The sequence below is a fragment of the Engystomops pustulosus genome, chromosome 6 (assembly GCF_040894005.1).
Source record: "Engystomops pustulosus chromosome 6, aEngPut4.maternal, whole genome shotgun sequence".
Classification (NCBI taxonomy): domain Eukaryota; kingdom Metazoa; phylum Chordata; class Amphibia; order Anura; family Leptodactylidae; genus Engystomops; species Engystomops pustulosus.
The window spans coordinates 10468792-10528684 of NC_092416.1; the positions used below are offsets into that span (position 1 = coordinate 10468792).

At 45.2% G+C, this 59893-nt stretch overlaps 1 protein-coding gene across 2 annotated transcripts; it reads left to right on the forward strand.

Annotated features, from left to right (window-relative positions):
• The first annotated feature begins 31899 nt into the window (after positions 1 to 31899).
• Positions 31900 to 58709, forward strand: LOC140134563 (sialic acid-binding Ig-like lectin 16). 2 transcript variants are annotated; one of them, XM_072154963.1, is made up of 13 exons: positions 31900 to 32009; positions 36864 to 36982; positions 38326 to 38673; positions 41882 to 42175; positions 43050 to 43079; positions 43416 to 43466; positions 45791 to 46039; positions 46934 to 46975; positions 48995 to 49237; positions 50412 to 50696; positions 56191 to 56290; positions 57631 to 57721; positions 58443 to 58708. In XM_072154963.1, the coding sequence occupies exons 2-13, from the start codon at positions 36907 to 36909 to the stop codon at positions 58605 to 58607; spliced, it is 1974 nt and encodes a 657-aa protein (XP_072011064.1). In that variant the 5' UTR covers positions 31900 to 32009; positions 36864 to 36906; the 3' UTR covers positions 58608 to 58708. The 2 variants fall into 2 exon arrangements, with proteins under 2 accessions (XP_072011064.1, XP_072011065.1); XM_072154964.1 differs by lacking the exons at positions 43050 to 43079; positions 43416 to 43466 and having other exon boundaries at positions 58443 to 58709.
• Positions 58710 to 59893: the final 1184 nt, after the last annotated feature.

Genomic DNA, 59893 nt, shown 5'->3' on the forward strand with positions numbered 1-59893 from the left:
GTTGGGTTAGCGGAGAGCAGGGACCACGTCATCAGGTGCAGATCAGCATCTGTCCATATATGGTCACTGCATCTCCTAGGGTTTCCCAGAGCAGACATCGGGCAGGGAATCCTTTTCAGAGAAGTGTCGGGCTTAGCGGAGACAGCAGGGACCCCGTCATCAGGTGCAGATCAGCATCTGTCCATATATGGTCACTGCATGTCCTAGGGTTCCCCAGAGCAGACATCGGGCAGGGAATCCTTTTCAGAGAAGTGTCGGCTTAGCGGAGAGCAGGGACCACGTCATCAGGTGCAGATCAGCATCTGTCCATATATGGTCACTGCATCTCCTAGGGTTCCCCAGAGCAGACATCGGGCAGGGAATCCTTTTCAGAGAAGTGTCGGCTTAGCCGGAGAGCAGGGACCACGTCATCAGGTGCAGATCAGCATCTGTCCATATATGGTCATTGCATCTCCTAGGGTTCCCCAGAGCAGACATCGGGCAGGGAATCCTTTTCAGAGAAGTATCGGGCTTAGCGGAGAGAGCAGGGACCACGTCATCAGCTTCAGATCAGCATCTGTCCATATATGGTCACTGCATCTCCTAGGCTTCCCCAGAGCAGACATCGGGCAGGGAATCCTTTTCAGAGAAGTGTCGGCTTAGCCGGAGAGCAGGGACTACGTCATCAGGTGCAGATTAGCATCTGTCCATATATGGTCACTGCATCTCCTAGGGTTCCCCATAGCAGACATCGGGAGGGAATCCTTTTCAGAGAAGCGTCGGCTTAGCGGAGAGCAAGGACCACGTCATCAGGTGCAGATCAGTATCTGTCCATATATGGTCTCCAGGGCTTCCCCAGACACAAGCTCTTTATTTAATTAAATTAAATAAAGTTTTGCATAGGCTGAGATTCAAACCTGGGACCCTCTGCACCATAGACAGGAGCTTAACTAACTGAGCTATAAGCCCAGTGATACAGAGCTGAGGATTTCTGGTAAGTAAGAAGTGTTATCTGCCACTGTTACACTGTGACACAGACTTACTGCACTGATAGAGAGGGATGTTCTCACAGATTATTTATGTTAATTATTGAAACTATTATTATTATTATAAATGTTATTATTTTTATTATTATGGAGACGATTATTAACTCCTCTTGGACCGCCCGCTGACTTTAGACGTCAGCGGGTGCAGGTCCGGAGTCTGCAGCGACGTCTTTGATCGCGGGAGCAGGACCCGGTCTCCGGGTGTCAGAGACACCCGGAGACTCTAGGGAGAAGGGAGATGCAGTTCGTTACCGCTTCTCCCTTCTCCGATCCTCCCTACATCGCGCTGAATGAGCGCGATGCATAGAGGAGCTGAGCGGCGCGGCTGCCGGCTCCATAGACTCGGCGGTCACGTGACCGCCGGGTCTAAAGGGGTTAATCAGAGCTGCTGGGTCTAATTAGACCCAGCACAGCTCTGATCACCTGTCCCCAGTGACAGGTGATCATTTCCCCTGTAACTGAGGCTCTTATAGATGCCTCAGTTACAGGGTAAAACTTGTAATAGAAAAAAAAAGTAAAATGTAAAAAGAAATAAAAGTGAAAATGTCCCCAGGGGTCTTTTATGACCTCATGGGGGACATAAAGTAAAAACACACACACACAAAAAATTAACCCCTTTACGCTCTTCATCCGATATATCGGATGCTGAGCGCAGTGACATAATGCTCAGCGTCCGATATATCGGATGTGAGCGCTACTTGCATGGCATGGCAGCTGGAGTAGCGTGGAGGAGCAGGTGTAGCGTGGAGGAGTAGGGGTTGTGTGGGGGAGTAGGTGTTCTGTGGAGGAGTAGTAATAGCGTGGGGGAGCAGGCGTTCTGTGGAGGAGTAATAGTTGCGTGGAGGAGCAGGCGTAGCGTGGAGGAGCAGGCATTTTGTGGGGGAGTAGGTGTTCTGTGGAGGAGTAATAGTAGCGTGGAGGAGCAAGCGTAGCGTGGGGGAGCAGGCGTAGCGTGGGGGAGTAGGCGTTCTGTGGAGGAGTAATAGTAGCGTGGAGGACCAGGCGTAGCGTGGGGGAAAAGGCGTAGCGTGGAGGAGCAGGCGTAGCGTGGAGGAGAAGGCGTTGTGTGGAGGAGTAGGCGTTGTGTGGGGGAGTAGTAATAGCGTGGAGGAGCAGACATAGCGTGGGGGATCAGGCGTAGCGTGGGGGAGAAGGCGTAGCGTGTGGGAGTAGACGTTCTGTGGAGGAGTAATAGTAGCGTGGAGGAACAGGCGTAGCGTGGAGGAGCAGGCGTTGTGGTTGGGAGTAGGCGTTGTGTGGGGGAGTAGTAATAGCATGGAGGAGTAAGCGTTCTGTGCCGGAGTAAGCGTTCTGTGGTGCAGCAGGCGTAGCGTGGAGGAGTAGGCGTTCTGTGGAGGAGTAGTAATAGCGTTGGGGAGTAGACGTTGTGTGGAGGGGCAGGCGTAGCGTGGAGGAGCAGGGGTAGCGTGGAGGAGTAGGCGTTGTGTGGGGGAGTAGGTGTTCTGTGGAGGAGTAGTAATAGTGTGGAGGAGCAGGCGTAGCGTGGGTGAGCAGGCGTTCTGTGGAGGAGTAATAGTTTCGTGGAGGAGCAGGCGTAGCGTGGGGGAGCAGGCACTGTGGAGGAGTAATAGTAGCGTGGAGGAGCAGGCGTAGCGTGGGGGAGCAGGCGTAGTGTGGAGGAGCAGGCGTAGCGTGGAGGAGTAGGCGTTGTGTGGGGGAGTAGGCGTTCTGTGGAGGAGTAATAGTAGCGTGGAGGAGCAGGCGTAGCGTGGAGGAGCAGGCTTAGCGTGCAGGAGTAGGCGTTCTGTGGAGGAGTGTAATAGTAGCGTGGAGGAGCAGGCGTAGCGTGGAGGAGTAGGCGTTGTGTGGGGGAGTAAGCGTTGTGTGGGGGAGTAGGTGTTCTGTGGGGGAGTAGTAATAGCATGGAGGAGCAGACGTAGCGTGGGGGAGCAGGCGTAGCGTGGGGGAGTAGGCGTTCTGTGGAGGAGTAATAGTAGCGTGGAGGAGCAGGCGTAGCGTGGAGGAGCAGGCGTAGCGTGGAGGAGCAGGCGTTGTGTGTGGGAGTAGGCGTTGTGTGGGGGAGTAGGCGTTCTGTGGAGGAGTAATAGTAGCGTGGAGGAGCAGGCATAGCATGGAGGAGCAGGCGTTGTGGTGGGGAGCAGGCGTTGTGTGGGGGAGTAGTAATAGCATGGAGGAGTAAGCGTTCTGTGCCGGAGTAAGCGTTCTGTGGTGCAGCAGGCGTAGCATGGAGGAGTAGGCGTTTTGTGGTTGAGTAGTAATAGCGTGGGGGAGTAGACGTTGTGTGGAGGGGCAGGCGTTGTGTGGAGGGGCAGGCGTTCTGTGGAGGGGCAGGCGTTGTGTGGAGGGGCAGGTGTTGTGTGGAGGGGCAGGCACTGTGTGGAGGGGCAGGCGTAGCGTGGAGGAGCAGGCGTAGCGTGGAGGAGCAGGCGTAGCGTGGAGGAGCAGGTGTTCTGTGGAGGAGTAGTAATAGCGTGGGGGAGCAGGCGTAGCGTGGGAGAGCAGGCGTAGCGTGGGGGAGCAGGCGTAGCGTGGGTGAGCAGGCGTAGCGTGGGGGAGCAGGCGTTCTGTGGAGGAGTAATAGTTGCGTGGAGGAGCAGGCGTAGCGTGGGGGAGCAGGCATTCTGTGGAGGAGTAATAGTAGCGTGGAGGAGCAGGCGTAGCGTGGGGGAGTCGGCGTTCTGTGGAGGAGTAATAGTAGCGTGGAGGAGCAGGCGTAGCATGGGGGAGCAGGCGTAGTGTGGAGGAGCAGGCGTAGCGTGGAGGAGTAGGCGTTGTGTGGGGGAGTAGGCGTTCTGTGGAGGAGTAATAGTAGCGTGGAGGAGCAGGCGTAGCGTGGAGGAGCAGGCGTAGCGTGGAGGAGCAGGCGTTGTGTGTGGGAGTAGGCGTTGTGTGGGGGAGTAGGCGTTCTGTGGAGGAGTAATAGTAGCGTGGAGGAGCAGGCGTAGCGTGGAGGAGCAGGCGTAGCGTGGAGGAGCAGGCGTAGCGTGGAGGAGCAGGCATAGCGTGGAGGAGTAGGCGTTGTGTGGGGGAGTAGGCGTTGTGTGGGGGAGTAGGTGTTCTGTGGAGGAGTAATAGCGTGGAGGAGCAGACGTAGCGTGGGGGAGCAGGCGTAGCGTGGGGGAGCAGGCGTAGCGTGGGGGAGTAGGCGTTCTGTGGAGGAGTAATAGTAGCGTGGAGGAGCAGGCATAGCGTGGAGGAGCAGACGTTGTGGTGGGGAGCAGGCGTTGTGTGGGGGAGTAGTAATAGCATGGAGGAGTAAGCGTTCTGTGCCGGAGTAAGCGTTCTGTGGTGGAGCAGGCGTAGCGTGGAGGAGTAGGCGTTCTGTGGAGGAGTAGTAATAGCGTGGGGGAGTAGACGTTGTGTGGAGGGGCAGGCGTTGTGTGGAGGGGCAGGCGTTCTGTGGAGGGGCAGGCGTTGTGTGGAGGGGCAGGTGTTGTGTGGAGGGGCAGGCACTGTGTGGAGGGGCAGGCGTAGCGTGGAGGAGCAGGTGTAGCGTGGAGGAGCAGGCGTAGCGTGGAGGAGCAGGTGTTCTGTGGAGGAGTAGTAATAGCGTGGGGGAGCAGGCGTAGCGTGGGAGAGCAGGCGTAGCGTGGGGGAGCAGGCGTAGCGTGGGTGAGCAGGCGTAGCGTGGGGGAGCAGGCGTTCTGTGGAGGAGTAATAGTTGCGTGGAGGAGCAGGCGTAGCGTGGGGGAGCAGGCATTCTGTGGAGGAGTAATAGTAGCGTGGAGGAGCAGGCGTAGCGTGGGGGAGTCGGCGTTCTGTGGAGGAGTAATAGTAGCGTGGAGGAGCAGGCGTAGCATGGGGGAGCAGGCGTAGTGTGGAGGAGCAGGCGTAGCGTGGAGGAGTAGGCGTTGTGTGGGGGAGTAGGCGTTCTGTGGAGGAGTAATAGTAGCGTGGAGGAGCAGGCGTAGCGTGGAGGAGCAGGCGTAGCGTGGAGGAGCAGGCGTTGTGTGTGGGAGTAGGCGTTGTGTGGGGGAGTAGGCGTTCTGTGGAGGAGTAATAGTAGCGTGGAGGAGCAGGCGTAGCGTGGAGGAGCAGGCGTAGCGTGGAGGAGCAGGCGTAGCGTGGAGGAGCAGGCGTAGCGTGGAGGAGCAGGCATAGCGTGGAGGAGTAGGCGTTGTGTGGGGGAGTAGGCGTTGTGTGGGGGAGTAGGTGTTCTGTGGAGGAGTAATAGCGTGGAGGAGCAGACGTAGCGTGGGGGAGCAGGCGTAGCGTGGGGGAGCAGGCGTAGCGTGGGGGAGTAGGCGTTCTGTGGAGGAGTAATAGTAGCGTGGAGGAGCAGGCATAGCGTGGAGGAGCAGACGTTGTGGTGGGGAGCAGGCGTTGTGTGGGGGAGTAGTAATAGCATGGAGGAGTAAGCGTTCTGTGCCGGAGTAAGCGTTCTGTGGTGGAGCAGGCGTAGCGTGGAGGAGTAGGCGTTCTGTGGAGGAGTAGTAATAGCGTGGGGGAGTAGACGTTGTGTGGAGGGGCAGGCGTTGTGTGGAGGGGCAGGCACTGTGCAGAGGGGCAGGCGCTGTGTGGAGGGGCAGGCGCTGTGTGGAGGGGCAGGCGCTGTGTCGAGGGGCAGGCGTTGTGTGGAGGGGCAGGTGTTGTTCTGCGTAGGTTGTGTACTACCCCCTCCCATGTCCCAGAAGTCATACACTGACTTGGAGGTATATAATTATATGGCCTCCGATATGGAGTCTGCAAGTGGGGACGAGTGTGGGGACGTTTTGTTTGTGCACCTCTTCCTCATAAAGCGACTCTGAGGAACCCCCGAGAAGGCGCTTTCGTAGTAGTGCAGAAGTACCTAGGTATAAGGACAAGAGAGAGGTTGCATCATGATTCTTGGGGTGTTTATCTCCCGTGGCAGGAGCTGGGCACAAGATGACATAATAGATATTTTGTACTATCCATTATGCATCAGCCTTGGCGTCCACCTATGGGGTTAAAATGCTCACTACACCCCTAGATTAATTCATGGAGGGATGTTGTTTTCAAATAGGGTCAGTTCCCAGGGGTTCCTACTGTACTGATCCCCGAGGGCATCTACAAATGTTTTATGGTGCCAAAAAAAATGTAACTGTAGGTACTCCAAATGCCATTGGGGCAGATTTACTTACCCGGTCCATTCGCGATCCAGCGGCGCGTTCTCTGCACTGGATTCGGGTCCGGCCGGGATTTAATAAGGTAGTTCCTCCGCCGTCCACCAGGTGGCGCTGCTGCGCTGAAAAACATTTTAACGCGCCGGAATTCACCGAGGCCGTCTGAGTGAAGGTAAGCGGGTCCCGAGCGACACATTTTCGGTTCTTAAATGCGGCGGTTTTTCCGAATCCGTCGGGTTTTCGTTCGGCCACGCCCCCCGATTTCCGCCGCGCGCATGCCGGCGCCGATGCGCCACAATCCGATCGCGTGCGCCAAAATCCCGGGGCAATTCAGGTACAATCGGCGCAAATCGGAAATATTCGGGTAACACGTCGGGAAAACGCGAATCGGGCCCTTAGTAAATGACCCCCACTGTCTTCCGAGCCCTGCCCTGTCTCCATCTTTTAGATTATTGGCATGTACCCGGGAGAACCTGCATGATGATTTTTGGGGTGTTTGCCTCCAGTTTTTGACACTACCATTACAAATTTAGAGAAATTGCAAAGCAAATTTTACTCGACACCGTTCAATTTGTGTTACATTTGAGCCCGGATCTTATGGGTTAAAATGCTCATACAACCCTAAATAAATTCTTTGAGGGTTGCTCTTTCCTAAAATGGGTCACTACACAGGGGTTTCTATTGTACTGGTACCTCAGGGGCATCCCAACACCAGTCTAGTGAAACTGGTGCTCCAAAAGCTAGATTTTGCTTGTTTCTTCTCCAGCCTGCTGTGTCCCCAGCCTCTAGACTATTGCTACACATGGGGCATTGCCATACCCAAAGTAACCCACTGAATGATTTTTGGGGTGTTTATCCACAGTGGGATGAGTTGGGCTGAATACATTTCTTCCTACTTTGGCACATTTGAGAAAACAATGCAATTTTTACACTGCCCCCATCATTTTGTATTACATTTGACCCAGCATCTCAGGGGTTGAAATGTTCATACAACCCTAGATAAATTGTTTGAAGGGTGCCCTTTCCTAAAATGGGGTCACTACTTGTGGGTTTCTATTGTACTGGTACACCCCAACACCAGTCTAGTGACAAGGGTGCTCCAAAAGCAAAATTTTGCTCCTTCCCTTCTCAGCCCTGCCGTGTGCCCAGCCTGTCAATTTTTTGCACATGTGTGGTATTGCCGTACTCGGAACAACCAAAATAATTATTTTTGTGGTGTTTGTCTGAAGTGACATGAGTTGGACACAGTATATTAGGTGCTAAAATGACATTTTTGAGATAAAAACTCAATTTTTAATATGCACCATTTACTTTGCATTAAATTTTGACCATCATGTTGGGGGTTAAAATGCTTGACACAACCTCAGATAAATTCTTTGAGGGGTTTAGTTTCCAAAATGGTATAATTTCTCGGGGGTTTCTATTGCACTGGTACCTCACAGGCCCTGCGAACATGACATGGCACTCCAAATCCAGACAGGTGAAAATGGAGCTTCAAAAGCAAAATTTAGCTCCTTCCCTTCTCATCCCTGCTGTGTACCCAGCCTGTCATTTTTTGGCACATGTAAGGTATTGCCGTACTCGGGACGACCCGCAGAATGATTTTTGGGGTGTTTGTCTAAAGTGGCATGGGTGGGATACAATATATTAGGCAGTAAAATTACATTTTTGAAATAAAAACACATTCTTTACTCTGCACCATTTACTTTGCATTAGATTTTGGCCAGCATGTTGGGGGTTAAAATGCTCACCTCCAACCCCAAATAAGTCTATGAGGGGTGTAGTTTCCAAAATGGTATAATTTCTCGGGGGTTTCTATTGCACTGGCACCTCACGGGCCCTGCGGACATGACATGGCACTCTGAATCCAAACGTGTAAAAACGGAGCTGCAAAAGCAAAATTTCGCTCCTTCCCTTCTCAGCCCTGCTGTGTGCCCAGCCTGTCAATTACTAGCACATATGTGTTATTGCCGTACTCGGGACAACCTGCAAAATGATTTTTGGGGTGTTTGTCTAAAGTGGCATGGGTTGGGCACAGTATATTAAGCACTAAAATGACATTTTTGAGATACAAATGCATCTTTTACTCTGCACCATTTACTTTGCATTAGATTTTGGCCAGCATGTTGGGGGTTAAAATGCTCTCCCCCACCCCAGATAAATTCTTTGAGGGGTCTAGTTTCCTAAATGGTGACATCTTTGGGAGTTTTATATTATACTGTTACTTCAGGGGCTCTTCAAGTACACTACGGCACCGCAAAACATTTGCAGTCAAATTGGCCTTCCAAAAACCCAATGGTACAAACTCTGTTCTGGACATCGCTGTACGACTAAAGAGCAGTTGACATCCACATGTCTGGTATTACCGTACTCGGAAGAAGCAGGGCAAAAATTTTGGGATGTACATTTACCTCAAATTCTTTCTGAATTTGTCCATTTTAGGGCTAAATGAAAAGAATCTTATTCAAAAATTGAAATTTCAAAATGTTCAATCCATTTATGTTTGCTTCCAGAGAAAGATTTAAAGGGTTAACAGACTTTTCAAATGCTGATTTGAATAGTTTGAGATGGTAGGTTCATAAAATGGTGTTACTTGTGGGGATATACAGTACATACGCCTTTATAGAGCACTTCCAAACTGAATTGGTCACTAAAAATTTAGCATTTTTCAAATCTCTTGAAAATCTGAGAAGTTGCTACTAAAACTTGAAATCTTCTCAGATCCGTAAAAAAAAATGGAAATGTAAAACAAATTATGGAAATAAAAATAAGACCAATGGCAAAAGGTTTCTACAAAAAAAAATTTGTGTTATGACTTTTTGTCTAAAAAGTATAACATTTGAAATTTGAAAATTGTCATTTTTTTTCAAATTTTTCCTAAATTATTGAATTTTTACCCCCCAAAAAAGAAACTGATCACCGAAATGATAATACTAACATAAACTACAATATCTCACGAGAAAACAATCTCAAAATCACAAGGATATCTTAAAGTCTTGAAAAGTTATTACCACAGGAAGAGAAACTGGTCACATTTTAAGAAAAAGGTCTGAGCATTAACTTAAAAACCGGCTGCGTCATTAAGGAGTTAATAATAGTAAAAATAATAATAATCATCTCAATAATAATAATAATAATCTCTATAATAATAATAATGGTCTCAATAATTACAATAATCTCTGAGAAGATCCCTCCCTATATACCAAGGCATTAATCTGTGTCACAGTGTAACAGTAGTCATAGTTCTTAGTTACCAAAATTCTACACCTAGATAATCGCAGAGGTCATAGCTCAGTTGGTTGGGGGGCTGTGTCATTATTGTACATGGACACTGCAGGTTCTGGGTTCAAATCCCAATGAGGATACTTTTTTTTTTTTTTTAATTGAGATGATTTTTATTATTATAATATGGCTAAAATTTGGGTCGTGGCCAGGGAGTGATTGGGGGTGTGGCTTAGGGGGATCGCCCCTCATATTATCCCCCCCAGCGCCTCCCCGTTATATATTCCCCCAGCACCTCCCCATCATATTATCCCCCAGCACCTCCCCCTCATTTTATCCCCCAGCACCTCCCCCTCATTTTATCCCCCAGCACCTCCCCCTCATTTTATCCCCCAGCACCTCCCCCTCATTTTATCCCCCAGCACCTCCCCGTTATATTATCCCCCATCACCTCCCCCTCATATTATCCCCCCAGCGCCTCCCCGTTATATTATCCCCCAGCACCTCCCCCTCATTTTATCCCCCAGCGCCTCCCCGTTATATTATCCCCCAGCACCTCCCCCTCATATTATCCCCCCAGCACTTCCCCCTCATATTATCCCCCCAGCGCCTCCCCGTTATATTATCCCCCAGCACCTCCCCCTCATTTTATCCCCCAACAGCCCTTTTTCTCCTTTTTATCTTTTGGAAATGTGTCAATTTTAGGGCTAAATGAAGGTATAACCGGCATAATTTGACCATTCTAAGTTTCACCTCCATTTTGATTCAATTACTATGAAGATCTCAAGGGGTTAACAATCTTCCTAAAAACTGTTTCTGACAGTTTGAGGGGTGCAGATTTAAAAATGGGTTGATATATGGGGGGGGGGGGGGTGTTAATGTTAAATATTTAAAATTTCATTAAAAACTGTATTAATCCCCAAAATAGTCAATTCTGAAAATATGGAAAATCGATATTCGATTTGTAGGACGCGTGACACCAAAATAAATTATCCAGACATTTCAAAAATGATGAAAATGTAAAGTAGACAAATGGGAAATGTTATTTAGCAACTTATTTAGGTGGTAAATCTATCTGCCTGAAAACGCGATGACTTCGAATTTCAAAAGTGGCAAATTTTTCAAAAACATTCATCAATTTTCATCAAAAGTTCAAAAGTTATAACCATATAAAGCCACGCAAGTCAGAATCCAAAAATTGGGGCTGAGCCTTAAGCTGTAAAATGATTGCGTTAATGATTGGGTTAATAAAATAATAATAAAAATAATTAAAATTATTTTCACGGTGAAGTGACGGAAAATTGTATTGTAGCATACTGTGATTTTACCGCATCTGAACTAGACCCTGCATTTGACAAATTGTCACATGACAGCCATGGCAGTCTCTAGGAGACCCCCGACTGTCATGACAAGATGGTCGCCCCCCTTTCCTGATGATACTACAAGTGAAGATAATCCTATATAAAAAGACTCTTAAGGCACCTAAAAGTTGCAAATTGGTGCCAGGTCTGGCGATGGGTGTCAGTGGCGAGTGTCTGCTGTATAACACAGCAAACACCTGCTATGTATGGAGAGAGCTAAGCCCCTGATCCCTCTCTACACCATATTCATGACCTCGTAATCTAATATACCATCATATGTCTTCTGCAAATACAGGCAGTCCCCGGGTTACGTACAAGATCCGGATGGTCCGGAGGTTTGTTCTTCAGTTGAATTTGTATGTAAGTCGAAACTGTATATTTTATAATTGTAGATCCAGACAATTGGAGTTTTAACATTTTTTGCTGTACTGGGACCAAGGATTATGAATAAAGCTTCATTGCAGACACCTGACAGCTGATCATTGCAGTCTGGGACTATAGTAAAGCATTCAGAAAGCTTCACCAGAGGTCAGAAGGGTCTGTCTGTAACTATGGGTCGTCTGTAAGTTGGATGTCCTTAAGTAGGGGACCGCCTGTACTGTAATTAAGTTTTGAAAGAAAAAGTGTACGGTCTGTTAAAAAACAAAAAGTTTTAAAAGATGTATTTTTGTATTTTGGAACACTAGGGGACACATGTTGCTTTGCCTTAGGCTGATCATACACATAAAAAACTCATTTATCATAAGGGGCTCCCTAGAAAGATGAACAAGTAGGGAAACACATGATTTCTACCTTCATTGCTTTATATGTGATCTAATATCTGGAGGAAAAAAGTATAACAAACCACGGAAAAGGGAAGTAAAACGAGAGCAACGAGTCTGAAGATGTGGAGGAAGTGAATCAGGTGGTGTCTGAGTCTACAAACCTGCTACAAAGTGTCTGCTGGTTGAATCGGTCGCCCACATGTTGTTCCCCTGGATTCTTCATGTGGTAGATACAATATGGGTTTATGTGCAGTAACTAGCTCTGACAATTTGGATGATGGTCAAGGTAAAATGAGTTCGCTCAGTGATTCTCCTGTGACCCACCAAATTCTCGAAGAAAATCTTGCACCAAACTCTCAGACCCAGGTGGACCCAAGTTGTCATCAACCTGACCTCTGAGTACAACATTGGGGTTCATTCACCAAGGGCCCGCGGAGCGTATTTTTGACGGGTTTCCGGATAATTTCCGTTTTGTGCCGAATTGCCCCAGGATTTTGGCGCATGCGAATGGATTTTGGCACATCGGCGCTGGCCTGCATGCGACAGAAATTGGGGGGGGAGGGGCGGGGACATCGGAAAACCCAACGGATTCAGACAACGTGCAAGATTTAACATTTAGAATGTGTCGCAAGACACGCACTTTCATGCATCGGGAAGAAGAAGGTGAACTCCGGCGGACCTCGGCGCAGAAGTGACACCTGCAGGAAATTGGACGCACTACCTTAGTGAATCACGGCAGACCCGAATCCTTGTCGGACAATGCACCGCTGGATCGCGACAGGACCGGGTAAGTAAATGTGCCCCAATGTGTCAGAAACTGAGCCCACCGTAGGATCCTCTTGCTACTCCGGTGGGCCAGTCCCTCTGTGGATTATCAGATTTTTGGAAAGGTATGAGAAGGCTTCATACACCCATGGTGAATACAGAGGTTTTTCAAAAAAATCTCAATGCTACAGATGAGGGCAGCTTACTGACTAAAGTTTTATTCATTTATTTTTTTTTTTTTTACTTTTGGTATAAATGGTCTCAGATTTTTTGTATTTGTACAGCACATTTCTAGGTCAAGTTACAGGAAAAGTAAGGGTGGAAGAACCTGTTCGGTTTGCAATGAGGAAACCACAAATTATTGACGTGAAGTGAAACTCTCCAAATTATTTAGGAAATACTAAATTAAAACCTCACCGAATATCCCGGTTCCTTCATCCTGCTCTGACGCATAATACAATAAAAAAAGAATAAAGTACAAGAGTATAATTGCAAGCAAGGAAAGAAACAAGAAAAATGTGAAAGGGGTTTACGACAAGAAGTAAAATGGTCAGTGACTTTCAACAAACCCCATAAATCATTCCTACAAGTGATCACTACAACCAGTGGTTTATATCTTATCCGAAGAAATTGCTTCTTTCTCCATTTACTTTGGCGTTTATCCTCCTCCCTACTATTTGAATAGGAGGTCACTGAGGTGCCAGGTTACATAGAAGATCTGTGGAGAGGAGGAACATGAAGTCACAGAGTCATTGGGGGAGATATACACTCACTGGCCACTTTATTAGGTACACCTGTCCAACTGCTTGTTAACACTTAATTTCTAATCAGCCAATCACATGGCAGCAACTCAGTGCATTTAGGCATGTAGACATGGTCAAGACAATCTCCTGCAGTACAAACCGAGCATCAGTATGGGGAAGAAAGGTGATTTGAGGCCTTTGAACGTGGCATGGTTGTTGGTGCCAGAAGGGCTGGTCTGAGTATTTCAGAAACTGCTGATCTACTGGGATTTTCACGCACAACCATCTCTAGGGTTTACAGAGGATGGTCCAAAAAAGAAAAAAAATCCAGTGAGCGGCAGTTCTGTGGGCGGAAATGCCTTGTTGACGTCAGAGGAGAATGGGCAGACTGGTTCGAGCTGATAGAAAGGCAACAGTGACTCAAATCGCCACCCGTTACAACCAAGGTAGGCAGAAGAGCATCTCTGAACGCACAGTACGTCAAACTTTGAGGCAGATGGGCTACAGCAGCCGAAGACCACACCGGGTGCCACTCCTTTCAGCTAAGAACAGGAAACTGAGGCTACAATTTGCACAAGCTCATCGAAATTGGACAGTAGAAGATTGGAAAAAACGTTGCCTGGTCTGATGAGTCTCGATTTCTGCTGCGACATTCGGATGGTAGGGTCAGAATTTGGCTTCAACAACATGAAAGCATGGATCCATCCTGCCTTGTATCAACGGTTCAGGCTGGTGGTGGTGGTGTCATGGTGTGGGGAATATTTTCTTGGCACTCTTTGGGCCCCTTGGTACAACGCCACAGCCTACCTGAGTATTGTTGCTGCCCATGTCCATCCCTTTATGAGCACAATGTACCCAACATCTGATGGCTACTTTCAGCAGGATAATGCGCCATGTCATAAAGCTGGAATCATCTCAGACTGGTTTCTTGAACATGACAATGAGCATCTGGTGACCATCAGCCATCGACTGTACAGCTTGAAAGCTCGAAGGCTATAGAAGGTGACACGGGACAGGAACGCTTCACTCTGGCCCACGCCGCTGCCTGGTTGCCTGCCATAAAAGTATCGATACATGTCCCCCTATGTCTCCATGAACCAGATCTAATGGTGACCGCAGAGTTACAGACGGATAATGCAAGTACCTACAGAAGGCTTTGCTGAACCATAACCTGCTAACTATGAACAGTTGGGGATAAGAGAGGTCCCATTCTTTTGTCTGAATGAAGCATCAGGTGAAGCATGAGCACCTCCTCCTCTGTGACTGCCAGAGATCTCCAGAAGTCCCATAGAAAAGGAATCATGTGCAGCCTGCCGATGAGTAGTGACTGGAGGAGGGCTCAGTTGGTCATCACTTGGCATGTTATTCCCTATTCTGTTGTCAAAGAACCTGTTTAAGAACAAGTGCTCATGACATGGCTTCAACCATCTTGGATTCCTAATTTGGCCGGTCGAAGGTCTTACCTGGGCTTCAGCTATAACTGCTTCTTTCTGCCAGATACAGCAGTGCACCGGCCAATAAGTAGGACATGTCCCATATTTGAACTCAATCGACTCAAGTGAATGGGACTTAGCAGTTTGGACAGTTTATCAGTCAAACCAGAAAATCCTTTTATCAAGCTCCTTTACCTCTCTTAAGGAGGTAGCGGACACCTTCTCTACTGTTGTCTGCAGGTTAAGGAAATCTTGACCATCAGACAACAGGATCAGCGTTCTACTAAATTACATGCTCCAACCTAACACAAGAAGGACCAAAGGTGGAAGAGTGTTTCTCCAAGACATTTCACCACCACAGTTTCAGCAGTTTACAGAAGTCCTTGGAGTCTGATGAGCAGATGTTTCTCCCGAACTTCCACTTCTAGTTTCAATGTAGACTTACACTGATGATCAGGGAGTGAAGCGTTACCAATGATTGGGGTAATTAGGTCACATGATATGGAGAACAACTCTAAGGTGACAGCTACCCTAGTCTCGTCTTACATCTCCTCCTTACTTCTCTTCCTACCTGTGATTTCCCACCTATCTCGCGGTACTGTCCCTTATTCATATATTGGGGCAGATTTACTTACTAGGTCCAGTCGTGATCCCACGGTGTGTTGTCCGACGAGGATTGGGGTCCGGCGCGATTCCCTAAGGTAGTGCGTCCAATTTCCTGCAGGTGTCGCTGCTGCGCCAAGGTCCGCCGGAGTTCACCTTCTTCTTCCTGGTGCATGTGAGTGCTGATCTTGCGACTCATTTACTTTTTAAAATTCTGCGGTTATTCCGAATCCGTCGGGTTGTCCGACGGCCACCCCCCCCATTTCTACCGCGTGCAAGCCGGCGCCAATGCGCCACAATCCGGTCGCGTGCGCCAAAAACCCAGGGTAATTCGCCGCAAGATGGCGCAAAACGCAAGTATTCGGGAAAATCTAACGGAATCACGGTCCGCGGACCCTGGGACCCTGGGACGGAGCCATGGTCAAGCTAAAATACAGTCCTATGTCTCAAGGACTGTGTCTGTGTTTGCCAGACTGAACATGGTCGTCTGAATTATAACTTAGGGTAATAATTCACCACCACAGGGATGGAGCCATCATGACAGACATAATCTCCAAAGCATAAAGGGTTGTTACCTACATGGATAGACTCCAAGGTCATGGAGTGGTAGAAGAAAGCAAAAGTAGGACCATGATCTCCACAACTGACACCAAGTTCAGCTCACAACTTGGTGTGGGACTATCAACGGTTTTATTTTTGTAAAATGGCAGTATTCACCTTTGGTCAATGCACCACGCAAACTTCTCGTTACGGTGGTGCAAATGGCAATGCTCCAACCATCTCAGATTCCTATCGTGGGTCGTGGTAGGACCTACTTGGGTTTCAACTCTAACTGGTAGATATCCGTGAGATGATAAGGCGGGGGAAGTGCTGAGGCAACAGGATGGAGAGTGATACAGTGTAACAGCCTGCGAAGAAAGAGCACAGAAGAACTTTATCTCATTAGCATAATTTTAAAACTAGATTTTAGAAGGAATGAGGCCATGGATAACAAATATAAGAAGATCAGCACAGTCACAGTGCCTGGATCTATGAGCTGCAAAAAGGGAGGCATAAGTATAGGGGGGCTACACTAAGGGGGTATGATACACCCACTTGGTGCATTTTACGGGATGTTATGGTAAGGGGGATTTATACAGTGTGGATGGGTCACAGGAAGGGAGGTAACCTACACCTTATACTAAGATGATAGAAGAAACGCCCCAGGACGGTGACTGTACATTATCGGTAGCTGAGAAGGCAGGAAGCCCCTGGTGTTATCTGTGAAGCTCGATGAAGAAGAAGTCGCTGATGCATATCACATGAGGGGAACCGGAGAAATCATGCACGTCGCTGTGCGGAGGAAATTAGATGATATTAAACATGAGGCTCCACAACCGCAGTGATCAGCCCCAAGAGACCATCAGGCCACATCTGCATGAAGTATGACATGAAATATCTCAGATACGTATGTACCCCAATACACACAAACAGGGAAATGTCATTTATTTCTAACTGATGAAGAACTAAATAATGGCACCCCACTAATTATGGTAATGGGGTGTCTAGGGGGACACCTGACATAGCTGAGCAATGTTACTCATATGAATGAATGAGGACCTTGTGTAATACTTTATTTCTCCTGCGGTGGCGCTGCAACAAAATTTAGACCAAGTAACAATCTCAAAACTGTGCCACTGGGCAGCTCACTAGTAGCAAAACCTCAGCTGTGAAAGGATTAGACCAAATGGGTTCCCTCCACTCCGGCAATGACCATTCCGTGGGCTCCTTTCCATGGCTGCAATGTCAAAAAATCAGTTTGTAAACTTATATATATTACCTGATGTGAGTCCAATGATTATAATTGGGTCCAGTGTATGCAGTGTTCACTGCACTGCCCCGCCTCCATGTTCCTGATTGGCAGGTCTCACTGCTAGGACATGTAGCTATGTGGAACAGTGAGAGAGAGCTCTGTTACATCATTGGGCACTTCATGTCATGTGACCAGGGTGATGTCATCTAAGGTTCTGTTACATTTGCAGTGTCTACCCCATGTATGTATCTGATCACATGAAATCACAGCAGCCTCCATGGAGGATGGGGAGGAGTAGAAGTCCATGGAGACATTATTTCATGTGATCCAGTACACACATGGGCTAGATATTGCAACAGAACCTTAGATGACATCACCCTGCTCACATGATATTCTAAGAAGAGGCATGGGACATTGGGAGGTGTAGATGGGAGGGGCCAGCATAGCCAGGTGATATAAGATAAAGTTGATTTATGGGGATGTGAGGGAAACAATTTTTAGCTAATAGAAGGGGGTCTGTTAGTTAATAGCGCTCTATGGGAGTTAATGTCAAAGAAATGATGAAAAAACTTTAGAATTATTCAGATTCACCAAAAAGGCATATTTGAAATTAACATAGGAGAGGCCATTGGAACCTGTCATCATGTAAAAATGACTTTCCTTATGACAGGTTCTATTTGAAACACAAATGAGGTGATATTACTTCATCAACCCCTTCTGGCTGTTGAGGAATTTGGGTTCAAAGGGAAACACCGATTCACACGCTTGGGTCCTTTCCAAAAATCCATCTTCTCGCACGAAGGTCTCTCTAGTGTATCTACTCTAGGTGTTCTTATTGTTGATTTCATCAAGCTTCCTTATAAGTTTAGAACAGTGGTATCTCCCATCTTAATGGCCACTGCGGGAGATAATGGTACCAGCCGCAACCGGCATCTAAATGGCCCTTAAGTCGCCAGAGCCCTCCGCAAAGCGGGTTGGTCTTGCTGCGGCAGGAAGCCACCAGTTCGTTCCATGGGTGCGACTAGGCCCGCGGTGGCAGCCAAGATAGGGCAAGGCAGGACCTCGGGAAGGCAGGACCTAAGGATGTCAGGACCTCAGGATGGCACTACCTCAAGTACAGGACCGCCACAGGAGTACAAGACTGGACGGGCCGGCGACGGAGACATCAAGGTCGAGAAAGACCGGGACCAGAGCTGGACCAGGAGCGGGGAGAGGGGTGTGCAGGTCCGGGGCAGGGGAGCTGCGCCACACCGGAGGACACGGATGTGCCCGCGATCCGAGACATGGATCCCGGGGGCATCCGTGACACCTAAAGATCTCTATTATAATATCCCTGGAAGTAGTACCTTCCCTTACATGTCATACACTGCTCATGTTTCCCAGCCTTTCAGATGAAAATATGATCAAGCAGCCCCATGGGACTCGTCTGACAGATGCAGACACCACACAACCTCCATGTACTAGAAGTGGTGATATTATGGTTTATCTTCCCCGGTAGATTAGATTCAGCAGAATTATGAGAGTAACAAAAAGAGGAACCAAATGATAAACCACAAGAGAATAACAAGCACAAAAACTAGAATTATCATCATTAAAGGAATATGCAAAGAAAAGTGACCTTTATAAGAGGGACCTGGGCCATAACTGAGTCACACGTCAGAGGTCCTGATCACTGAGGCGCACAGACATGCCTGGGGGGGGGGTCTTCACTTCTAAGGAAGAAATGAGAAAGAAAATACGGAAATTATGTTAAACATAGATACATCTCCATATACCAGTAGCTTGTGCCTAGAATCGACAACATTGCTATTCTAAATTTTAAAATGGGATTTTTTGAGAGCCATACAATATGCACATGACCCTCAGTAGATGGGTAGCCACAGCACATGCCCCCAGTAGATAGGTAGCCACAGCACATGACCCTCAGTAGATAGGTAGCCACAGCACATGCCCCCAGTATATAGGTAGCCACAGCATATGTCCCCAGTAGATAGGTAGCCACAGCACATGCTCCCAGTAGATAGGTAGCCACAGCACATGCTCCCAGTAGATAGGTAGCCACAGCACATGCTCTCCAGTAGATAGGTAGCCATAGCACATGCCCCCAGTAGATAGGTAGCCACAGCATATGTCCCCAGTGGATAGGTAGCCACAGCACATGCCTCCAGTAGATAGGTAGTGCCAGCACATGCCCCCAGTACATAGTTAGCCACAGCACATGCCCCCAGTAGATAGGTACCCACAGCACATGCCCCTAATAGATAGGTAGCCACAGCACATGTTTTCAGTATATAGGTAGCCACAGCACATGCCCCTAGTAGATAGGTAGCCACAGCACATGCTTTCAGTAGATAGGTAGCCACAGCACATGCCCCCAGTTGATAGGTACCCACAGCACATGCTTCCAGTAGATAGGTAGCCACAGCACATGCCCCTAGTAGATAGGTAGCCACAACACATGCTTTCAGTAGATAGCTAGCCACAGCACGTGCCCCCAGTTGATAGGTACCCACAGCACATGCTTCCAGTAGATAGGTAGTGCCAGCACATGCCCCTAGGACATAGGTAGCCACAGCACATGCCCCAAGTAGATAGGTAGCCACAGCACATGCCCCCAGTAGATAGGTAGCCACATCACATGCCCCTAGTAGATAGTTAGCAACAGCACATGCTTCCAGTAGATAGGTAGCCACATCACGTGCCCCCAGTAAATATGTAGTCACAGCACATGCCCCCCAGTAGATAGGTAGCCACAGCACATGCTCCCCAGTAGATAGGTAGCCATAGCACATGCTCCCCAGTAGATAGGTAGCCATAGCACATGCCCCCAGTAGATAGGTAGCCACAGCACATGCTCCCAGTAGATAGGTAGCCACAGCACATGCTCCCAGTAGATAGGTAGCCACAGCACATGCTCCCCAGTAGATAGGTAGCCATAGCACATGCCCCCAGTAGATAGGCAGCCACAGCATATGTCCCCAGTAGATAGGTAGCCACAGCACATGCCTCCAGTAGATAGGTAGTGCCAGCACATGCCCCCAAGTACATAGTTAGCCACAGCACATGCCCCCAGTAGATAGGTAGCCACAGCACATGCCCCTAATAGATAGGTAGCCACAGCACATGCCTCCAGTAGATAGGTAGTGCCAGCACATGCCCCCAAGTACATAGTTAGCCACAGCACATGCCCCCAGTAGATAGGTAGCCACAGCACATGCCCCTAATAGATAGGTAGCCACAGCACATGTTTTCAGTATATAGGTAGCCACAGCACATGCCCCTAGTAGATAGGTAGCCACAACACATGCTTTCAGTAGATAGGTAGCCACAGCACATGCCCCCAGTTGATAGGTACCCACAGCACATGCTTCCAGTAGATAGGTAGCCACAGCACATGCCCCTAGTAGATAGGTAGCCACAACACATGCTTTCAGTAGATAGCTAGCCACAGCACATGCCCCCAGTTGATAGGTACCCACAGCACATGCTTCCAGTAGATAGGTAGTGCCAGCACATGCCCCCAGGACATAGGTAGCCACAGCACATGCCCCAACTAGATAGGTAGCCACAGCACATGCCCTCCAGTAGATAGGTAGCCACATCACATGCCCCTAGTAGATAGTTAGCAACAGCACATGCTTCCAGTAGATAGGTAGCCACATCACGTGCCCCCAGTAAATATGTAATATGCACTTACCCCCCCCCCCAGTAGAGAGGTAGCAACAGTACGTGCCCTCCAGTAGATAGGAAGCAACAGCACTTACCCCCCCCCCAGTAGAGAGGTAGCAACTAGAGATGAGCGAACATACTCGTCCGAGCTTGATGCTCGATCGAGCATTAGCGTACTCGTAACTGCTCGTTGCTCGGACGAGTATTTCGCCCGCTCGAGAAAATGGCAGCTCCCGCCGTTTTGCTTTTTGGCGGCCAGAAACAGAGCCAATCACAAGCCAGGAGACTCTGCACTCCACCCAGCATGACGTGGTACCCTTACACGTAGATAGCAGTGGTTGGCTGGCCAGATCAGGTGACCCTGGGATAGACTAGCCGCTGCCCGCGCTGCTCGGATCATTCTGTGTCTGGATGCCGCTAGGGAGAGAGCTGCTGCTGCTCAGGGAAAGCGTTAGGGTGTTCTATTAGCTTACTGTTAGGCAGGAGTGATTCATAAAGAACCCAACAGCCCTTCTTAGGGCTACAATAACGTTATAATTTTTTTTTTTTTTTATTTGCAGCTAGTACCATATTGTGAGGAATTAGCAGGGGGACTTGCTACCGTTGTGTTTAGCTCTTAGTGACACACATATCCACCTCAAACACCAAAGTGGGAAAATTTATTAGGGGTTTGAGTAGAATTAGGCACAGTCTGCCAGTTTCTTTTTATTTTACGTTTATTTTTTTCATAACTCAGCGTCATCTCATCTGGCATAGTAGTGTGCTGTAATACTTGGCTAGAAAATAGCCATAGGAGAATACAAACGTCTTAATTACGCCTGCAGTAGCGTTATATATATTTGATTTCTGGTTGATCTGCTGGTGGCTGTACTTGCTGCAGTGCATCTACTATCAAATTGGGAGCAATTTGGAGTCAGACTTGCGACCACTGTGTTTTAGTGACGCACATATCCATCGCAAAGACCGAAGTGGGAAAATTTATTAGGGCCCGGGGTTGTATTTCAATTAGGCACAGTCTGCCAGTTTCTTTTTATTTTACGTTTATTTTTTTCATAACTCAGCGTCATCTCATCTGGCATAGTAGTGTGCTGTTATACTTGGCTAGAAAATAGCCATAGGAGAATACAAACGTCTTAATTACGCCTACAGTAGCGTTATATATATTTGATTTCTGGTTGATCTGCTGGTGGCTGTACTTGCTGCAGTGCATCTACTATCAAATTGGGAGCAATTTGGAGTCAGACTTGCGACCACTGTGTTTTAGTGACGCACATATCCATTGCAAAGACCGAAGTGGGAAAATTTATTAGGGCCCGGGGTTGTATTTCAATTAGGCACAGTCTGCCAGTTTCTTTTTATTTTACGTTTATTTTTTTCATAACTCAGCGTCATCTCATCTGGCATAGTAGTGTGCTGTAATACTTGGCTAGAAAATAGCCATAGGAGAATACAAACGTCTTAATTACGCCTGCAGTAGCGTTATATATATTTGATTTCTGGTTGATCTGCTGGTGGCTGTACTTGCTGCAGTGCATCTACTATCAAATTGGGAGCAATTTGGAGTCAGACTTGCGACCACTGTGTTTTAGTGACGCACATATCCATTGCAAAGACCGAAGTGGGAAAATTTATTAGGGCCCGGGGTTGTATTTCAATTAGGCACAGTCTGCCAGTTTCTTTTTATTTTACGTTTATTTTTTTCATAACTCAGCGTCATCTCATCTGGCATAGTAGTGTGCTGTAATACTTGGCTAGAAAATAGCCATAGGAGAATACAAACGTCTTAATTACGCCTGCAGTAGCGTTATATATATTTGATTTCTGGTTGATCTGCTGGTGGCTGTACTTGCTGCAGTGCATCTACTATCAAATTGGGAGCAATTTGGAGTCAGACTTGCGACCACTGTGTTTTAGTGACGCACATATCCATCGCAAAGACCGAAGTGGGAAAATTTATTAGGGCCCGGGGTTGTATTTCAATTAGGCACAGTCTGCCAGTTTCTTTTTATTTTACGTTTATTTTTTTCATAACTCAGCGTCATCTCATCTGGCATAGTAGTGTGCTGTAATACTTGGCTAGAAAATAGCCATAGGAGAATACAAACGGCTTAATTACGCCTACAGTAGCGTTATATATATATTTGATTTCTGGTTGATCTGCTGGTGGCTGTAGTTGTTGCAGTGCATCTACTAGCAAATTGTGAGCAATTTGGAGTCAGACTTGCGACCACTGTGTTTTAGTGACGCACATATCCATCGCAAAGACCGAAGTGGGAAAATTTATTAGGGCCCGGGGTTGTATTTCAATTAGGCACAGTCTGCCAGTTTCTTTTTATTTTACGTTTATTTTTTTCATAACTCAGCGTCATCTCATCTGGCATAGTAGTGTGCTGTTATACTTGGCTAGAAAATAGCCATAGGAGAATACAAACGTCTTAATTACGCCTACAGTAGCGTTATATATATTTGATTTCTGGTTGATCTGCTGGTGGCTGTACTTGCTGCAGTGCATCTACTATCAAATTGGGAGCAATTTGGAGTCAGACTTGCGACCACTGTGTTTTAGTGACGCACATATCCATCGCAAAGACCGAAGTGGGAAAATTTATTAGGGCCCGGGGTTGTATTTCAATTAGGCACAGTCTGCCAGTTTCTTTTTATTTTACGTTTATTTTTTTCATAACTCAGCGTCATCTCATCTGGCATAGTAGTGTGCTGTAATACTTGGCTAGAAAATAGCCATAGGAGAATACAAACGTCTTAATTACGCCTACAGTAGCGTTATATATATTTGATTTCTGGTTGATCTGCTGGTGGCTGTACTTGCTGCAGTGCATCTACTATCAAATTGGGAGCAATTTGGAGTCAGACTTGCGACCACTGTGTTTTAGTGACGCACATATCCATCGCAAAGACCGAAGTGGGAAAATTTATTAGGGCCCGGGGTTGTATTTCAACTAGGCACAGTCTGCCATTTCCTTTTTTATTTTACGTTTATTTTTTTCATAACTCAGCGTCATCTCATCTGGCATAGTAGTGTGCTGTAATACTTGGCTAGAAAATAGCCATAGGAGAATACAAACGTCTTAATTACGCCTACAGTAGCGTTATATATATTTGATTTCTGGTTGATCTGCTGGTGGCTGTACTTGCTGCAGTGCATCTACTATCAAATTGGGAGCAATTTGGAGTCAGACTTGCGACCACTGTGTTTTAGTGACGCACATATCCATCACAAAGACCGAAGTGGGAAAATTTATTAGGGCCCGGGGTTGTATTTCAACTAGGCACAGTCTGCCATTTCCTTTTTTATTTTACGTTTATTTTTTTCATAACTCAGCGTCATCTCATCTGGCATAGTAGTGTGCTGTAATACTTGGCTAGAAAATAGCCATAGGAGAATACAAACGTCTTAATTACGCCTACAGTAGCGTTATATATATTTGATTTCTGGTTGATCTGCTGGTGGCTGTACTTGCTGCAGTGCATCTACTATCAAATTGGGAGCAATTTGGAGTCAGACTTGCGACCACTGTGTTTTAGTGACGCACATATCCATCGCAAAGACCGAAGTGGGAAAATTTATTAGGGCCCGGGGTTGTATTTCAACTAGGCACAGTCTGCCATTTCCTTTTTTATTTTACGTTTATTTTTTTCATAACTCAGCGTCATCTCATCTGGCCTAGTAGTGTGCTGTAATACTTGGCTAGAAAATAGCCATAGCAATAGGATAGCATCGTTTGGTTTTAAAAACTAAAAAACACAAAAAAAAAAAAAAAAGTTAAAAAAAAAATACAAGTTATAACTCTCATTTTCAAAATGTTTAACCCGAGGGCTAGGGGTAGAGGACGAGGGCGGGGACGTGGGCGTCCAACTACTGCAGGGGTCAGAGGCCGTGGTCCTGGGCGGGGTGAGACACCACCTGCTTATGAGGGAGCAGGGGAACGACGCAGAGCTACACTCCCTAGGTTCATGTCTGAAGTTACTGGGACTCGTGGTAGAGCACTGTTGAGGCCAGAACAGTGCGAACAGGTGATGTCGTGGATTGCCGACAATGCTTCGAGCAATTTGTCCACCAGTCAGTCTTCCACGCAGTCCACCCATGTCACCGAAATCGGCACTCCTCCAGCTCCTGCACCTCAGCCTCCTCCCCCCCAGTCTGCCCCCTCCCAGCAAAATTTGCCATTTGAACCGGCATACTCTGAGGAACTGTTTTCTGGACCCTTCCCACAGTCACAAACCACTTGTCCGGTTGCTGATGAGCAATTTTCTGATGCCCAGGTTTTCCACCAGTCGCAGTCTGTGGGTGATGATGACCTTGTTGACGTAGTGGAAGAAGTGTGTAAAGAGGTGTCCGACGATGAGGAGACACGGTTGTCAGACAGTGGGGAAGTTGTTGTCAGGGCAGGAAGTCCGAGGGGGGAGCAGACTGAGGGATCGGAGAATGATGAGGTGACAGACCCAAGCTGGGTTGAGAGGCCGGGTGAACACAGTGCTTCTGAGACGGAGGAGAGTCCTCGACCAGAACAGGTTTGAAGAGGCAGTGGTGGGGCCAGACGGAGAGGCAGGGCCAGAGCTGGTGCATCAGCGCCAAATGTGTCAACTAGTGAAGCTCCCGTGGCGAGGGCTCCTGCGGCGAGGGCTAGATTTTCAGAAGTCTGGAGGTTCTTTAAGGAAACACCGGATGACCGACGGACTGTGGTGTGCCACATTTGCCAAACCAGGATCAGCAGGGGTTCCACCACTACTAGCTTAACTACCACCAGTATGCGCAGGCATATGAATGCTAAACACCCCACTCAGTGGTAACAAGCGCGTTCACCTCCGGCCGTGCACACCACTGCTCCTTCCCCTGTGTCAGCTGATAGTCAGCCCCCTGCCCAGGACCCTGCCACAAAAACCCCATCGTCACCTCCACGATCCTCCACAGCATCCACCAGCGTTCAGCTCTCCATACCCCAGACGCTGGAGCGGAAACGCAAATATAGTGCAACCCACCCGCACGCCCAAGCCCTTAATGTGCACATTTCCAGATTGCTAAGCCTGGAGATGCTGCCCTATAGGCTAGTAGAGACCGAGGCCTTTCGCAGCCTCATGGCGGCGGCCGCCCCTCGGTATTCGGTCCCCAGCCGCCACTACTTTTCCCGATGTGCCGTCCCAGCCCTGCACCAGCACGTGTCAGACAACATAATCCGTGCCCTGACCAACGCCGTTTCTGACAAGGTCCACCTGACCACGGACACGTGGACGAGTGCTGCCGGGCAGGGCCACTATATATCTCTGACGGCACATTGGGTTAACTTGGTGGAGGCTGGGACCGAGTGTGACCCTGCGGCTGGTCATATACTGCCGACGCCGAGGATTGCGGGGCCTACCTCGGTCCAGGTGTTTGAGGCCTACTATGCCTCCTCCTCCTCCCACCCCTCCTCCACCTCCTCCTCCGAACGACCATCCGTGGGCATGGCGCCATCAGTCGGTAGCTCTAGGCACAGCAGCAGTGCCGTCGCTAAGCGACAACAGGCGGTGCTCAAACTGCTGAGCCTAGGCGATAAAAGGCACACCGCCCAAGAACTATTACAGGGCATCACGGCGCAGACTGATCTGTGGCTGGCACCGCTGAACCTGAAGCCAGGCATGGTTGTGTGTGACAACGGCCGTAACCTGGTGGCGGCTCTGCAACTCGGCAGACTGACACATGTGCCATGCCTGGCCCATGTGTTAAATCTGATAGTTCAGCGTTTCCTCAAGACATACCCCAATCTGTCTGATTTGCTCACGAAGGTGCGCCGCATCTGTGCGCATTTCAGGAAGTCCAGCACAGATGCTGCCACTCTCAGGGCAGCGCAGCGCCGCCTCCAACTGCCCGCTCACCGACTGTTGTGCGACGTGCCCACGAGGTGGAATTCAACACTGACCATGTTATCCAGAGTTTACCAGCAGCGCCGAGCGATTGTAGACTGCCAGATGTCAACTTCCACCAGAACTGGTAGTCAGGTCAGTCAGCTTCCTCAAGTCTACAATGAGGAGTGGACGTGGATGTCTGATATCTGTCAGGTGCTGAGTAACTTTGAGGAGTCAACACAGATGGTCAGTGGCGATGCCGCCATCATCAGCCTCACCATCCCGCTGCTTGGCCTGTTGAAAAACTCTCTGGCCAGCATGAAGTCGGAAGCTTTGCGCTCCTCACAAGAGACAGGGGAAGAAGATTCCCTTGTTGATAGCCAAAGCACCCTTAGGTCTGTTTCTCAGCGCATATCGGAGGAGGTGGAGGTGGAGGAGGATGAGGAGGAAGAGGAGGAGAATGTTGGCGAGACACAAGAGGGGACCATTGTTGAGTCCTACACTGTTGAGCGTGTATGGGCAGAAGAAGAGGAGTTGGAGGAGTTGGAGGAGGAGGAAATGGACAGTCAGGCCAGTGAGGGGAGTGAATTCTTACGCGTTGGTACTCTGGCGCATATGGCAGATTTCATGCTAGGCTGCCTATCCCGTGACCCTCGCGTTCAAAGAATTTATTCCAGCACCGATTACTGGGTGTTCACTCTCCTGGACCCACGGTACAAGCAAAATCTTTCCACTCTCATCCCTGGAGAGGAAAGGAGTGTGAGAATGCATGAATACCAGCAGGCCCTGGTGCACAAGCTGAAACAGTATTTCCCTTCTGACAGCGCTAGCGGCAGAGTGCGTAGTTCTGCGGGACAAGTAGCGAGGGAGAGTAGGCGAGCAGGCAGCTTGTCCAGCACTGGCAAGGGTACGCTTTACAAGGCTTTTGCCAGCTTTATGTCACCCCAGCAAGACACTGTCACCTGTCCCCAGTCTCGGCAGAGTAGGGCTGATCTTTACAGAAAGATGGTGAGGGAGTACGTAGCTGACCATACCATCGTCCTAAATGATCACACAGCTCCCTACAACTACTGGGTTTCAAAGCTGGACATGTGGCACGAACTGGCGCTCTACGCCTTGGAGGTTCTTGCCTGCCCTGCCGCTAGCGTCTTGTCAGAGCGGGTTTTCAGTGCAGCTGGTGGCATCATCACCGATAAGCGTACACGCCTGTCGACTGACAGCGCTGACAGGCTGACGCTTATCAAGATGAATAAAGCATGGATTTCTCCTAATTTCAAATCTCCAGCAGGTGAAGGAAGCTCAACCTGAATAATTTATCCACTCCTCCTCCTCCTCATTTTCCTCCTTCTCCTCCTCTTTCTACAGTAAAGAAGAGGAAACTGGCTGTTTTTTGACAGGGCCCACTGGCTCTAGGTATAGTACTTTATGCATTTAATTTTTCTGGAGGGCCACCGACACGGTCCTCTGTTTTAAACAATTTTTGGGAGTGCCACATACAGGCACTCAATCTATTCCATTTTTCTGGAGGGCCACCTACCTGCTCCTCTGGTTTGAAAAATTTTTTGGACTGCCACATACAGGCACTATCCAAATTGAATTGTCTCCATAGCAGCCTCCACACGTTGTCTCCATTGCTACCTCCAAAAGTCGTCCATATAGCTGCCTCCATACATCGTCCCTTTATCAAACGAGGTTTGTCAGGCCGAAATTTGGGTTGTTTTCATGGATTCCACATCAAAGTTGTTAACTTTGTCGCCACCCTGCTGTGTTATCCACAAAATACACTGGCAAACTTTTACCATTTACGGATATTATTTCAGCGCTTCTTGCGCATCTGTTTACATTCCCCTCACCCGCCATATCCTAAACTTATAAGAACGCTACTACACTTGATCTTATACAAAAGGTTCTTAGAAGTGCTGTTTGGGGAGTAGCCTAGAGACAGGGGCTTGGATTGGCGAAAGCTCGCCTAGCAGCGGAGCGCCAGCTCCATGCGCATCATGCGCTTCTTGCGCATCTGTTTACATTCCCCTCACCCGCCATATCCTAAACTTATAAGAACGCTACTACACTTGATCTTATACAAAAGGTTCTTAGAATTGCTGTTTGGGGAGTAGCCTAGAGACAGGGGCTTGGATTGGCGAAAGCTCGCCTAGCAGCGGAGCGCCAGCTCCATGCGCATCATGCGCTTCTTGCGCATCTGTTTACATTCCCCTCACCCGCCATATCCTAAACTTATAAGAACGCTACTACACTTGATCTTATACAAAAGGTTCTTAGAAGTGCTGTTTGGGGAGTAGCCTAGAGACAGGGGCTTGGATTGGCGAAAGCTCGCCTAGCAGCGGAGCGCCAGCTCCATGCGCATCATGCGCTTCTTGCGCATCTGTTTACATTCCCCTCACCCGCCATATCCCAAACTTATAAGAACGCTACTACACTTAACTTGGTGCAGGCTGGGACCGAGTCTGACCCTGGGGCTGGTCATATACTGCCGACGCAGAGGATTGCGGGGCCTACCTCGGTCCAGGTCTCAAAGGCCTACTATACCTCCAAATCCTCCCACCCCTCCTCCACCTCCTCCTCCTCCGAATTACCATCCGTGGGCATGGCGCCATCAGTCGGTAGCTCTAGGCACAGCAGCAGTGCCCTTGCTAAGCGACAGCAGGCGGTGCTCAAACTGCTGAGCCTAGGTGATAAAAGGCACACCGCCCAAGAGCTATTGCAGGGCATTCCACATCAAACTTGTTAACTTTGTCGCCACCCTGCTGTGTAAGCCACAAAATATACTGGAAAACTTTTTTCATTTACGGATATTATTTCAGCGCTTCTTGCGCAGATGTTTACATTCCCCTCACCCGCCATATCCCAAACTTATGAGAACGCTACTACACTTGATCTTATCCGAAAGGTTCTTAGAAGTGCTGTTTGGGGAGTAGCCTAGAGACAGGGGCTTGGATTGGCGAAAGCTCGCCTGGCAGCGGAGCGCCAGCTCCATGCCAAGAACCAACTAACATAGTTTTAACTGCAGTACCTTTAATCTACTACTAGTTCACTGCCTCCATACATCGTCCCCTTATCAAACGAGCTGTGTCAGGCAGAATTTTGGATTGTTTTCATGGCTTCCATGTTAACTTTGTCGCCACCCTGCTGTGTAATCCACAAAATATACTGGCAAACTTTTATCATGTACCAATATTATTTGAGCGCTTCTTGCTCACCTTCTTTGGTTCCTCTCTGCTACCCATTGGTTTGAAGCCTGAGTCCATTTAGGGTATGTCGCCATGCCACTCTCTAGCCTTCCGCTGCTGCCGCTGCCTCTGCATGCCGTCCCCTATAGTGTCAGGGTCAATTATTGGATGTTTTAGATGCTATCTAGCTTCATTCTGTCACTCTGTCATGGCCATGCTGTTGCCCATAATTTTGGCATAATGGTGCGATTAAGCAGCCTCAGAGGCATCCATGCATGCTGCCCCTGCTGTTTCCTGTCCATTTCCGTGGTGTTTCCATCCTTTTCTGAGGTTCCCAGGTGTTTGGCCAAGCTTCCCTGTGCAGAGCCTTGGTCCCCTTGAAAAATGCTCGAGTCTCCCATTGACTTCAATGGGGCTCGTTACTCGAAACGAGCACTCGAGCATCGGGAAAAGTTCGTCTCGAATAACGAGTACCCGAGCATTTTAGTGCTCGCTCATCTCTAGTAGCAACAGTACATGCCCTCCAGTAGATAGGTAGCCCAGCAAATTCCCTCCAGTAGATAGGTAGCCACAGCACATGCCCCCAGTAAAGAGGTAGCCATAGCACATGCTCCCTAGTAAAGAGGTAGCTACATTCCCCAATAGATAGGTAACGACAGTACATGCCCCAGTAGAGAGGTAGCAACAGTACATGCCCCCTCCAGTAGATAGGTAGCCACAGCACATGCCCCCAGTAAACAAGTCGCCCAGCACATGCCCCCAGTAGATAGGTAGCCATAGCACATGCCCCCCAGTAAATACATAGCCACAGCAAAAAAAATATATAGAGAGAATATTTTCTATTTCATTTGATTTCATTGGACTTTGTTACTGTCCGTTTAGCCTTTCTTTATTATATTTTAATCAAAACCGAAAGTAAAAAAAAAATTGTAAAAAAATTACGAAACAAGATTTCCAGGGCAATTACAACAAAAACTAAAAAATTTAGTTCTCCAAAGTAAAACTTGATCGATTTGCTCATTTCTAGTTCCTATATTATTATATTTTCAATTTCGCTGTAAACTAATTATCTCGTGATAGGTTTTAAGGTCGATTTACTTTTCTTTATTTTTTATTTTTATCTTTATCATCAGCAGGAATAAGATTGAATTTGGTATCATTTACCCACTTTTTTGGGGGAATTTTTCTTAACACCAATAGGTAATCAACAGTCACCCACTATTTTTTTTACTACAGTCAGTCCCCGGGTTATGTACACATTACGTACTTAAGTTGAATTTGTATGTAAGTTGGGACTGTTTATTTTATAATGTAGCTCCAGACAAAATTTTATTTTTGTCCCAGTGACAATTGGATACATTTTTTGCTGTAATTGGTCCAAAGATTATCCATAAAGCTTCATTACAGACACCTTACAGCTGATCAGTGCAGTCTGGAACTAAAGTAAAGAATCCAGAGAGCTTCACCAGGGCTCAGAGAGGTCTGTCTGTAACTAGGGGTCTTCTGTAAGTCGGGTGTCCTTATCTAGCCTGTACTATGAATATTACTTCTACATTGTTTCCATGATTTAAATTCTCTATACAGTCAATCCCCTACTGAAAGAGGACCTGTCACCCAAATTTTCGGCACTAGGAGATGTTACTAAAGTAAGCAGCTCCTAGTGCTTGAACAGCGCCGCAGTGTTAGAGTGATAGCGTTACCGGAAACCTCCAGTAACGCTATCTAAAACTGCGGCCGGGTACAGTGGAATCGTTGGACTGCTCACAAAGATGTCCGACGTATTCATGTGGGGGTGGTCCGAGGCGCTGCCTCTACCCCGGACCGCCCCGCTCGCTCCATAGACCGGCAGTGACTGCCGCGTGCGTTATTCACCACCCCTAGTCACGCCCCAACCCCGCCCCCTCATGAATACGTCAGACAGCTTTGCGAGCTGGCCGACAATTACACTGTACCCCGCCGCAGTGTTTAAGAACACCAGAGCCCTCTCCATGCACCCGCACCCGACGCGCGTCATACTATTACGTTGCATGTCGGTAAGGGGTTAATAAAGAAGCCTGGTGTACTGTAACATATTCTCTAGTACAGTAGAGTGTTATTGTATTAGTGTTGCAGATTTTCTCTCTAGATTTGGGGGCAGTTGCCGCAAAGTGAATGAGATTTGATCAAATTCTACCCGCACGTTGCAGAAGAGTTCCGTGAAGCCATCGACACCAGGGGCAGGTAGTAGAGATTTAGTTAGGGATCTTTTCTGGAATTTTCTGATTCATGTAAAGAACAATAAAGCATAAAGTATGTGAGAGGATTTGCTGTGGTAACAGGGGGAGGGACCAGAAGCGATAATACTAATACCTGCACTGAAACATTAGAACGAAAGACTTTTTTTTTTGTTGTTTTTTTTCTTTCTTTCCGGTAGAACTTCTGCTTTTGTTCTGTTATTACTTGTGTCTGTAATCTCAGCAGAAAGACAGAAGCTCCCGGACTCTGACAACGCAGGGAGGAAACACATCTACATCTCTCCAGAATCTGAGCAAATTCAGGTAAGGAGATCGAGGATATTGAAGATTTCTCTTATTTCTACTATTTTTAGAGCATTTTCTGGGTATTAGCTCTCATGCTCTGCATATGTGATGGATATTTTTAGCTGATTTTTTTTTTACTTTTTATGTTTGTTGTTGCTTAAGTGAATCCAATAAAAAAAAACACCTTTAAAGGACATCTACCACCAGGATGAAGGACTGTAAACCAAGCACAGACATACTGGTGTGCGCCGCCTCTGGCAGGATCTGCTGTTCTTTTAGCTTCTTATTCCCTGATTTTTACAAAAACAAAAAGGATTTTTATAGAGCCTGGGGCCCTTCATTTACATAATTTTTAAAGCCCTTTTTTCTTAAAAATAAGGACATAAGAAGCTTCAAGAAAATCCTTCTTCCTTGTGGTAGATTTCCTATAACTTGACATTTTCCTTACATTCATCCCCTTTCTATAGGGCTGTAGATAAGTGCCCGGTCACTGGGAGTGTGACACCTAGGAATCCTGATGGCTGGCAAAATGTGCATTGCCAATTCTGCTGCCACCTTCCCCCCTGCCCACCATGACATATACGCTCTGCCCCCCCGCCTCCTCCTCCCCCTGCCAGGATCAGACATATACGCTCCATCCTGCAGATACATTTATACATAGATAGAACTCTTATAGGAGTGTCTGTAACGGTGCCACAGTAGCGCACACGTCACTGTGTTTTGGAACCGATGGGGTGCTCAAGCAGGGCCTCACCCCATTGTAATGTAGATAAAAAGCACAACCAGATTAGGCAAAAAAATTGGTCCTTTTAATTAGATTTTTACAAAGTTTTAGCAATCCAAACAAATATGCAACATTTAGGTCCTCGTGGGACCTTCATCATAGACGGATTGCCCATAAAAAAAGAGGTGCAGGAGCAGTATAATACCCCTAGGATAGCAGAGGAGCAGGAGGTAATGGGGTGTGCACCACCAGAGAGGAACGCTCTAAAGAACCTTCATCATAGATGGATTGCCCAGGAAAAGAGGTGTAAGAGCAGTGTAATACCCCTAGAATAGTGGAGGAGCAGGAGGTAATGGGGTGTGCACCACCAGAGAGGAACACACAAAAGAAGGTTCCAAAGAGGGCTCCTCTCTGGTGGTGCACACCCCATTACCGCCTGCTCCTCTGCTATCCTAGGGGTAATACTCCGCTCCTACACCTCTTTTCCTGGGCAATCCCTATTTGATGAAGGTCCCACAAGGACCGAGACATTGCATATTTGTTTGGATTGCTACACTTTTGTTAAAATAAAATAACAATAACACAATTTTTACCAAATCTAGGAGAGCCACGGTGCTTTTACCGCGGGGTGGTGCCCTGCTTGAGCACCCTGTCTTATCCAAAATGCATTGATGTGTGCGCTACCATGTCACTGATATAGACACTTTTATCCGCAGGATAGAGCGTACATGGCTGATCGGGGCGGGTAGCAGAACTGATGGAACGTCGCTGACCCTATAAGTGCATTTCTGTTTCTGCTTTTAGTTCTTTATATGAGAGCTTGTTATCTGACAATTTATACTCCATTGGTGGCGCCATTTAATATTCCGGGCAATGTATTGGGAAGCTGGAAAAAAAATCCAAAATGTGATGAAATTGACCATTAAATTGTACCATTTTGTAGTTGGCCTTGTTTTTACGGCTTTCACTGTGCCGTCCCCAGACGTGTCGTCCCTTTATTCTTTGGGTCAGCATGGTCACCTAGATACCAAATTTTAACACTTGTAAAAAATTGTACAACTTTTTTAAAAATTGCCATATTGTGCACTCAATACTTCTTCATACTTGTCTACAGAGCGGTGTACGGTGTCATTTTTCTTTTTATCCCATTTTAAGGACCTTTGACAATTTTTTTGGAAAGCAGTGATTTGGACATTTTTACACTCACCATATGGGATAATTGTTTTTATGTGACGATACGTAACTTTTTATAGTTTTAGTGGTTTAATTACATGTGAGTTTTAGTTAAAGGGGATGTCATTAGAATTTGTCAATTTTTGTAAAATTTTTTTTCTATTTATTTCATTGATGTTTTTAGGAGCCCCTAACGTGCTAAGGGGTCTGATTGGTCTGAGTTTATTTTGTGTTTGATTCTATTCTTCCCTTTAAAAACATTTGATAAACTGGAAATTTTAGAGATGGGAAACAAATTCGGACGGCGATGCCGAGGTCTCACCAGGAAAAGTGCAAAGTCGTAAATTCAAAACACATAGCTGACACAGTGGGGCTCATTTACTAAGGGCCCGAATCGCTCATCTATGTCAGGTTTCCCGAAAATTACCGTTTTGCGCCGAATTGCCCCGGGTTTTTGGGACACGCGATCGGATTGTGTCGCATCGCCGGGTTGCATGCGATGGAAATCGGCGGGCGTGGCCATCGGAAAACCCGACGGATTCGGATAAACCGTGGTATTTAAAAAAAAAAAAATGTGTCGATTGACACAAACTCACATGCACCAGGAATAGGATGGTGAACTCCGGCGGACCTCGGCGCAGCAGCGACACCTGGTGGACATCAGGCGCACGACCTTAGTGAATCACCAGAAGACCCGAATCCTCGTCGGAGAACACACCACTGGATCGCGACAGGACCGGGTAAGTAAATGAGGCCCAATATCTATTCAGTACTACCTACCGGTAGCCCTTGCTTCAAACTATTATGATCCTGGGATCCCTGTCAGTAACCTGCTGACAAGCTCTGGCCTTTGGTTTAGTCTCTCGTATCTCTGGGGACCATATTATTATATAAATGTGTAGAAAGGATGAAACACTGATAAGATTCGTATAAATTACGGTGCATGTCACATGTCATAAACCACTGATACCGGGTCTGGGGGCCACCGGAGGATTCACCTGGTCAAGGCTGAATATAAACTTGTTTGACTGCAACTCTCTGAGTTTCCATGTCACTGTGGTGACATATTATCCTATTACAGTATTACTTTTCACTATTGCTGTAAGTTCACTTCCTTCTCTCCTGCGAGGGATCAGAGGTATCAGCAGCACATAATGTACAGAGTCCTCCTCCGACCCCTGACCAGAACACGTATCATTCATTACAGGATTTATACTTAATATCTTTTGCAATTGTATCCTTAAAGGAAATTACCATCAACATCCATCCTGATAAACCGGGGACATTACTCATAGATCCAGGCACCGGGACTGTGGTATCTTCTTATATCTGTTACCCATGGCCTCCTCCCTTCTAACATCAACTTTTACAATTATGCTAATCAGCCAGAAGGGCTCTTGTGGGTGTCACCATCACTTCCCTTCCCCCCCCGGGGTGTAGCATCACAGGCTGTTACACTGAGCAGGAGAATGTCTTCCATCTGCACCCTCAGCTCTTCCTCCCACAGTCGGTGAGGGGGTAGTGCTCCTGCACAGTGTAACAGCCTGTGAAGCGGTGGCATGGAGGGCTTTTTGTAACATCCCCAGGAGCCTTTCAGGCTCATTAGTGTAATTGTAAAAGTTGATTTTAGAAGGAAGGAGACCATGGATAACAGATATGAGAAGATTTCCACAGTTTCGGTGCCTGGAAGTGTCCCTGGTTTATCAGGATGGATTTTTATGGGGGATTTCCTTTAACCCCTTGAAGCCCTTACCATGTTACAGCTTGATTTACAGTATATATAGTATATATTATATAGCTATAGTAGGTCAATATACACTCAATGTTAAAATGTATCTTGCACCATTAAGGAGTTGATGTAAGTGGATGGGACTTTTTCTGTGATGATAAGATAAGACATAATCATTATTTTTGGAAACAGAAGTGAAAGCAGAAGTTTATTGGGAAATCTGTACAATAGAAAGGAGACTCTAGGACCCTGCTGGCGCCTGTAGCCCAGATACAAGATAACGAAAGTCTGGGAATGGGGGACACCGGTTCTGTACGGTATCTTATGGCACAATTCACACACATGTTGGAGCGGGGGACACTCATAGTCTGGTGAAGCTGCTGTCCCTGCATGTAAATAGAGACCAGACGATCTTGTGATTATCTGGGGAAGACATTACTGGGAAACCCCGGCTGTGTGGGAGGAACATGCAGCCTGGTCATGGGAGGCAAAGTCTGAGATTTCAGTGCCCCTCATATTACTAAGAATGACTGACTGTCCTATGTCATGGCTCCTTACATCATCACACCAGCAGGGGCAGTGTGTCCTCCTATCACTACTATGGGTGACTGCCCTATACCATGGCCCTCACATCATCACACCAGCAGGGGGCAGTGTGTCCTCCTATCACTACTAGGGGTGACTGTCCTATGCCATGGCACCTCACATCATCACACCAGCAGGGGGCAGTGTGTCCTCCTATCACTACTAAGGATGACTGTCCTATGTCATGGCACCTCACATCATCACACTAGCAGGGAGCTGTGTGTCCCCCTATGACTTTTAGGAGTGACTGACTGCTATGCCATGGCCCCACATCATCACACTAGCAGGAGGCAGTGTGTCCTCCTATCACTCCGAGGGGTGACTGTCCTATACCATGGCCCCCACATCATTACACCAGTACGGGGCAGGGTGTCCTCCTATCACTACTAAAGCTTACTGACTGTCCTATGCCATGGCCCTCACCTCATCACACCAGACGGGGGCAATCTGTCCTCCTATCTATACTAAAGGTGACTGTGTTATATCATAGCCCCCACATCATCACACCACCGGGGGGCAGTGTGCCCTCCTATTACTACTAGGGATGAATGACTGTCCCATTCCATGTCTCCTTATGCTTATTTTGACATTTTATGTTATTATTTTATGTCTCCTTACGTTATTATATCTGATTCGGATTGATATCTTTATTTTACTCTAGTGATGTTTGACCAGATGAAGCTCCAGTGAATGTGGACTGATCAATGCTGGGGCTCAGGATGATCTTATATAACCCAAGATATTCTTTGGCTCTTACTATCCTGATCCTCCAACTATGGGGTAAGTGTAATACAAGTAATATAAAACTACTATTTGGTTTCCCATGAGATCCTCCATATGTCCTGGTCCAAGAGCTTCCCCCCAGCAATCTCTGACTATAATTTTTCTCGATGTCTTGGGCACCATTTAAAGGTCCCGGCTAGTCCGGTGTCATCTAACCAGTTTGATTTTGGGCTCAAGGGAGTTATCTACATGTGACTTTTCACCCATTAATAGGGAGACATTTGACCAATGTAGCCCTTTAGATCTTCAAAATTTGACCATGCACAACAGGTCTCAGGAGCTAGTGACAAACTCAGAACGCATGAGTCTATGGACGTTTTGGACTACTGTCGACATTCCACTGTTGTATCTCAAAAAATTGACACCAATGCACTTGGTCCTGTATCTCACCATACTTGAGTGCACTGGCTGGGTCGGGCAAAGCTGTAGGAGCAAATGTAGCCAAATGCTTGGAAATTATTGCGTCAGTAGGAAAGGGAGAAAGATGAAGACCTCAACTTCAAATCCAGGTCTACGAAAGTGTAGAATAATATCTGGCATGGCGGAGGACTCCCTGTTTAGTTCCCCAGTATGACACTTCGTAAAACTATTTCATGCTTGAAATGTTCTCCATGTAGGACTGGGTCTCTTTGACGCCACCCTCCATCCACCCCAAGGAAGTAGACCCTGACATGTATTGCTGCAATTTCCAACAGATTCTACTAGGAAGAGTTGAATACAGACATTCTTTTTTTTGCTTTATCTTGAGTTTAATGGAGCTCCCTCTAGTGGTGACTGTCTACATACTAAGAAGTGATTATGGGATAGTTATCAACGTATTTCTAACAGTTCTTTTATAAAAACACCTAAAAAATATGATTTTAAGAATGAGCAACTTAGTATTAAATCCCCTGGGCTCAAAGGGGGTTGTACCAGGTTTTATGGTTGTCATCTATGGCCTGGGTATGGGATAACAATTGTTGGGGTCCAACTACAGGGACCATCATCGTTCACAAAACACAGGGGTCCTGTTCTCACTCATGAGTTGAGCAAAGGGTCAAACAGACATCCTGCAGCCTTATCCACTGTCTATAGGAGGGCCAGACGTTGTAGACCACAGCACTCAGCTACCGCACTCTCTTAGAGAGTAAAAGTGAGTGCCCCATATGTCCTACGACCCGGGTCAAAATCCTGAAACTTGAGGAGTTGAACCCTAACCCTAACCCAAAGACAGTTCTATATGAGTGGCCAGAAGTTGTATAAATGACACATATTGGTCTTGGTTTTGGTTTTTGCACTGTGGCCACAGTCTCGTCACTTTTTTTGGAATTACCGATAATTGATGATCTTTCTCTCGTCAGGTTTTGGCTGTAACGATAGCGACTATGTAATAGATGTACCCAGTTATGTCACAGCACAAGAGGGACTCTGCGTTCACATCCCATGCTCCTTCACTGTGCCGACACATTCCCCGGTGAGCCAAACGGCTGAAGGACACTGGTACAGACCAAGAGCGGTTCAGAACCTCATGACCTCCAGTAAAGACGACCCAAGGAAGAGAATGTTTTTTACTGGAAAAATCCCAGAAAGAGACTGCTCCTTGTTTATTAATGATGTCCAGAAAAGTGATCAAAACTCTTATCAATTCCGACTCATAGATCCTAAAACTCTGTACAATTATAAGACCTTACCCTTCCTGATAGTGACAGGTAAGTGGAAGAGAGAGATTACCAAACATTCCGAAATGTGACTGAAACGTTTCCATGTTCCATTAGACTGTAGTCATAGAGTAGATGGTGTAGTTGTTGTACTGTTAGAGTAGATGTTGTAGTTGTTGTACTATTAGAGTAGATGTTGTAGTTGTTGTACTATTAGAGTAGATGGTGTAGTTGTTGTACTGTTAGAGTAGATGGTGTAGTTGTTGTACTATTAGAGTAGATGTTGTACTGTTAGAGTAGATGGTGTAGTTGTTGTACTATTAGAGTAGATGTTGTAGTTGTTGTACTATTAGAGTAGATGGTGTAGTTATTGTACTGTTAGAGTAGATGTTGTAGTTGTTGTACTATTAGAGTAGATGGTGTAGTTGTTGTACTATTAGAGTAGATGTTGTAGTTGTACTGTTAGAGTAGATGTTGTAGTTGTTGTTCTATTAGAGTAGATGGTGTAGTTATTGTACTGTTAGAGTAGATGGTGTAGTTATTGTACTGTTAGAGTAGATGTTGTAGTTGTTGTACTATTAGAGTAGATGTTGTAGTTGTTGTACTATTAGAGTAGATGTTGTAGTTGTACTATTAGAGTAGATGTTGTAGTTGTTGTACTATTAGAGTAGATGTTGTAGTTGTTGTACTATTAGAGTAGATGTTGTAGTTGTTGTACTATTAGAGTAGATGTTGTAGTTGTTGTACTATTAGAGTAGATGTTGTAGTTGTTGTACTGTTAGAGTAGATGTTGTAGTTGTTGTAGTATTAGAGTAGATGTTGTAGTTGTTGTACTATTAGAGTAGATGTTGTAGTTGTACTATTAGAGTAGATGTTGTAGTTGTTGTACTGTTAGAGTAGATGGTGTAGTTGTTGTACTATTAGAGTAGATGTTGTAGTTGTTGTACTATTAGAGTAGATGATGTAGTTGTTGTACTATTAGAGTAGATGTTGTAGTTGTTGTACTATTAGAGTAGATGGTGTAGTTGTTGTACTGTTAGAGTAGATGTTGTAGTTGTTGTAGTATTAGAGTAGATGTTGTAGTTGTTGTACTGTTAGAGTAGATGTTGTAGTTGTTGTACTATTAGAGTAGATGTTGTAGTTGTTGTACTGTTAGAGAAGATGTTGTAGTTGTTGTACTGTTAGAGTAGATGGTGTAGTTGTTGTACTGTTAGAGTAGATGTTGTAGTTGTTGTACTATTAGAGTAGATGTTGTAGTTGTACTAACTGTAGACTAGTAGAAGTATAAAAATCAGTGATGATAGCATTAGGTGCAGTAGTATTATTAGCAGTAGAGTAATTATAGTAGTATCAGTAATAGTAGTTGTCACAGATAAGTAGTAATAGTAGAGAAGCCTATTTGTGGAGATAGATCAGTATATGTATCAGTATTAGTAACAAGAGTAGCCATCAGTGATGGTATTATCAATAGAGCAGTAATCGAGTCATAGTTGTGGCTACACAATGTAAGGAGTGATTCATCAAGAAGCAGTGATACTAGTATTAGTTGCAGGATAACTATTAGCAGTCATTGTAGTGGTAGTAGCAATAGTAGTGGTCACAAATTAGTAAGAACAATACAGTAGTAGAGATAGATCAGTATATGTATCTGCAACACCCCTTCCGATGCAAGGCAGAGTGGTTGTTGCGAATACGTCCCACCATGTAGCTTGCAGCCTGTGTAGGGTCTGATCAACCCCACAGCAGGTCACTACATAAAACAGGGGAAGACTGCAGTGGTAGAGTCTTCCTGGTAAGGCAGGAGTTAATTCTTTATGTGATGTAATCTGTGTTGACCAATCACATGTGTTATAATCCTGTATCTGCGAGCTTCGATGCGATTGGAGGAGGGACCCCCACCTGACCAGTGGGAGTAATAAAACCCCTGGTCAGGAAAGTTCTAGAGTTAGTGGATTAGAGACTGAGAAGAGCTCAGTTAGCTGAGGCAAGCTCAGTCCAGATGAGTTCAGTTGTAGTTAGTATAGTGAGGGGACCAGATCAGACCAGTTGGTCAGAGTGCAGCCAGAGCTCAGCTCCCTGCCTGAGGAGCTCTGCAGAGCTAGTTAGTGAGAGAAAGGGGTATCATCCTACCTTCAAGGGTGATATCTGAAGCAACCCAGGACAAGCTGAAGCATCCTACTAGGACACAGCTACCTCCCAGCCTGCCCTTGCATCCAGGCTGGAGATCCATTCCTGTGGTTCCATCTCCAACTGCAGCCCCAGCATTCTACCTTTGTCAAGGCACGTTACCTACTGTTCCTGCCGGTTCCAATAAAGAACTGTAAGTTACTTTTGTTCAACGTCTGCCTCCGTCTGGTCCCTGCTACTACGGCTGTCTCCATCAAGGGCACCCTATCCACTACACAGGGACTCATACTCCAAACCCCAAAGGGTTGCCCCAGGGAGAACCACTATAACAGTCTCTCCCTCATTATTTCTTGCCAACACCACCCTGCTGGAGACCTGCCAGGCTGTAGGACAGCCCCCCGGTCCCCACACCAAGAACCGTGACACTAGCGTGCCTAGGCCGCAACCGCCAGCCACTCAGGTATTCTGGGCCTCGGCTGTCTCCAGGCCCCCCAAGAAAAGGCTAGGCCCCGGTGGGGGATGTTGCATGTCAGTATTAGTAGCAGTAGAGTAGCCACCAGTGGTGCTTCTATCAGTAGAGCAGTAAGCGAGTCATCGTAGTGGCTACACAACGTAAGGAGTGATTCTTCAAGAAGCAGTGATACTAGTAGTATTAAGTCCAGGAGAATTATTAGCAGTCATTGTAGTGGTAGTAGCAATAGTAGTAGTCACATATTAGTAAAAACAATAGCGTAGTAGTAGTGGATCATTATATGTATCAGTATTAGTAGCAGTAGAGAAGCACCGGGTGGTGCTATTATCAGTAGTGTAGTAATCGAGTCATAGTAGTGGCTACACAATGTCAGGAGTGATTCTTCAAGAAGCAGTGATACTAGTATTAGTTGCAGGAGAATTATTAGCAGTCATTGTGGTAGTAGTAATATTAGTGGTCACAAATTAGTAAGAACAATAGAGTAGTAGCAGTGATAGATCAGTATGTATGTATCAGCAGTAGAGTAGCCACCAGTAGAGCAGTTGTACTATTCGAGTCATCGTAGTGGCTACTCGCTGTGAGGAGTGATTCATCAAAGTTTCTAGCATATGGTCTCATATATTACAAGCCAGTGTGTAAACATATACTTCTGCTTTTTAGAATTAACAGACAGACCTGAGATATTTCAGGGGAAGTTGATTGCTGGGAAACAGTCCACGATAACCTGCAGAAGTCCTGGAATATGTGCTGGTACTCCTCCCGATATCACATGGAATGGAAAATATGGAGAAACTAAGAATTTTTTGCATCCGTACCCAAATTACACCAGCGTATACTACTCCAACTTTACATTCACGCCTTCAAGGGATGACGACCAATCCTCGCTGACCTGTGAAGTGGCCTTTCTCCAATACACGAGTGTGACCAAACACATGGTCAGCCTAAATGTTGAATGTAAGTCTCATTACCCTGTAGGATATGAAGTCCGACGTCATGGGATAAGTCATGACATTGACCAGACATAGTCTAGTTAACGGGGTTTGCCCATGAAAGAAAGTTCTCAAATTTGAATCCCCTAGTGATGTTTACCCAATAAAGCTCATTTTTAAGCCTTACTTTACACTTTATTACTGTTTTAGCTCCTATTACTGAGTGTGGGCAGGGTTTCTCTGAGCAGACACTTCATGATCCCTCTGTTCTGTGAGATGTTGTGTGTTGACAATGTGCTTAGATCACCAGGGTCCAGGGATTAGCTACACTTTCATTTACCTTCTGTATATTCTATTAGTATCTGACACATAGAAAAAGAGACATGAGACAGATCAGAGATGAGCGATCCAGGATTATAATGAGATACATGAGATGGATATAACACACAATGACACTCTCAGCTCTGCTATATGCCTCCCTCAGATAAAGACCTTTCTTGCTTGTAGCTTGTAGAGTAAGTCTCTGCATGCTGGGTGCCTGCGTGTGAGCTGCTCTTGTAAAGCAGAGAGAAGGGGCAGAAAGCAAAGAGCTCTGCAGTGTGCAGACAAGAGAAGCTATAAATGAGAAGAATCCGACCATAGTCAGTCAGATCCAGGGCAACCAGTATTGTAAACACCAGGACTGATAGTGACAGGTTGGAATTGTATCTGTGAAATGCTATATGATAATGCAGTGAATCAGAGAATGTATTATTTTGTTATCCTGAGTACATTTAAGAAACTTGCTGTAATTGTACCTCCTGTTTCCAGCCGAGAAGTCGGGCGTAATAGTAGCCATGTAAGCAGGACCTCATATATATATCTACTCAATCATACAAAAATTATTTTAATTTTTTCAGATCCTCCCGATGTCATCATCACCTTAGGAGGTAACAAGATCCTACACAAATTTCTGTGGGTGGTGTCATATTATATCATCCTGTAGCCTGAAGCAATGTCTATAGTTGAATGGCCACCATGTAATACTACATGTCCCCTGTAGTGGCCACTGCAGGGAAACATTTTGAATTTTAGAATGAGTCACTAATTTTTGGGCTGGAGGTGGTGGAGGAACCAGAACTTAGAAATATAACAGCTCCCTTCTGCAAGCCAAAAATTTCTCCTGCAACTACCTTCTATGTCAGATGAGAGAGGGGTGCACTGGACATTGGATGGGTCTATGGAACCTTAATTTCAACTTCTTAATTTTTTTTTCTTTCCCCTAGAATCCCGCATCAAGTCCTTTCCACCCCAGCCAGGACCTCCGGACTCACCATGTAATTTTTTAAACATTTTTAAAATAATTTTTTATTATTTTATTGTGTACAGAGATGTATTGGGGCTGGTTTTTAGCGTAATAAATTGTACTTTCTAGTGACAATATTTAATATTTCATCCTATGTACTGGAAAGTTGAAAAACAATTTCCAAATGTGGTGAAATTGACAAAACTCGCACTTGCTCCATTTTCTTGAGGGCTTTGTTTTTACCGATTCCGCTCTGCTTTCTGACACCTCCCCTTTATTCCTTGTGTTGGTAAGATCATAGAGACACTGCATGTATATAGGTTTTATTTACTTTTAAATTAAAATCTTTAGTACGAAATAAATAATTCCCTTTCTCCATATTCCGACGTGCCCAAACTTTTTCATACTTCAGTGCACTAAGCTGTGTAACACAAGCCAACAAATTCATTCACATAAATTTGGGACATATAGGAGATTTTGTATAAAATTCTGGAAAAATATGCTAATTTTTCCAAGATGTGATAAGGAAAGCCATGCCTCTTTTAGTTACCTTGTAGGGCGGTTCCCTTGACATCAAGCATGAACTACAAGAGGCCTTATGATATGATGCAGGATTAAAACCAAACCAGTATATCTATTCCAGAAGGAACAAACTCCCAGCTGTAGACAGCACTGTTTTCACCTGATTGGGTCTCCTCAGTACAGCATAGGGAACTGGTTTGGCTGGGTGAGAGGCTTGTGACTAGGGTCGAGAAGTAAGAGCTCTCCTTACGGAGACTGCAAATTAAGGCCACCATGTAGGCGTGTGACATCTTATAGCCATGGATGCTCCACTAGTTTCCCATCATGGAAAACTTAGCATATTTTCCCAGCATCCATGGCTATAAGACCCTACACGCCTACATGGTGGCCTTAATTGGCAGTTTCCATATGGAGAATTCTTACTTCTCAACCCTAGTCACAAGCCTCTCAGCCAGTCAAACCAGTTCCTTAACCCGAACTGAGGAGACCCAGTCAGGTCAAAACAGCGATGTCTACAGTTGGGAGTCTGTTCCTTCTGGAATAGATATACTGGTTTGGTTTAAATCCCGCATGATGTCATAAGGCCTCTTGTAGGTCATGCTTGTTGTCAAGAGAGCTCCCTTATAAGGTAGCTAAAAGAGGCATGGTTTTCATAATCCCATCCTGGTAAACTGCATATTTTCCAAGAATCCCCCTAGTGGAGCATCCATGGCTATAAGACCCCACACACATACATGGTGGCCTTAATTGGCTGTCTCCATAAGGAGAACTATTACTTCTCATTAAGTGATTCAGCGGTCTTGCTACTTATTTTAGTGCTGTCTGAAAACTCTCCGGGGATCTTTGTTTACATGTCTGAGCTCTGATTAATATAAGGGATCTGCAGCAGGAGATTATGACTCTTCCTGCTCCCTTCCCCTCCCATCTTTCTGTGTCAGTGAGATGTGGGTGACGCCATTAGAGCGGACTGAAGGGATAAGAGACAGGGAGTTGTGTATATATGCATAGGGCAGTATGGTGAGAATAGGGAAAGGCTGAAGCTCTCAAAGGAGGCAAAGACACAGGCACTTATAAATGCAGAGTCATGTCTAATGGAACTGATCTATTGAAAAGTGGCCAACCTTGTTAACCCTAGGTGGTCTAATCACTCCTACAATACACTGCAATACTGTCTCTGTCAGACTGTTAGAGAATAGGCTTCACGACAGGCCTAGGAGACTCCAGATTATCATGACAACTGATTGTCGGCCCTCTATACTGTCATAAGGAGCACTGATATGCAATCTAAAATGGTGACCCCATTTGATGAAAATTGGTTGTATAAAGTCAAGTAGGTAAAGAGTTTAACACTGAAGTCAAGCTCTCTTTACTGAAGAAAGCACACTGTAGTTGACATCCCTGTGCCTGAGGACATTACTAATCAGCTTTTCTTAAGTCTGGTGAATGCCATCAATTACAACAGAGGGGCTTCCTGATGTGCAGAGAGCTTGACTTCAGCGCCAAACGCTCCGCCTTCATGACTTTATACAACCAAATACATCTCACTACAAAGTTGATTTTCTGGGCCATTAAAGAAGCATAAGCTGAAAGGTCTTAAGCTTCTTCACAACATACTGGTAGTGGGTTATTGATTTATTTTCCACTGACAGGTTCCCTTTAAAGGTTTTTTTAAAGAACTGTAATATTGATAATATATTTATGCCCTATACCCTTTAAAGAAGATGAGTCGGGATCTGAGCCTATCAATGTTGTCCCGAAAACCTATACATTTATAATAATGTTATCATCAGATCCTCTTTTTTTGTTAATTTCCTCTGATTTAAATTTTTTAAGCCACGGCAGGAGAAAACACTTTTACAATCAAAGAAGGAGACAACCAGGTGATGACCTGTGCCGTGGACAGCAACCCATTAGCCGAAATCACTTGGTTTATGGAAGATGAAGTTATAAAGGGACCAACTATTGGCAGATCACTCATCTATGGTCTTAGCGGAGCCAGACTGAGGGATGCTGGGATATACCGGTGTATGGGACAGAATGAGCATGGGACTTCCAACAAAACCATCGAAATAATCATTCACTGTAAGTAGACCCTCGGAAACTTGAGGAACATTGATTTCAATATTAAGGACCAGCTCTGGGAATTCATTCCTTATCATTGTGTATCGTTTGTGATTACGCTGAAGGTTACTTTCTCCAGTGAGAGACCTACTGGGTTAGGAAATGTTGCTCCTGCTGGCTCTAGACTGGGAAAGAACCGGTGCACCCAAGTGTAATGTAACGTGTCTATAGCCAACCACATGCAAACACTTTGGGGCACATTTACTAAGGGTCCGTCTAAGGGGCCGCATTTCCGTCGGGTTTCCCGAATATTTTCGGCTTTCATACGACACGAATAGGGGGGCGTGGCCGTCGAACAACCCGACTGATTCGGACAAACCCCAGAATTTAAAATTCCAATTGTGTCAAAAGACATGCAGCAGGAAGAAGATGGTAAACTCTGGAGGACCTCAGCGGGGGAAGCAACACATGCAGGAAATTGGGCGCATGCTCTTAGTGAATCACGGCAGCTCCGAATCCCCGTCGGACAACGCACCTTGGGGATCGTGACGGGACGTGTAAGTAAATCTGCCCCTTTGTGTACAGTGTTTCTAATTTGCTTTCCTGGTATTCTCAGACTTCTGGTAATGACCTGGCTTGACCTGTCACCGAAATACAATTTCCCATCCTGACCACAGGCTGAAAGCTGGCTGTTTGTACTTCACCTGCCCTGACCTTGGGCTGTCCTTGTCCATTCTTGTCTCACCCCCTGGTGCTCCGCACTGGCATCTCTGGATCACACTTGGACTAACTGCAATGAATGGCACGAACCCTCTTAACCAGTCATGTAGATAGCGTGGATACATTGACTACTCTATTACTTCCTTTCCATTCTTTCTATAGATCTTAAAATATTAATCTAGATCATTTTTTCAGATGCCCCAAGAAGTCCAGATATAACCTGTGCGACATCTAAAGGTACAACAATAACTACAATTATAACCATAGATAACTTCTGCCGTATTGTATATCACTAGGTGATGCTGTACATTATTTTTGTGCTGTACTTTTATTTATTTTATACAACAGGTGATTTTGTGTTATAAAATTAATTTGCTTTAATAAGATTATTATTATTGCAGATTATTCTCAAAATATTTTTTTCTTATATCTCTAGTGCAATAGTTTCTATTGCTATATAGATTATTTATTGTTCTCAAGATAAATTAGCACCGTATATTATTTTGTGCTTTAAGTTATTTTGTGTTTTATATTATTTATAATATTATTTTATTTATTATCTTTCTTCTCATGCTTCATACTTTCTTTTAAATAAAATATATTAATATAAAATATTGCACTACGGGTAACTCGTGCTTTAGATTATTTTAGTGTTTTAAATTATTTTTGTTTATTTTTATGCATTTTCAGATATTTGTAATCATATTTGTGGAATTGGCTTTCTGTTGCTTGGAAACATGTTCTGTGTTTTTCCCTGGTAGTATAAATTATGGACAGTAAAATTTTTGGGCTTAGTCTATATATTGCCATATGAATCACTATATACAAGAAGCCTGTCCAGTCTAACACTGTCTTCTGCCAAGGAAAGGAATGACCATTGTTCAGACAGAGATATGTGAAGTGTCAAATCAATGGTCGACCTCAAGCCCTTGAGTGTAAATGTGGCCAAAAGTCCATTCACCACCGAGGAAAACTGTGTTAGTACATACTGTATGGCAGATTGGGTCATTTAGATTTTCTGTTACGTTACACCTCCAGTTACCGAATAAGTTGGAATCATTTTAGCTGGTCCTTACTTTGTGGTTTATTTTGGCTTCTGTATGGACTTACTGTTGGACATTTTTCAGGGTTTCTATGCCAGAAGACTGGCTTAGAAGAACTGAAATTATTGCAATACCTCATGAACTGCCAGGTGTTGCAATTACCATATATACTCAAGTATAAGCCTAGTTTTTCAGCACAAAAAATTTGCTGAAAACCTAAACTCATATTTGAGTAAAAAAAATATATCAAAACTCACCTTTCCGACTTCTCTCACTACTGGCTATATACTTGGGCAGGAGGCTGGCTATATACTGGGGGATATGGGCTGGCAGGCTATATACTGGGGGGCAGGTGCTGGCTATATACTATGGGTCAGGGTCAGGCAGGCTATATAATGGGGAGGCTGTGACCAATGCATTTCCCACCCTTGGCTTGTACTCGAGTCAATAGGTTTTTCCAGGTTTTTGTGGTAAAATTAGGGGCCTCGGCTTATATTTTGGTTGGCTTATACTTGAGTATATTACCCTCTTTACACCATCTCCATGCAAAGGGGCCCTGGAGGAGCATGTAGGGGGCTCATCCGGTGCTGGAGTTGAACAAGTTGCAGGCTCTGGCATATTTCTACACCAGGTAAGACATGATGTAGAAACATACTCTATGTGGCTGCCCCATCGGACGCATCAGGAGGCCTAAGCCTCTTGATGTATCTGTTGGCACTGGAAGGGCGGGGATTTCAACATAAGCCGGTACACTAGTAGTGGTGATGCTAAACCTCCACCAATGTTTCCAAGATTTGTCCCGAGATAATGGTCCAGATAGAATTAACTGGCTGTGCCAGTTTTCTGTCTGACTTTGCACTCGGAAGAACGTGTAATCTGCTGGCACATCCGTGCCAGAAAAATGTGCACCTGTTAGTGCTTAGCCGGAGTCTGCAACACACATTTATTACAGCGACCCAACACAATTGTGTCACACACAGTATATTGAGGGTGCACCAAAAAAAAAAAAAGGTGCATCAGATAATTGAAGACCGTGCACCAGTATTGAATAATCCGGACAAGCATTCACATTGTAAAGCAGACTGCACTAAGGCAGTTTTTATCACTTTTGATAAATCTGGGACAATGTTTGATAAATAAAAAAGAATAATAATGATCAAAATTGTAACTTGCTTTAGGTGTGAATTTACTAATTTATTTGACTTAACCCCAGATTGTACTATCCACACGGAGTATGAGGTCTACGTCACGGAGAACTCCACCTTCTCCTTACTCTGCACAGCAAGAAGCCTCCCGGAAGCTTCCCTGTCCTGGGTCAAATCCGACACTACCCAAAGTGTGGCCAATGGTCTCCTCACCCTTCGCAATATATCTCTGAGGGATGAAGGAGAGTTCACGTGTGTGGCCAATAATAAATATGGGGAGTCAAAGTCTTCAGTCAACATCAGAGTGACCTGTAAGTCGAAATACGAACATTTTTGATTTAGAAAATTCTATCATGACAACTAGAGGCAGATGTGATGAGGCAAACCATAATGTGACCATAATTCATAACAAAACTGTTACTTAATAATAATTACATTATTATTAATCACATTACATTAATATTATTTGACTATATTTGACCATCTCAACCACGTCACAGCCGCTTCCTGGTCTCTCCGTCTATTTGTACCCAAAACGAGATTTTTTTCCAGCTGAAAAGGTAATAGGAAACTTTGAACCCCAGGAGAGGTTGTAATTTGTTCAACTTCAGTTCAACTTCTCTTCTACCAAATTTTTGGTATTTAGTATTTTTTTATATTAGTGTATTTGTGTCTCGTGTAGTGGGAGGTAAATTGTAACTATGACTTTCAACCACTAAATGGATTATGAATCCAAATACTTCCGCTCTCTGCCCTCTGTTCACTTGGCCCATGCAAAACTTAGATGTTCAACTCATCGTAACATGTCGTGAAGCAGTTGTCTAATTGTCTATGTGCCAAAACGGCCAATCCGGCAAACTGATGTCCCTAGCTACCAGCGATGGCCAAGGGGTGTCACAATAGCCATGGCTAGTTGCTAGAGGTGTCAGTTTGCCAGATTGACTGTTTGGTCACCAATCTGGCAATATATTCAGGTCAGGTGGCCGAATCGGAACGCTGAACCGCCCATCAGGTCCACTCATCTCTAGTTCCGGGCAACTGACTGAAAGTTGTAACTCCAATCACAGATGCCTTTCACTTCTATCCGAGCTGCTGCTATAACTACCACTTTTAGCCAGCAAAGGGGCATGGATAGAAATGCCCGATGGTTATGACTGCTAAAATAGCTGATGTTGATCCAGGTGCCACCCCATTTAGGATGTCCTGTCTATCCAAAGCCATATTTTTCAGGACAGCCTCCATTTAAATGGCGCCAACAATTAGAAAATATATACAAAGTGGTAAAACATGTTATAATATTATGTCAGATGAATATTCGGAATTTGACTTGAGGGACCCTCGATGATGAGACCGATAGGAGTGAAATCCCCAATAATAACCAATCAGGAAATGATTCTTGTGATTTCCCTTATAAAAAGATTAAAATTAGCCCTTGAAATGTAACTTTTATGCCATCTACAATTTTTTTCTATAAATATTTTGCAGATAAACCCAGGACAGTTACAGGGAAAGACTCCGGCTGCCGGGATCACGGAGGCCTCACTGCTTGTACCTGTATAATCCAGTCATTTCCAACTGCGGATATTGAATGGAATATTGATGAGAAATTATTTCCTTCCAACCACAAGGACGATCATCTTAATATTTTCACTACGACGATAAACTCACAGACCAATAGCACGCTGACCTTCAAATCCATGAATTACCGGGTTATCCATTGCATGAGCTCCAACAAGCAGGGAAGACTGGACCTGGTGGTGATGGATTACAGTAAGTATCAGTTTCTGTATTTTTTTTTATTTATTTACAGGTTTTATTATTTTTTTTCACAATTTAATAAAAAAAAGGTAGCTTGTCCTCTTCACCTTTTAAGAGCTTGTTTTTTTTTATCAGAACAAGTTGTAGTTACAATCAAAATCCATCCTGCTAAACCAGGGACATTATTCATAGATCCAGGCACCGGGACTGTGGTCATTTTCTTATATTTGTCATTTATGACTTCCTTCTTTATAAAATCAACTTTCAGAATTATGCTAATGATCCCCTCCCAGGCTGTGAATTACAGGAAGTGCAGGCGGTAGGGAGAGACGGAGACCTGCTGTTTCTCTGTAGCAACAGGTTGTGAAGCCGGAGCACAGAGGGCTTCTGTAACACGCCCATAGCCCTTTGGACTCATTAGCATAATTGTAAAAGGAAGGAGGAAGGAGGTCATGGATAACAAATGTAAGAAGATTACCACAGTCACGGTGCCAGGGTCTATGAGTAAGGTCCCTGGATTATGATGCTTGACTTTAATGGTAGATTTCCTCTAAAGATGTTGGGGGGTATTTATCAGGGCTTCTGCACCCCACCTGTGGTTTATAGAATCCAAAAAAAAATTTCACTACTTTTTGAAAAATAAAACTTATTTCAAAAATGATCTTTTTTTTAACCCCTTGCCACCGAGCAGCATAAAATTACGTTGAAACCCTCTCCATACAGAGCGGAATATTTGCTGCATGGAACCGATTGCGAACCGACCCTTTATATGCCGCTTTAAATTAACCCTTTATATGCCGCTGCCATCTTAGCTGTGATCGTTGATCCCCGATGATGTCACGGGGAGCGACAATCCACGGAGTGTGTACAAGGTGGCACATTGCCACAGAAATGATGTGAAAAACACCATATGCTGCTCTACTGTAGTATATGGTAGGATCGATCAGATAACCTAAAAATAAAATACCCCAGGGGGTCTGAAAAATAGTCAGTGAATAAAAAGAAATTGTTAAAAAAATTTAAAAAATCAAATAAAGAATCGGTGTCCCAAAAAATCCAGATGTATCAATGTATATATATTGCTGGTAAAGAACCCTTTATAATAGCATCTAAATGTCCGATACTTTTATTTATTGCTTTTTATAGAGAAGGGATGGGGGGGGGGGGAGCTTTAGTTTTTATTAACCAGTATTTTTAACCTTTTTTTAAAAAAATTTGTTTTCACTTAATTTCACAGTATTTTCAGGGTTATCCAAAAGTAAGAGAGTGGTTTGTACTTAAGTGCTCATTTCTTTAAAACTTATATCTTTTGGAACTTCAAATTTTTGTTTTTGTGACTTAATACTAATAAAAGGGGTGCAGGCTCGTACTGTACTGCTATTTGGGTAAGTTATCAGTGGATGCAGCTTGTCACCTGTTACATTAGACATTCTGCTCCGTGTAACTATTGCTATATATACTATGGGCCACATTTATCACTTGTTTTTTCTGTTGTTTTTGCGCCTTTTCGTTTAGGCGCACCGTTTTTGCGCCATTTTTGCGATTAAACGTCAAATTAGCCGCGCAGCTAAAATAACCAGCTTTCCCTCATCAATCGTTCAATTCCAGATGTTTTGCTGCACCTAATGATATTCATCACGTGCGACTTTTGCATTTAGGCGCAAAAACGGGCGCAAAAACACTCCAGGTGGCGTTATCTGAGAAGAAAGCACTGAGCCCCTTTGCAGAAGAGCTCATTTCTAGCAGCAAAGCTCAGCCAGACACTAGAACATATAATAGATACATTAGATACATTGCAGACACTAGAACATATAATAGATACATTAGATACATTACAGACACTGGAACATATAATAGATACATTAGATACATTGCAGACACTAGAACATATAATAGATACATTACATACACTGCAGACACTGGAACATATAATAGATACATTACATACACTGCAGACAGGAGCTGCAGACTATTTACAGTTCATCACTTTCTATTTACAAAATATTCTGCAAAACCTGAGCTCACAGCAAGAGCAAGAGAAGTTTGCACAAGTTTGCAGAAGCTTGCAGAATGTTGCAGATACTACAAACAAGTGTCCCCCATGTAATTCTGCACAGTGTCTGAGGGGGATATTGTGCAGGATTACAGGGGTGCAGCAGGAGACCAGCACTGGGGGATCCCCTCCAGGAGAAGCCCCTGCTGAGGAGGTCACTGGGTGCTGGGTGTCACACACCTGGGTGCTGCTGAGGACATCACTGGGTGCTGGGTGTCACACACCTGGGTGCTGCTGAGGAGGTCACTGGGTGCAGGGTGTCACACACCTGGGTGCTGCTGTGAGTGTTATCTTCATTCTGGGCTGTGGGAGAAGCAGAGAGGAGCTTGTAGCAGGATGACATGTAAGTGCCCGAATCTAACACTGCGCCTAAACTGTGCCTAAACTGAAGTGATTAATAAGAGGCAGAAAATATACTTATCACCGATGGTTGTAGCTTGTGATAATTCTAGCAAAACAGTGCGCCCGAATTTAGGCGCAACTACTACACTTAGGCGCACAAAAGTGATAAATGTGGCCCTATATACTATACGTGAGTAGTGGTAGCAGTCGGCTTTCCCATTACCGGGCTCAGGTTTATGTGTATTTTGTTATACGATACTGTCACTTAGTGGGCAGTTGTAGTTATAATACCCTCATATAGTGGATTCATATAGTATCCATCTTTTATCCCAATGGGGGTCATTTACTAGGGGCCCGAATCGTTTTTTTCATCGGGTCTCCCGAATTTTTCCGATTTGCGCCGAATTGCCCCGAGTTTTTGGCACACTCGATCGGATTTTGCCGCTGCGGCGAAGGCATGTATGCAACGGAAATGGGGGGCGTGGCCGTCAGAAAACCCGACGGATTCGGAAAAATTGCTGCATTTTTTAAGAAAAATATGCGCTTGACATGCACTTACCTGCACCAAGAAATAGAATTTGAACTCCAGTGAACTCCAGCGGACCTCGGCGCAGCAGCGACACCTAGTGGATATCGGCGCACGAACCTTTAGTGAATCACGGGCGGACCCGAATCAGCGTCGGAGAACCCGCCGCTGGATCGCAACTGGACTGGATAAGTAAATCTGACCCAATATGTCCCCAACTGTTTTCCACCTTAATGCCCTGACTATTTTTCAGTTTTTTTCATCTTCTGCCTTGAAGCTATGACTTTTTTATTAGCTAGACGGGGACTTGTTTTTTTTGTGACAAAATGTAATTTTTAATAGCATAATTTGAGGTTTCATACTAATGAGCTTTTTAATTTACTGAGGAATCTAAATAATGCAAACACTTTTTTTCTCTGGGCCAATATGCACACAGAAATATCACATTTATAGGTTTTTTTTTTTTTAAATGATCTTTTTGGAAAAAAAAGCCTTTTCTGTATTTGCTTCCCAAGTAACTTTTGAAAGTTTTTGTCAACGTGGCTTGATGACTGCTTACATTTTACATAAAGACCTGCAGTTTCTATCTGTTCCCATTTGGGGTTGAAAAAGCTTTTTAGTTGTGTTTAATATAATTTTTTTTTGTGTGATGGAAGATTAAAGAACATGAATTCGGGTGTCACACACTGGGGTGCGGGAAGAGTCTCTGAAGCTAGTCTGTGGACTCCCTGGATCACCGTGGGGGAAAACGATACTAGCCGCTACCAGGTCGCTCCACGGGTGCGGCTAGGCACGTGGTGGCAGCCAAGGTAGGGACACAGGGAAGGCAGGACCACAGGAAGTCAGGACCATGGGATGGCAGGACCTCGGGAAGGCAGGACCTCAGGATGGCAGGACCTAGGAAGGACGGCTGGCAGGACCTAGGAAGGATGGCTGGCAGGACCTCGGAAGGACGGCTGGCAGGACTGCTGGGATACAGGTCCACCACAGGATTACAGGACCGCCACAAGATTACAGGATTACCACAGGAACACGGGACCACCACAGGAACACGGGAACACCACAGGAATACCACAGGTACTCAGAGGCGTCTGGAAATGCTCAGGAAACTCGGAGGCGTCTGGAAATGCTCAGGAAACTCGGAGGCGTCTGGAATTGCTCAGGAAACTCGGAGGTGTCTGGAAATGCTCAGGAAACTTGGAGGCATCTGGAAACGCTCAGGAAACTCGGTGGCATCTGGAAACGTTCAGGAAACTCGAAGGCGACCGGAAACGCTCAGGAAACTCGAAGTCGCCTGGAAACGCTCAGGAAACTTGGAGGCGTCTGGAAATGCTAAGGAGGCTTTCTCCTAAGCAGAATGACCTGAAGATCCGGCAGGGGATGCTGGGAGTCGCCAGGTTATATAGCAGAGCCAGGAATGCCAGCGTCAATAAATTCTTAAAGATTCGGCGCGCGCGGCCTGATCAGCAAGCATACCTGCGGCCGCGACAGAGCCATCAGGAGCCAGGAGAGGTAAGTACCGACATGTGGGAAGCGGGGACATTGGCAGCACACAGCGGAGCACAGGTGCACCATGGATCGCAGGGGCACCCGTGACATTGGGCATCATTTACCTAATAAACTTTTTTGTTGTCCGAGATGGATACTATTAAGGATTTTTAGCCTGGGTGTGGTATAAAAATGTACAAAATATGTACAAAATATAGTACAAAATGTGTGTGATTTTGCTTATTTATTTTTAAAGGGCTGGGCAATTTTTTTTTTTTTGTGTTACTGCTTTTTAATTTTTTTTATTAACTTTTTTTTTTTTATTACTATGACCCACAAGGGGGCACTGACAGGAGATTTCTTTTATAATGTGCTGCACAACTATTGAAGTCAAATTGTAGGTATAGTTTATGCTATACCTCTTTCATGGCCTAATAGAAAGATACTACAGGCAGCCTAGGTGTCCGTCAGAGGACCCCTTGGATGCCTGTGATGTCATTGACATCCCACAATCGCTGCTCTGGGTTCTGATGCTCACTGCCTCTGCACCCACTTAGACACCACTGTCCATGATTGGCCACAGTGTCTAAGGGGTTAAACACCTGGGATCAAAGGGTTTCTGACCCCAGGTGTTCGTGTCGAGGCACCAACAGGACGCAATGTCCTGCAATCTTCTTTTGATGTGGCGTCGTAGAAGGGTGTTGCATCAGTTGTACCTTGAATAGCCCCTGCAAAAACCCAATAATACATCAGTCATTAAGGTGTTATACATCATTTCTGTGTTTAAATATCTGATTTCTGTTAGATTGTTGTTTGTGTCTATGTCAATTTTTATTCAACTAGAATTTAGATTTTTTTTTTTCAATTTTCTACCCAATTTTTATTGGTTTCAACATTTTTCTGGGTGACCCACCAATGAAATATATGTAATCATAAGGACTATTTCTGTAGATGAAATTATACTAAGAAACTGTCACAGAACTTACTAGAGATACGGCAGTGTCCACGTGAGGGGTCAAATGTCTATGAGTGGACAATCTGTAGGTAAGTGATGCTGTTTCGATAAGTAATCCAGTACCTAATTGTTTTTCCCCCAGATCAGTCAGGCCTCAGCGTTGCAATCATTGCTGCCAGCTGCTGTGTTGTTGTCGCGTTGCTTCTTATTGGAGGCTTCTTGGTCTCATTTTATCTCCGAAGGTAAGTTCTGTATTTAACTTTTACTGCTATACTGTAAAATATTTGTCCTGTTCTGTTGTTTTAAGGTTCCACCCCTATTTAGTGGCTGTTTCTTCTCTTTTTTCAACTATCCCATCATCCTACTATAAAACAATTCTGGGGCTGCATTTCTATGCTAGAGATTGTCTTTATCTGGATCCTTGACTATTACTGTGTTATCTGGTTGTTTTGCTATTTGCTTGTTTGACAATTCTGCTTTTGCACCTCCTTTGACACCTTCTTGTGAATTGACTTGAGGTCTCCCTTCTCTATTACTATTCACCTTCATCTGTTTTCTCCATCTTAAATATTGCAGCTTCCTTCTAGTCCTAATGTCCAATGTCCTCAGTGGTAGTGGATGACTCTAAAGTCACTTATAGTAATGTCATCAATGTGTCAAGGTCTGCCCCTGTTCACACAACCTCAGGTTCTCTAATGACTAATAAAATTCACAGAATGAGCTCAAAGAAATCAAACCAAGACAAAGTATGGTATAATATCTCAATCTCTGTGAAGTGATGCCAAGAAAGGCTAGGCAGATGTGAGATGCTTTATTTGTGTCACAGAGGATTATACATAACTTTCAGTGGGTCCGGACCTGGGCTTGGTTAGTTAAAGATAAGAAAAAATGTCCATAGTTCATTGGTTAGTAAATTTTAACATAGGCATCGCAGGAACAAAGGCTCTGTTCTCCTTGGAGTGGGTGGTATAGTAAATCAGCCAAAGCTCACATTCTTCTCTGCACAGGATTGTGTTATCACACTGTTATCAATCTTCATCCACAGTTGAGCGTCCTCATAGTTTTCAGCATTTAGCAAGCATATAAAAGTTAAAAAAATTTTCATAATACATATAACAATACTTCACAGATGAATCCTATGATTCATACAGGATTAAGTGAAATGTATTGCATACTTATAGCTCAGATGTAAACTGTATACTTTATGTAGCCGATTAAGGTACATGGAAGGAGATTTTTAAATCTAGACCTAACTCCTCCTACATGTTTTGCTAGATCACTGTCCTCCTTAGGGTTTCTAGGAGTTTAGTGTACTCCGCATAACATACTGTATCTGCCCATTTATTTTGGGGGTGGGGGGTTTAGTACCTGGACCCTACAGTTCAGAAACTTCTGTTTTCTATAAAATAACAAAAAGTTGACAAACCAACTATATGTATAAATATTTCCGTATCAACTATTCTTCCTTACCGAAAGCTTGGCCCGAGCCGCTGCTAGTTCCATTAGAGTTACAGTTTCGTTCCGTTCGAAATTTTTTAAAAACCAACATTTTTCTTAATAACGGTGTCTGTTTCTTTTTTAGGAAGAGAGTGTCAAAAACAGCGGAAGGCAAGAAGGAGATAAATAGTGAAGACTTCAGTGTGATTTACACCAACTCAGAGCGGCCCCTCTATGTAAGTGGAACTGATGGGTAATAACAAAGCCGGGAGGGGGAGGGGGGAGCAAAAGGGCAGCACTTTCTATAGAACCAGCACTGGAAACACCCCCACATACATGTCACTGTCTATAGAACCAGCACTGGGAACACCCGCACACTATAGCAGCCCAATGCAGATCTTCACAGTGCCCACAAAAGGGCAATTATTACAGATTTACACTTGTGCCTACTCACAGCCGCCTTTTTTTCACTACCTAAGTGCCCTGAAAAAGGCAGTTGTTGATATTTGAGAAGCCCCTGCCTAGCTGACTGACCCTATGAAAAGCAGCAACCTCTCCCTGGCTCTGTCTCCTGTGTGTAATGGCATCTGGGCATTTGACCCTGTTCTTATACTGTAAAGTCACATGTCATGCTCCCAGAGAGGACATGGTTATGGTTGTTCAGGGGCTGCAAGCTGCTTGATTGGCTGCTCACCGGTCCTCTGGGGGTGGCGAACACTCCAAATTAGCTCATCACCATTTGTCATGCAATGGACAAACCTACAATATTTCTGAATCAGTCACACTATAAACAGTCCCAGCTCTGGTGAGATGTGTAAATCTATATGTGTAGACACAAATTAATTAATCTCCGAGAGTTTGGTTGTCTTAGACAACCCCTTTAAGAATACATGTGATCTATATTATGTCACATGATGCCTGAGCAGTAATTTCATGTGCACCTTGTATGTATTGTAGGAGAACGCTAATACGGAGAATGGGCCCCAGCCGCTACCGGAGAGCGACGCCTCTGTCTATATGAATGTTGAGGATCTGCACTATGCAAGCATCAATTTTGTTAAAAATAAACCTGAAAAAGTTCCAGAAAACACTGAAATTGAATACGCAGAAATAAGGAAGTAGATTATTTTATGATATACATTAGCTTTGGGCAAATAGATTTAGTATTTGCTGTTACAGGATGAAGAATTCCTATTGTTATTGGATGGAAAGTCTTTATAATTATTACTGTGTAATATGAGACTATTTCTTATTCCTAATTTATATTGTATATTATTCTTTATGTAATAAATAAACTATTCTGCTGCTGGTGCAGTCACTGTGTACACACATGGCATTACTTATCCTGTACTGATCCTGAGTTACATCCTGTATTATACCCCAGAGCTGCACTCACTATTCTGCTGCTGGTGCAGTCACTGTGTACATACATGACATTACTTATCCTGTACTGATCCTGAGTTACATCCTGTATTATACCCCAGAGCTGCACTCACTATTCTGCTGCTGGTGCAGTCACTGTGTACATACATGACATTACTTATCCTGTACTGATCCTGAGTTACATCCTGTATTATACTCCAGAGCTGCACTCACTATTCTGCTGCTGGTGCAGTCACTGTGTACATACATGACATTACTTATCCTGTACTGATCCTGAGTTACATCCTGTATTATACCCAGAGCTGCACTCACTATTCTGCTGCTGGTGCAGTCACTGTGTACATACATGACATTACTTATCCTGTACTGATCCTGAGTTACATCCTGTATTATACCCCAGAGCTGCACTCACTATTCTGCTGCTGGTGCAGTCACTGTGTACATACCTGACATTACTTATCCTGTACTGATCCTGAGTTGCATCATGTATTATACCCCAGAGCTGCACTCACTATTCTGCTGCTGGTGCAGTCACTGTGTACATACATGACATTACTTATCCTGTACTGATCCTGAGTTACATCCTGTATTATACCCCAGAGCTGCACTCACTATTCTGCTGCTGGTGCTGTCACTGTGTACATACATGACATTACTTATCCTGTACTGATCCTGAGTTACATCCTGTATTATACTCCAGAGCTGCACTCACTATTCTGCTGCTGGTGCAGTCACTGTGTACATACATGACATTACTTATCCTGTACTGATCCTGAGTTACATCCTGTATTATACTGCAGAGCTCCACTCACTATTCTGCTGCTGGTGCAGTCACTGTGTACATACATGACATTACTTATCCTGTACTGATCCTGAGTTACATCCTGTATTATACTCCAGAGCTGCACTCACTATTCTGCTGCTGGTGCAGTCACTGTGTACATACATGACATTACTTATCCTGTACTGATCCTGAGTTACATCCTGTATTATACTGCAGAGCTCCACTCACTATTCTTCTGCTG

Excerpts from the sequence above, each read along its gene's own strand:
- LOC140134563 (XM_072154963.1), top strand. The coding sequence starts at position 36,907 with ATGCTGGGGCTCAGGATGATCTTATATAACCCAAGATATTCTTTGGCT. Across the intron at positions 36,983-38,325 it reads CCTGATCCTCCAACTATGGG|GTTTTGGCTGTAACGATAGC; the intron begins GTAAGTGTAATA and ends TTCTCTCGTCAG. Across the intron at positions 57,722-58,442 it reads ACTCAGAGCGGCCCCTCTAT|GAGAACGCTAATACGGAGAA; the intron begins GTAAGTGGAACT and ends TATGTATTGTAG.